The 60,948-nt window shown below is 40.6% G+C and overlaps 2 protein-coding genes across 6 annotated transcripts; one reads left to right on the forward strand and one right to left on the reverse strand.

Moving 5' to 3' along the window:
- Positions 1-21,238: 21,238 nt before the first annotated feature.
- Positions 21,239-47,434, reverse strand: ormdl3 (ORMDL sphingolipid biosynthesis regulator 3). 5 transcript variants are annotated; one of them, XM_044337497.1, is made up of 5 exons: positions 47,351-47,434; positions 39,239-39,353; positions 27,266-27,474; positions 26,442-26,593; positions 21,239-24,312 (listed from the first exon to the last, which is right to left on the reverse strand). In XM_044337497.1, the coding sequence occupies exons 3-5, from the start codon at positions 27,437-27,439 to the stop codon at positions 24,177-24,179; spliced, it is 462 nt and encodes a 153-aa protein (XP_044193432.1). In that variant the 5' UTR covers positions 27,440-27,474; positions 39,239-39,353; positions 47,351-47,434; the 3' UTR covers positions 21,239-24,176. The 5 variants fall into 5 exon arrangements, with proteins under 5 accessions (XP_044193432.1, XP_044193433.1, XP_044193431.1 ...); XM_044337498.1 differs by lacking the exons at positions 39,239-39,353; positions 47,351-47,434 and adding an exon at positions 29,370-29,672; XM_044337496.1 differs by lacking the exons at positions 39,239-39,353; positions 47,351-47,434 and adding an exon at positions 29,342-29,672 and having other exon boundaries at positions 27,266-27,471.
- A 129-nt stretch (positions 47,435-47,563) lies between these two features.
- LOC122971053 (proto-oncogene Wnt-3) lies at positions 47,564-59,635 on the forward strand. The gene is made up of 4 exons (XM_044337493.1): positions 47,564-47,647; positions 52,532-52,773; positions 56,163-56,428; positions 59,093-59,635. Exons 2-4 carry the CDS (start codon positions 52,647-52,649, stop codon positions 59,570-59,572), a joined length of 873 nt encoding a protein of 290 aa, XP_044193428.1. The 5' UTR covers positions 47,564-47,647; positions 52,532-52,646; the 3' UTR covers positions 59,573-59,635.
- Positions 59,636-60,948: the final 1,313 nt, after the last annotated feature.

Genomic DNA, 60,948 nt, shown 5'->3' on the forward strand with positions numbered 1-60,948 from the left:
AAACCGCAGAAGCCGACATATCCTGACTCTTACTACCTAGCGTGGGTCAAACTCCGGAAATGACAGATCCTACATTTCCCAGAATGCAAATAACTAATTTACTCAGATTGACAAGGCTCTTGCAGAACCACAGAGGATGTTATACAATCGTTTTTTTGCAGGCTCTGTAGTAGTCCCCATGTAGACTGACCTTTATGTGCGCAATTAATGGAGCTGCTCTTTAATTGATTCATTGTTTAATCTAGAGAAGCAACCAGAGCCCAAAGGTGGCATCTTGTTATTTCTTGTTTTGTTTTTTTTTTGACAATTAACAGTCAAAAAAACCCAAAGACACTACATTTACAATCATATAAAAACACAGAAAAGCAGAATATCATCAAATTTGGAAGCTGGAACCAAATAATAACTATTGTTTTGCTTGATAAATGTCTTTATGATTAGATGTTTATCAAAATTGCTGTTACTTTTATGAACTAATCGGTTAATCATTTCAGCACTACTATCTATCTAGGATCCCAGTATCGCTGCTATCACACATCACGTATCACCGCTGACTTTATCTAGAGGAAACATACAACTAGTATTTCCTTTCTCTCTCTCTCTCTTACATCCAAACACACACATTCATCTTAACTTGTTTCTTGGCCTTATTTCCTCCTCTGATGCAGCTTCTTGGTGTTGAAAGTGATATTTTATTCAGCCAGAGTTCTAGTTCAGGACTTGTATTACACCATTATTGCTGAATTAAACTGAAATGAATCACAGAAAGCAATCCTAGGGATTAGTTTGCAAATGACATCAGTACAATATGTGTCAGTTTATGTATCAGTCTCAGCTGGAGACAGAACATAACGCTGCATTTCAAAGTCTTCTCTGAAACGGATCCAGTGAAAGAGAGACCTTTCTCGCCCTATAAAGCTAGAAAAATGTAATACTGTGGTGAAGATAATAACATTTGGTGAAGCAGGAACTTCTTGCCAGCTTTTGCTGTAATACAACAGTCCATTCAGTTTCTTATCACTTCATTTCTTTTCAGACACCCATAAATGACAGTGAAACTGGCTCTGAATCAAACCCAAGAGCTCGAAGCTCTGAATTTTACAGCGCACCGTGGGTCGACGTTTTTATTTTTCATTAAATATACAGTTTGCCATCTACACTGTAATGCCCGTGCCTTGTGAGTTATGCCAGCTGCCAACAGGAATCCCACTGTCATTAAGCCGCAGGACACTTGCATTGTCAAACCACAGTCACCTGTCAGCTCAGTCACATTATGTAGCTCTAGATGTCGCATGTGCTCCAGAGCGAAACCGCACATTAAGTCTACAGAAATGACTGAAGGCAAAGATCAGAGGGAAGCGGAGCGTTAAAAAGAGGGCACGTGTTGAGATGTTCTACCCCCGGTGCAGATGACTGAACATTATCCTCTTCAGGCCAGCCTCATCATGACCTAAAGTACAGTAGGTTCACTGTGGGAATCAACTGCAGAAAGAGGATAAATAGTTTTAGGTCATCAGAGAGGCTGGGTATCAATCCAAGATACTTTTTGATACTGATTGAAATGTGTCTTGAGCAGGCACTGATTGTCTGGTCAGATTCTTTGTCTTGTTTACTAATTATTAATCAGATTTATTTTATTCAGGCAAAGATATTGTAAAACTGCTTCTGTTTAGACAATGTTTAATACTTGACAACTTTGGTTTCTTTTGGAAAATGAAAAAAACATGCTTGTAATTAGGGCTATATATCGCATTAATTCAATTAATTAGAATTTTTGTTTTTGTAAGATGTGTAAAATGTTATTACAATATGCACAAAAGGGTTATTTTTAGTCAAAAAGTAACGTAGATGGTAGCTGGCTACATTAGCTGTTTTTAAATCACAACAGTCCCGTAAACTGACGTGATTAGTTAAACTACATGCTAGCTGTCCTTGGCTATCCTGTAGTGAATTTAACAGTTGCATCTAAGAGAAGGACAGACTGAAACTGACTCTGCACACTGGTCTGTGCTCTTGGTTTGTAAGGTGTCATCACTGATTACAAGAGTTGAAGCGCTGGGAGTCGACTGAACAGTGTGCAAATTCTGCTTAGTCTGTCCCTGCCTGCTGGGTAGCTAAAGCTAGCTAGCAGTCTGCTGTCTAAAATTTCATTGAACATTTTGCAGGCAAACAAAAAGTGATTAAAATTGTGAATCGACCCCAAGCTTAAAAAAAAAAAAAAAAAAAGATATTATTTTTTTTGGCCGTATCATCCAACCCTACTTGTAATGCTCAAAGCGTTGAAAACCAAAACACATGTTTCATAACAGCACTAGTGTCCAACACTTTCAAGCAATACCCACCCCTGCTCCAGTTAGCCTTTCTTCAATTTCCATTGGCTTTATTTGGTTTTTAAGGACAGCTTTTCAATTTTGCATATATCCCCTCTCACTCTCCTCCAGAGATTTGCCTTTCTAAACAAATGGCTAATCTCTGAGGAAATGTGCAAATGGCACAAAGTGAGACGGAGCAGACTGTGATAGTGGAGCAGTGTGCGGCTGTTCATATGGAATTTTAATCGGCAGCACACACACACACACACACACACACAAACACACACACACACATTTCTTGGAGCAAAATCTCTCTTCGCTAGCCCAGAAATGAATTCACTTTCCCACATCAGCCAGAGGAAAATGTTATCTCCAGCGAACCAAAACCAATTTGGAATAGAGTAAATGATGTACCTGCCCGACTGACAGACACTAAAACCTCTGATCCCTTGTTATCCGCTTCATTTCTTTCTTTTGACATCATGATAACCGATTGAACAGCGGCAAACACTCTGTCAGTCTCAAAGATCATCATTTCCATGCAAATAAGCAGCACAGGCTGGTAGACGGCACACTTAACGAGCAGTGAGATATAATGCCCCACAGCCGATCAATAAACAACTTGTGGAAGTGACTCATCACCAATGCGCTCACCCCTCCTCCTCCTCCTCCTCCTCCTCCTACTCGCCCCCCTCAGGCAAAGTGCTGAGGCAAGGCTCTCCCCGCGTCGGCTTCAGAACGGACATGAGGAGAGTAGATGTGATGGCCTCACTCAGACACAAGTGGCCTGTTGGCAGTGAGTCCATCTCGTCTCATTGATCCGCTCCGCCTGGATAAGAAATATGACTGGGGGGCTGATTCCCTAATGGGGCCGAAAATGCAAGCAGTAGGGCCCGCAGCCTGTCCGCGTGATGTATGCCAGGCAGATGGACAGGCCACTCATCTTCTCATTGTCAGCTAATCACCTCTCCACCATGCCTCATGCCTCGGTCAGGCCATGGCTAATAGCCGGCAGGCCGTGTCTTCCACTCTCACACCCAGTCCTCCATTCTGCTTCAGATCAATGTCATGCATACATACATACACCCCCCGCCCCCCACCCTCACCCTCACCCCCCCGCCTCCACCGTCCCACTCCTTCCACCTTCCCACAGGGGACATGCGGTTAAGGCTAACAGAAGCAGTTATGGTGATGCACTTATATTTATAATTGAACTTATGGCTCCCTTTTACAGCACCAGCATCTTTGTTCCACAGCGCCACCATTTGTTTTCAGGCACACACTGCCCAAGACTACAGATTATCAGCATCTGAACAAGCTTTTAGAATTTATTGACTTTAATAGTCAAGGCAATATTCGACAGTTGAAGTAATATATAAAAAGTAATCAAAAAGAAAAACCCTGCTCAGTGTATCTACTGATCATATCTCACCACAATATAGAAAAAGGTGGCTGATAAGATCAGTCCAATCAATCATTTCAAAGAGTAATATCTTTTTTCCAGTACACAAATGCAACATCAGTTAATCTTGGGATCAGATCAGAGAAACTATATTAAAGTTAAGTTATTAAAGTAAACCGAACAGTCTCTAACTAATTGGAAAAAGACAATTATGAAAGTATTTCTTCTCATTCTATCTACTTTCTTTACCTTGTAGTTTGCTATGATGTATAATCATTATTAGAGCAGAGCAGCTCATCCCAGTACAGTTTTGGTACCAAACAAAATGTGTCCATAGCAGCAAATATCAAAAACTGTCAAGTATTGACAGTTGGCATTGAATGTCTGGTCTGATTATTCATCTTTAATTATTCTTTGATCAGATAGTTTCTGATTTAAATTTTAAAAAGTCCAATGTTAGGATGTATTTTAGTGTTTGCAGGGTTGCTTGTTTATAAAACATTTTATATTCAAGGTAGTAAGTCTGGCTTCTTTATTTTCTGTTATTTTGTTCAATGAAAATAGAGGTTTTATAGAAAAACTATCATAAGTCAGGTACTGAAAAGAGTTTTTGTAGAGTTTAGCATTGGTACCAAAGGTTGAGTAGTATCACTGAATAACCAATCAGCTCATTCCATGAAAACTCAAATTATTTAGAGCTTCAGAATTTCCTTATTTTAAAGTGACTTTAGCATCAGCGGTTTTAACTATAACCCACAAGTACTTAACATTAGTGTAAGTTTGCTGTCCTTTGCTATTATTAGCAGTGCTGAAATGTTTCCTACAAAACAGGATGAACATGAGATTTCTTACAAAGAGCTAAAGTGTGAGTAAACAGAAGCTAAATGTTTGTGAGCTTTCATTGCTTCACATTAAATAAGCTAGCTAGCTAACCAGCTAACGTTAGCTGAGCCTTTTTTGCTAACATTTTCTTGTTCAATATTGCGTCATTGTGTCATTCAGTTATACGTCTAGACAGACGAGAGGGGCAGTTTGATCATAAACATAGAGGCCATAGCAGATAATTACTGGTGTGTGGTTGGTGTGAACATGCATTGTGAAACTGCACTTTTCCCCGTTTTTATTTGAATATTATGAGGCAGTAAAGTTACCCAGTAACTGACATGAACAATATAGGTAAAGAAATATAATCTTGTGCAGCATAAATGTTTTTTTTTTCCTGCATTCCTATCCTGTTAATCATTTCATGAACCCTCAGATTTATTAACCCCCAGTTGGGAACCACTGGCCCATGCAACATCCAGGAACTGGTTGCTTGTACGTGGGGATGCTTATGATGTAAATGTAAATTAAATATAAATACAGACAGTATGAGACAGCGCAGTTAGAATTACGTGACCCTCCAAAGGATCCAGGGTAAGTCTCTCTGCATCCTCAGTGCTCATCTTAATTAAACATGACAGGGTGACCTTTCTGACCCCCCTCGCTTCTCTCTCTTTTGAGACCAGCTGAGTCCTCATATGTTGCCAATATCACACATGCGGTTTGAATCTGGACTTCACAAGTAAATTATGTACATTTGCACGGTAGGCTAACAACACCAGCTTCAAGCCAGCTGCAATGATTAAACCAGCTGTTAATTTATCATTTACCGTGCCCTGTGGGACTTATTGATCTTGCAGCTGGCTGGTCAGGACTCATCCTCTGTGACTTGGAAGGTGTCACCGACAAACACAAGCAGAAGAAATGTTTAACTCACTGGAGTTGCAATTTAAAATTCCATATCTCACAGGAGAAGGTAAATAAGTAATCCGTACATACAATAGAATTGACATGGATTTTCTCTCTGCTGAGTTTTTAGAGAAGTTTGCAAAACTGCTTCTCGTACCCGACTCTACAACAGATACATCACATCTGTTGCTACTTTTTCTATAAATCCTCATACCTCAAACACAAAATAGGTAGGTTGCCATAAAAAAATCTGTATAACTGTTGCAAAAAAAAAAAGATTCATATGATATAGCCTGTCTTCAAACAGTAGTTAGGTACCCAAATTAATATTGAAAACATATTTTTCTTGCTGCAATCATTCCTCCTGTTCATACAGACCATTAGAAGATACCTTCATAACGCACTTCAAGGCAAGTGATGGGAGCCAAACTCCACAGTCTTCCTTCTGTGCAAAAACTTTATCCGCAGCTATTATGACACTTCAGTCATCCAAATTAGTCAAATCTGTAACAGTAATTAAATAACAGTCTTTTTAGTGCCAAAACTCCCTCTTTTTGTTATTATCTTTCCACCGAAGCTCAACAGGGAAACAAAAAGAAGGAATTTTATATTAAACTTAGAAGCTAAACTTTAAATATTTACTTGAGACCGCCAAAGCTTCATATTAGCTTCAGATAAACTTTTAAAATTCCTTTTTTGGCACAAAAGGAGAGCTGTGGATTTTGTCTCCCATCACTCACATTGTCAGCACATTTGGAAGGGATCTTTTAATGGGCAGTATTAGCGGTGGGAATGATTACAGAAGACCAAAACTTCTTGCAATGTTCATATGACTATGACTTGAAAAATGATCCTTTTTAAAGTTTGGGAAAGATCATGGTTATTGAATATATGAGTGAAATGTTCAGTGACAACCACCAAAATATCTGATCTTGCAGAACAATATCCGCTAGTAGTAACTACAGCATTATTAAAGTTTTTATGGTTAGACACTGGAAGCACTTGGTTAACATTAAAGAAATGGTCCACAATGACTTATTAACATTTAAGTGACCACAATCTTTCACTAATTTAAACCAAAGTGCTTTTATTGTCTAAATCTGACCTCCTTCAAATGACTTCAGTATATAAATACTGTTTCATCCAGTTAAAAAAATTATGATTGCACTGTGTATGAGTGTTACTATTTCATCTAGATCATGATGAATTGTTCCTGTTTTGTACTGCAACTCTGCAACATCAGCAGACTTATCAGCTACGGATAAAGGAAGTTCAGTATTATTTTTGTAAAGAGGAAGATGTAGAAATTAAAATTCGTTGGAGACAGGATGAGACGTGTCATCTGGGGGTCAGTTGGGCAAGATCCTAAACAGGAGAACTGAAAACAGACATGACGTTATCTGTCTGTATTTTGATAGATTAAGAAAAGAACTGTAACTCCCACTTAAGGTGGTTAAGTGGTAAAACAACTAAGTTTGCCAATGAATTACAATTGGGAAGACAATTTAGTAGTATATAAACGTCATTCCAGGAAGGCAGGGTTACTGATGGCCTTGTGACTGTCTAAACAAACCCTTCGTATCCACATAGAGAATTGAGAGGTAATGATATGTGAACACTGGCTGACACAACAAGCAAACAACAATAATGGGTTTAACAGCCACACAAGTTACAAAGTTTGATGCCTGTGTTGCAGCGTGCTTTTCTCCAGGCCATGGAAGCAGGCTATTTTCATACATGGATGTATAGGAGGTAATGGGGGAGATGTACTGCTCGCAGCAGCAGCAGCAGCAGCAGCAGCAGCTACTCTGGCTGACTTTGCTGTTACTCACGAATCAGCCGAGCACTCAGCTGAAACCCAGGCAGGGGTAAAAAAAAAAAAAAAAAATCACTGTGAATAATTTCTTAATGCTCTCACAGAGGAACAAAGAGGGAAGGTGAAAGAAAGGGGTCAGGGGAAGAGAGGGGGAAGGAAGAAACAAGAAGAAGAGGAAGAGGAGGAAGACAGAGACAGAGTGAACAGTTGAAATGGATGATAGTGAGATAATAGATAATAGAGATAAAGTGAGCAAATTTCCAAACAGGTGTGATTTGGATAAACCGACCACATATTAGGAATCTAAATGGTTATTTTATCACCTGAAAAAGTATTAAAACTTCAGTCCTAGAGCAAAAAGTCTGGTTTAAAATCTCCGCCACTGCTGCCGGTTATTGTGAAATGCATTCTGGGATATTTCAGTATACTTCAGTGTTAACAGTCTGCTGGTCATGGAATACATAATCGGTCATTTAGTAGGCAGTATGCAGTACATATTGATAGAGTATGTAGTGGGCGGTACGTTAGTGTGTGATTTCGAACACGGCCAATGAGAAAGAGGAGAGGAAGCGGAGCGTGATGATACATGGGGGTCGGGAATGGATGAAAGGGGGCAGGTGGGGGAGGGGGGGGATGGAGGGGATTGCTGTGTCCAGTGTCCGGGGATCTTTCTGCAGTCTACATTATTCATCTCAGCATCACATTCATCCAGGGTGACTTACATCACTTATCATTTACATGCTCTCACCTATGAATTATTAAAATAACGAGTTGTGTGTCTGATGATCCATAAAGTACGGGGGCGAGCCCCCCAGTAGGGAAACGATGACTTAGAGGTCAGTCACAAGAAGCTACAACTAGACTCTGAATAAATATACTTTAGTGGTGCACGGTAGTAAAATGTAAGAGCTTGAGGAAAAAATGTTTCTTATTCATTCATTCATGCAGTTTTTCATAAAATGCAAAACCCGTCTCAAGGAGAACATGTAAAGTGATGAAGCATGCGGCACAAGAAGTAGTAAAATGTCAACAGCACCTGTGTGCAAATTAAGAGGAATATATAAGAATGTAGGAATGGGTGAATAGATAAGGTAATGATTATTTTCATTATTGATTTCTCTGCAGATTATTTTCTGAATTAATCATTAGTTGAGTTTATAAAAATTTTTTCTTCTTTTTTTCCTAAGTTGATGTCTTCAGCAGTCCAAAAACCAAAGATATTCAGTGTGCAATGATATAAAACCAAAAAAAGAAGCAATAAATGATCACATATGAGAAACTGAAACTAGAGAACATTTGGCTGAAACAATGAATCAATTATCAAAATTGTTGCAGTTGAATTTTCTGTTGCTCTAATCGATTAATCGTACTGATACAACCATGTTTTGCCTTCTACAGCTGCAACTAACGACTGCTTTAATAATTACCAATTAATCTGTTGATTATTTTCCTGATTAACTGTTTAGTCATTTGGTCTATACAATATCAGGAAATTATTGTTCCCCAAAAACCAATGTGCAACCTCAAATGTTTGGTTTTATCCCGACCAACAGTCCACAATCCAAAGATATTCAGTTTACTGTCATAGAAGACCAAAGAAACCAGAAATATTCACATTTAAAGAGCTTTTCGTAAAAAAAAAGACTCAAAGTGATAATCAAAATGGTTGGTGATTTATCAGTTAATCAACTAATCTTTGCAGCTCTGCTACCTTTGATAGGATAGATACAAAATTTGATCCGTTTCTGTTTAAATATCTTGATATTTCAAGTAACTGTAACACATGATATAATAGATAATTAGTAGCCATTATAAATTAAATCAGCAGTTTATTATAATGTTTGAAAATATTTATATATTTTTGTTCTTCTTTACAGGAGGTTCTCTACTTATTGTACATCCACGGTGGACTGCTGTTTTGAAGCCTTGAGTTGGGCGATTTGACCGTCGCCATCTTCGACATATGGAGTCATAAGTGACCATAGCTGTGTCTCAATTCAGGGGCTGCAGCCTACAGGAGTTAGGGTTAGCAGCTGACCTTGGGCTAGCTTCTAGCTTGGTTAGCACCAGTTAGTGAGGTGCATTTACAGTCTATAGTTAACTGTGATAATGCTAATGCTAATTTTGATTAGCGAAAAACAGGCTTAAAACCATTCAAACAAATTGTACCTACCGGAAAAACTGAACAGTCGACTCCTTAGAGGGTCTTTTCAGTACAACCAAGCACTAAACAAGACGGCCAAAATCTTACAATCAACTTTCATGACCTGAAAACACACTGTGAAATAGCAGCAGTTACGCCAATACTCTGTGAATTTGGGGTTACACCATGGTTATGTTACATAATCAACGCTGTCACCGTGGTAGCGACTTGCCAATCATGAAGAAGCCACACCCTAAGGCATACCCTAATTTATCGTCTATTTTACTCTAAACGAGGTCATAAATTTACAAAATGAACATCATGCTGTATTGAAGAAGACTTGAATCTAGCGATTCAGACTATAAACTCAACAGTAAAGTGTTTACTGAGGTAATAAATCAAGCGAGAAGTAAGGTCATTTTCTCGTAAACGTCCATACAATCAGACTTCTTTTTGCAACCAATGGAGTCGCCCCCTGCTGGTCAGTAGAAAGAATGCAGCTTTTGAGTCACTGCCACTTTTCAGACCGCTTGCTCTTGAGCAAACGAGGAGTGGTTGGGGCATAGACAGTAGATATACCACCTTACTGAATGGGTGTGTTTAATATTTATAGCAGCTTTCACACTGTGTCACCTGTGAGTGTAGCAGTTAGTTTGCATACTAAAAATGTATGAGTGTGCTGTTAATGTACACTCAAGGGAAATGGTCTTTTTACAGTTACACCAACTGCATGTAATGTCTACTGAGTATTCATGATGCAGAAAAAAAAATTGATTTTATTGTAAATAATTTGATTCTGTTTGCCAAACATTTTAAATTGTAACACTTGAAGGTTGAGCCCCAAATTGTGTGGAAATGAACTGAATGTGTTGTGTGAAATATCTTCAGTATTGTAAGATTAAAAAGCCCTAAAACTTCCTTCTCTTGACAAGGACCCACTTCATTATTTATACTGAACATTATTTTTATTTCATGCTCCCTCTCTTACTGTCACAATATGAATGTATTATGGAATATTTTGTTATTCGAGCAGCGCCCCAAATATTTGCACTTTGCATCTTCACAATTAGAAACAATTAATAACAAAAAATAATAAAAGCAAGTTTAATTTGCAGTGGTATTCCAAAGTCCAAGTTTGGTTCATGCACGTTGGCACAATTTTTGTATTATTTCCTTAGTAAAACATACAAGAACACAAATTTGTTATATACTAACTGAAAGAACAGTAAAATGAGAAGGTAGTAGGCTCATATACTGTATGCAGTTATCTTGTATGGAACTGGGACACAGCGTATTTCACAGTAGACCTGTTTTCACTGCAGCTGTGTTGAATTGTCACTGCAGGAAAAGCACAGGTGTGACTAATAACATTAGCGAACGTCTTTACGGGCCGCAGTCGTTGTCAATGTCATCAATTACATCTGCGCTTTTCCCCGCTATGACAGGTTAAACGTCTGATTTAAAGTTAAATTAATTGGATTTTTCTCGATACAACCAGACTTGTTTTTTATAAAGGATCATGTTTACCACACTGTGAAACCACATAAGCAGTGTAGAAACTCTCTTGCATTTGCGTGACGTTGGCTCACGGACATTTACAAGCCCTCTGGTTATTATTTCCCCTGCTGAACAACATTTCCAAGGTTCCGTCAACAAAAGGACCGTCCCTCTAGACTCACAATGAAGAAACTGCTCTCAGGGTTTTGACTGACCCTGAGTGTTTGGTTTTCCCAGTGAAGAAAAAAAAAAAAAATTCCTAGGAGGTTGTGTTACTAAGAGGATTACAGATCACTCGTTCTTCTCGATCTTGCCAAATTATTTTTAAAGCTCAGAAAAGTTTCTGAATGCAAAAACTGTCCAAAAAGTTCAAAGTAGAACCATCCCATCTAATTATTCTTCTGAACTAACATGCCCTCAGGCGGTAGCTATCAATGAGACTTTGTTATAACACAAGGGAAAGAAGCACTCTTTCTTATTATATATTGATAGACAGCTTGAGTGATTCTATTTTAAAGTATTGCATTACTTCAATTATTGATTTTCAATATAATTACCCATCAGGAAAGACAATCTTTACCAATGAAGCTTTGAACTTTTGTCACAGGGTAAAGCAATAAAAGGCATTAACTTGCCACGCTGATAATAATTGCTCCAATTTATAGCACATTATTGAGAATAATTTTAGTTAAATGATTTACATTTAAGACCACAATCTCATCTACACTTTAGAGAAATATATATCTCGCCCTACATCAGCTCCCACACTGTGATTCAGTGCAGCGATGAGATATGGTGGAGCTCCGTGGGCATAGCTGCAGCAAAACCTTTCAAGCATAAAAAGATCCAGTGCAGTGTGGTGATCAAAGGCACACACAGGCAGTTCTATATCATAAAAATGCTAATCATTAATTACAGTTAATCACAGTGTACTGAGTCAGTGACTGAGTTTAAATCATCTCTTTTATCTCCACGCTCCCCTTTGAACTACAGATATCCATATTAATGCAGGTGCAGACGCCTGTTGACATGGTTGAATACCAATAGCAGGAGAAACGTTGTTCTCTGATCTAATCTGGAAACTTTTGAAATCGATATGATCAATAATAGTTTAGTTATATAATAAGATGTGCATAGGCAGTGAGGTGAATCCATGAAACCACACTGAGGTGATTTGTCAGTTGCCCCGGACCAGCTTTTTTCCAGGTTGTTTTGATTCTGCAGAAGGTGGGGGGGGGGGGGGGGGGTCAACCTGGACCACTTAAGGAGATTAAAAAGAAACTAAGGTCAGGTGGATACAAGCATGTGAATCAGAGAGACATGATGTAACACTCGTGTGCCAATATGTCGTACTAGCACCTCACCTGGAAAAAGCCTTCATATCTGAGGAGAAGCTTTCAGTATGAATGTGTTATTTCTTTTCCGTACAGGCTCAAAGTGGTCGCAGATTAATGTGATTGCGACAGCGTAGATGAAATTACCGCATCCTTCAGGAGGTGCTCACGAGGAGAGTGTAAAGTAATGCTAAGAGGAACACTCGAGTAGCACAAACACATTCCAGACCTGTACCACTCCAGTCTAGTCCGGAGACCTTTTTTCTTGTTGTTATCTATAGAGCAGAGCTGTATGCAAGAAAACTGAAACCATGAATCCAAACACCCAAGTGCTACACTGTATTATGTCTACTAAATATCAGAATCAACCAAAACACAATTGTGTAATAGACTGAGCTTAAAGAGTTAAAGAGGTCATATGGAACATGGCCGACACATCTGACCTGATACTTTACATTTCACAGAAGAAACACACTAAACCTCAAATTACGAAACATCGCGCCGATAACATTTGTTCACCAAATAACGTCGGTTTTGTTAGCATAATCGGATGTTTCCCTCTCGCTGTAAACTGCATGAATACTAACTCTAAAACATACATTTTTCTCCAGGTATGCATATAAAAATAAATCTAAGCCATACCTACATTAAGAAAGGATTAACAGTAAGTCATGTTTGACAGCTTGTGTTTCTGTTTACATAGTTGCTTCTTATTGAACAGGTGTTTCCTAGCAACCGACTTCCACATTAATAAAGTGTTTAGTAGCTAAAAATAATGGTGCAACCTGATTTAATATATCACTAGTTTGAAACTATAGAAGTTACTAAGTACTGTGGAAGGACTTTACACACAAACTTAGTGGAGTCGTTCCATGAAAACTGTCAATTTTAGGTCTCCAACATTTAAAGGGAAAAACAAAGCAGTATAAAACTGTCAATACTGTTTTCACTGGCTGAAGACACTAGTTCAAGTGTGCTTATTAGCATGAAGTAAAATAAAATCAAATAACAAAATTACAATTTTTATATTTTTAACTGTTTTCTGTTAAACTATGGTCATTTTTTCATGTCCATTCTGACCATTTCTCACATTCACATGAGGTAACACTCCATAAATATTCAATAAATCTCTGACTTTTTTCTTTTTAGGAGCATAAATGCTTCCCTCCTCATGGGACATGTGTTAATCAGATTAGAATGTATTATAATGTAATATAAATACTGCAGGTCTAACATTCTTCATGCTATGAAATGTAATATTCTACGTGTAGTTATGATAAAAATCTTAAAATTGGAGCAACCCAGTGATGGATTTACGTACAGCCGGTGCAAACCAGGATTTTGCAACATGCAAGCTACGACTTGCAACATTAGATTGCTAATTTTAACACACTTAAGTAAACAAAAGAAACAACATACTTACAACCTGTGTGTGGGCGTGCCAGAGGACGGTAGGACTCACAAATATATCTGCGATTTGAGAGTGAAAATCATTTATGAATTCAGAGTAAGCAGCTCCACTGTTGCTACACTTGTTAAGCTTTCTGATCTGTTCTTGCACATGTGCCACTTAAAATTCTTATCATACTATCATAGAATAGAATAGAAAAGACTTTATTGCTCAGCCGAGGCAGGAAAACTGTCCTTGGTCTCACCCAGGAAAGTATAAACTCAAACATGTCCACGAGATGAAAACATCACATCAACAGAACAAAGATCATTTGAAGTGTTTCAACATCAGGTTGACGGTGAGTTCAACTCCTTTTAAAAACCACACGTGAGTCAGGATGTGGCTGTCGACCTCTGAGTCTTCAATCTCAACTCAGTATGCGTGAAAAAGGAAACTGAAACAGTATTAATATTACAAATAATACATCTATGTAGGTTTGTGTGTTTCCTACTCCTTTCATGTGTCATACTTTTCTAAAGGATTGTATTAACAGATTGAAGTTATATTACAGTTCGCTCTCGTGTGTTTTTGTTTAGACTCGAGTCTTGATCACAAACCTGCTCGCTTGGACATGTCTCAGACTGGAGTTAAGTGGTTTTGACGACCTCCCTGATTCTCACACACACACACCATCCCCCCCCCCCCTCTCTCTCTCTCTCTCTTCTCATCATCTTCTCCTTCCTGTGGGTTTTTCTTCTTCCTTCTCACATTCTCTTTACCCCCATGCACACAAACACACAAACACACACAAAAAAAACTGAGAAAATAAAAAAGCTACAGAAGCCCCTGCTAACACCACCCACACACACCCGCAGACAAACATTGTTAGAAAACAATAGAGCTGACTGTCCTTGAAGAGGTGAAATAAAACGAGAAAATTACACAAAGCTGGCGCAAAATGCTCAGTAAGCCCTTGGTAATTAATTAAGAATTGTTGAAATGTTCAGATTTAGTCATGGCTTAATACCCAGCAGTGCAGTGCTAAATTGCAGCGAACTGAAAGCTAATTAGGCCTGTCTCTTAAGCCATGATGTGTTTTATTTATGACTGCATTTCTGGAGCCCTTTCTTCAGTTTATGCGGCACTACCATGGTGACCGGCGTACTTTTTACAAGGCTGGTTTTAAACTCTGACTGTCACAGAGCAATCATAAATCTTATTATTGGGTGGAATGAGTATGTTAATAATGTAAAACAAGAACAGTTTATGAATATTCATAAGATCCTATGATAGATCTGCATATGGCTTTTCTGAGTCGTCTTATAGCTCCGCCCTGGGCAGACAGCTCATTCTTAAAAGCGATTCATCATTTGGAGATGTCACCGCGGACTGTCTCATCTGTAAAACCACTGAAGTGGTTTTCAGTCTTGAGCCAGACAGTTTCGAACTCTGTGAGACTCTTCCAAGCATCTGACACCTTCATCCCAGTGTTTTTTTTTAGACGTTTTTATTTGTTTGTTCTGCTTTATTAAAAAGGGCACTCGCACAAATTTACAAACAGCCAACAATTTCTGCTCTTGCTGCTATAATTGCTGCTCATTTTGCCAGGTAACCAAACATTATCTGGGGGCGTCTAGAGACTTTAGAGGTGGATGCAGCTCTCTAGGGAGCATTAAACCTGCTTTAAACCAGAGCATCATGAGATAATATGGAATCTAACGAGTGTTGAAGGTTTTCCCCCCTGAATAAAAATGATATCACTGACTAGATGGTTATCATTTTGCCCACATCAGCTTGTGTAAGGGGTGGGTTTTTAGTTGTATGATAATCTTGATCCAATTATGGGCATATATAGTCCCTAAAGGCCCGGAGGCAGCCACACAGCGGGCTGTTACCCATATGGAAGGAAGGAAAAAGAACCAGGATTAAGGCACAACGTGTGCTGCTAAAATCATCTGTACCCCGCTCTCCTCTCCCTCGTTGTCTGCTATCAATATTACCACGAGCGTATGGACTCCTCTTGCCCTGGGTTTCACCTCGGCCCTGCCATCTGAAAGTTGGAGGTTTTTTGGGGCCTTAAGCAGCCTGAAAGGAAATCTACATTCATTACTCAGGATGAAAAGATAATGCGATAAAAGACAGTGTTACTTTTTAATAAAGATAAAAATACAACATTATTATTAAGGGATTTTTAGAGCAATTTGCATAACATTTCATTTCGAATCATTTTGTTGGACTATAGAAGGCACAATGTGTGTGTTTTTGTTTTTTTTTTTCTTGTGTCCCCACCACTTCTGAAATCTAACTCAATAAACTAATCACATTTTCCAATTCCTTTGCATGTAGAATAAAGGCTCAATATTGCAGAATAGATTGTGAGACAAATTTGTTTTTGTGATTAGGGAAAGTAGGGGATGTTCCACACAAAGACAGCTTAAGCCAAAACACATTTAAATGCTAATTTTAGTGTTCGAATTTAAATGCAAAGAAAAGATGCAAATGTACACATATACAGATCCATACCAATATAATCAACATGCTGTGTACTGCTCTGCTTCCTACCACATCTAGTACTATTTTTAACTATCTCATTAGTTAAAGACTTTATACAGAACATATCATTTGTTTGACAGAAAAGTCATTAAACAGTAGACTGACCTTAAGAGAGTCTTCCAGCTCTCTCTGGAAGCCCCACAGTGCATTTCAGTGACAGCACAGCGGCTTCAAGGGGACTCTGTCTCCTGTCGTCAGTCCTGCCCTCGGCTTTCTCACTTAGTTCAAAGACCCTGTGGGGTATCCAGGGCTCATAATTAATTGATCTGATTCGTCTTTGGTTCTATTTATAGTTAACCTCTTCCCGTACAGTAACTGCTTCCATCTTCTCCACCTTACACGAAAACACACAACGCTCATGATCAAGCACATCATTACCGGGGTGAAATAACTGTGTCAGTGTCTCAGCAGGGCGACGGAGAAATGAATCTATGGTTTGTTGTGTTTTATCTCGTCCCTGATGCTGTCACATCCACGGGAAAAAAAAAAAAAAAACAGAGCACCCACAGTGGGAGCCTCACAGTGTGGGGCATGCATATTTCAAATGCTCAATCTGACTAGATGGCGTCGCCACGTGCTCGCTCGGTTGCTAAGGGCTCGATGAGGGCGCAGCCGTTCTGACAAGGCTGCCATCCATATTGAATGATGTTGCTGGTTGTGCAGAAGCTGTGTGACTGGTTTTTTTTTTTCTCCAAGAAGACAGCAGAGATGCCCACAAACTTTTTTATGAAGTTATGAGTCAAGATGAAAGAAAGACGGCATTTATAATTTTTGTCATAATTTCTCTCATCTCTTCCAAAGTTTCTACAGCAGAGGGACGATACAGGCCAGAGTATCATGATTATTTAATGACACTGGCGACAGGGAGAGAGAGGGAGAAACATTTATTAGATTCTCGATGCTTTCTGAATCCTTTTACTAAACACAGACTGTACAATTACACTTGTAACACACGCAGTTTGAATTACAACTGTATCACCAGTAGTGGAAGAAATATTAAAATACTTTATGTAAAGTACTAATACAACAATGTAAACATACTCCTCTACAAATAAAAGAGAGATTTTTACATTTTCTAGAAGTAAAAGTACAGCAAGATCTTCAGTAAAATGTAAGTTAAACTACTATTATTCCATTAAATGAATGTACTTATACATGGAATACTATCCAAGTAAAAGCTTATTATATGAAATGTTACTTAAGTAAAAGTATGTAAGTATTATCAGCAAAATATACTTAAAAATATCAAGAGTAAAGGTATTCAATATAGAAAAATTACCCTTGTTAGTCTTATACTTTTATATATTATAATATTAGATTATTATTGTTGATGCCTTCATGTGTCAGCAGTGTTTTACTGTTATAATTTTAATAGTTTTATATACCGTCAGGTGTAAAACATAAATTGAAAACGCGTCATATTTTATAAGCTCATCAAATGTGTTGATGAGCTTTTGAAGTGTTATGTGTTGTTACGGTCGTGGTTGGACCAGTTTTAATGATGTCACACACCGTTAGATGGTTTTATGTTGTGGTTGTGACCCTCCAAAGGTCACAAGATATATCTGAGATTATTAACGTGGTAGGAAATGAGATCAGGAAGTCCTTTCTTTTGGACTTTTCTCAAATCTTTCGTTCGTTTATACTTTTGAGCCTTGATGATTATTTAAACGAAACAAGAGCTGAGACTTCTAGATGGGCTCAAAGTAGATATTTCTTTTTTGTAAGGGGTCACAAGTCAAAAAGGTCGATTTAATCTTTAACAAGGTCTTGAATTTTAGAAGCTTATCCAATGTTTTTTATGTAAAATCTTGATCTGAAAGGTACTACAGCTGCAAAATAAACATAGTGGAGCAGAAAGTACAATATTTCCCTCTGAAATGTAGCGGAGTAGAAGTATAAAGTATAGCATAAAATGTTGTAGTAGTGCAAGTACCTCAAAATTATTCTTAAGCACAGTTCTTGAATAAATGCACTTAGTTACATTCCACCACTGTATATGACAACTGACCTCATGTAAGTTCATTTAATTGAATAATTGGATGTATCTGGCAGGTGATAAAGGTGAGAGAGGCGTCACAATCAGTCATTGAGGTACAAATTACACAATAACATGCTTGGTTCGCTCTCCGCACTTGGAAGAAGAAAGATTATGAAAGAGTCTCTGTATTATTATCGGATGAATTAACACGTCAGCCTCTCTGTGTATATTTAATCGTGATTTGATTTATAGAGTGTAAACTACACGGTTCTGCATCACCAACACCAGAGGCCACAAATTAAAGTGGATGATGAGAATGTATAGCAGTGTATACAATGTACATAAATAAATGAGATATAGACATCACATGGGAGAGTGTGATGAGCAGCAAAACACTTCTTCTTCTCTGTTGCTACATTACATTTTTACACCGATTGCAGATATAAATATATTTGCAATAATTTCCTACAAACGTATTTCAGCTCCAACACTAATCCTGCACATTGGTATGTTTCCCTGCATGCAGATATGTCTGAGCAAATATTAGCTTCTTTTCCCTTGGCAACGTGATTTTATGACTAAACAGAGCATATTGCTCATGTGCTGAAACATGTTTTCATAATTTTGTTTGATCCTCCAAATAATGACCTTTTATGGGTCATGTGTTTACTGTCTGATGAATTTAGATCTACTTTCCATCTCTATAGATCTGGATGTGTATGAATAGTGAGTGAATGCGTAGGAAAAAAAAAAAAGAAAGAGAGAAAACCTCCGGACAGAAAGACAAGAGAAAAAGACCAATAATCTCTCCCTTGAGGCATTCCTATTTATAGGAGTTGAATGTCGCTTCAGATTAAGGTCAACGACGGCCATTTGCTGCCCTCTGCTGGCGTGATGGTTGGCCTTTTTTTTCCAGTAGTAGTTTTGGTAATATTATTATAGAAAACTACAGTATTTCAGTAAGTTTTATCAATAATAATATGAAGACTGAACTATAAGTCTTTAGGATGCAAATATTGACACTATATGCCTCAAATTTTAACCACACGGTGCAGAATATATGCAAATAATTGGACCTTGAATCCAACATTCACATTTAGCCTCAGGCATTTTCCTCAATATGACATGAAAATAATTTGAAAATGCAGGGCTGTGCATAAGCATCTTGAAGGCAGAGAAATCAGGCTTAAAATATATTAAATAACAAAATCCAATTAAATAAAGTTAAATTTATTCTAGTTGCCTTTAGAAGCTGTAAGACTTCCTAATATCAGAAAAGTAAGACAGAGCTCGATCACTACAGCGACGTCTCTCTCTCTCTCTCTCTCGGCTCTTCTTTCATTATTCTAATCAGATTGAGACGCGCTAGTGCTGATGAGACAAATATTTGCCATTCATTCAAAGTGGAAATCCCAGAGTCAATTTATTTCTCACTGTGTCTCCCGCATTAAGAGAACTTTGTGATGCTGTAGAAGATATTATCAAAGTGCATCGGCTGCATTTGATGTGTCAGCATGACCTGATTTCAAAAATGTTAAAACCTTGAGGGTTGTCATTCATTATAGACTAAAATAAATAGTAAAATCCTATAATTTATGAACTGTAATTAATAATGAACTTCATTTATTTATGTTTAGAATGATTCTCATCTCCCAGGACCAAGAAACTCATTAAAAACTTGATGCAAATTTACATCCTAAATGATTTTATGTTAATCTGGCGGCTGTTACCTGAAAAGACCTTTAATTGCTGTTTGTCCAATAGCAACAATATACAGTAGATACCTTAATATGGAGATGAAGAGGTACTACAAGGCACTGATCTAAATACCAGAGGAGATATTTTTATGTTAAGTGAGAAATTTAAGGTCTTAATGCAGTTTTAAAGAGAAAGAACATAAACTGTATATACATTCTAGTTCTGGTTTTGTCGTCACATCTGGACACACTACACTCAATCATTTTAAAACACTTGCTTGCAACATCATCAGCGTTTGTGATTGTAATTGCTTGAATAGCAAATAACAAACACTTTTTTTTGCACTGCAGTACGTGGTGTTGAAGTACTGGAATGACAGGACTACATGAAAATTACATTAAAAACTCCCCCTCTCCCCAAAATAACAAGGTATGTTGTTGAATTTATTCCCATCTTCCATCAAATCCCTTCCAAGCGCCTGCATATCGATCAGTTACCAGCCTGGTCTCATAACTGTTTGAGGGATTTGACCAGAAATATTTTAAAAAAGGGAAAAGACACCTTCAAAAATCCTCATGCCTATAAATAAAACTGTGAAAGTGATGTTACACCTTTGTGCTTCATCATCAACATCATACCAAAATAAAAAGGACTATCCTCTACAAACATCGGGGGTTTTTTTGTATCAGGGTGCCAAATCTTTGTGTATTACAGCTATTAATCCGACATGTGATACCCCTTTTATTCACTCTAATACCTCATCATCACTCTGACTCAATCAATGTTTAACAAGCCTCCAGTGTTGTGTAACAGAGTGAGCACATACAGGACCTGTATCGGCTTGCGGCGTTGAAATAAAGACCACAGATTAAATTTTTGATTTGGTACCAGGTGAAGTTTACAGAGTGAGGAGGGTTTGAGCTGCAGTGTTTAAGACGATTATGTCATTTTTATTAGTCTGTTGTACTGCAGCGATGGCAATCAGCGGGTTCTGTGCGTACCTGTATGTGTGTATGAAGCAATACTCCAAAGCATTTTTCAAACGTACTGCTACTGGCAAAGAAAATGTTGTGAAATAAGCACAAAGTAAAGGCTGCAGACTGTGGTGTAACATCTTTAAAGCGAGATAAATCAATTTACTGGAGGAGAAAACAATGTTTCTGTGTCCTAAAGGAAGCCTGGAGGTTTAGATGAACATTAATCTGTCTGATCTTTAAATCTATGTTTAGATTTAAGGCTCAATCTTCTTGAAAGTCTTCTTGAAACACGAAGACAAGAGTTGATTAAAGCCAGAAAAACTACAGTCGTTTATCACATTCATCCAGCCTCTGTGATTCAGAGCTACAAAACCAAAAGGTGAAGGTGTAAACAACAACAAGAATTTTGAGATGATACTTGAAAAATACTGTATTTTGGGTCAAGCACTCTTACAGAAGATCACATTGATATTTCCTTCAAAAAAAAGCAGGTACACTGATCATCAAACAGACGCTGTGAGCACACTGTTTCACATTTTACCAACATTCAGTTCAACCTTTCCGTTCAGCTGTCCTTAACAGCTGGGGAAAAAAAACAAAACATGTAAAAACCATGGTCAGTTTGTGCTATGAAATCTTATAGCTCGTCCTTGAATAAAGCCCTTTATGGTGATAATGAAGACAATATTTCAATGAAAGGAAATCTGCAGCAGTTATTTACAAATCCATTAGTGTTTTTGTTTTTTCTCCTTTGGTCCATGCTTATCATTGGTTGTATTGATGCATCAATTATAAATGATGCCAATTCAATACTTCAATCTAAAAGAAACGGTTAATTGAATTGTTTTTTTGGGGGGTTCAGCTATGATTAATATGGAACAGCATGAATCATAATTGATTTAATTTAAGCAGAACTAGTCTGCGGTCCACCAGGATTGGAAAGCTGCTACCGTCACTACTACTATTACTGCTGCTGCCACTGTCAGTACTATTAATATTAATGCTACTAAGGCTACTGCTGCCACTGACACAGCTACAACTATCACTACTGCTGCCAGTGAAATGTGCAGCCAACACTGTTCAGGTTAACATCAGTAAACATATTTCTAAAAAAAAAAATAAAATAAAATATGGAGAATTGTTTCATTCTTATAAATTCAGATGTCTAGTTTGACTAAACTGTGTCGTGGAATCATAACTTTTTGTCTTTTATTTGAGAATTATTAAGTATTTTTCACCTTGAAGGAGAATAAGCACAGTCTGACTGGTTGGCAGATTGTTAATGAACTGAACTGCTCGTTTCCAAAGTCCAATTAAAACACTCTTCTGATCAAACGTCCAACTCGAAGGATCAAATTGAAATAAATCACTGTTAAACGGATTTCCGCGCTCTACAATTTAGTCTCACTGATTAAGTCATTAACGAACTCATTCAAGATGAGAACTGCCAAGGTGAAACGGTTCACGGACACTTCCAGGTTTCCACCGCCGAGCGCGATGAAACAAGAGACCCCACGCACACACATGCATTAAACTAACAATATGTAAAACTTTAAAACATAAATATGCACTAACAGTCTTAAATGAACAGTGACGTTTTACCTTTTAGACATTCTTACTCTAATGCAAAGCAGCTTTGTAACATAATTCAGAATCCCTTTAACATGTAAAGACAGAATAATTTCCTTGGATCTTAAAAAAAAAAAAAAAAGTTTGACAGGCTGAAGAGGGAGCAGCTGATGCTCTTGAAAGATTTGGATGTGGATCACCTGTGGCTAAAACTTAAGTCAACAGATGTCCCTTTCAGTTGTTTACTTCAATGAATCTTAAAGCTAATCAATATTTCCCCTCAGCTCACTGTTTTGTGTTTTCAGGTTCACAAATTCCACTCGGATCAGTCTTGTTTCCAGCAGGTAGCTGTTTTCAGACTCGTTGTACGCTACCTGTCCAGCACTTAACAGTGAACAGACAAAGCTAGCTACAAGCTGGTGAAGAGAGTCGAACATGTAGCAGCTAGAGAGCCACGTATTTCTCCTCGGGAGCTGGTGGAGACCAAAATTAAGAATAAAAAGTGGCCACAAACACAACTTTATAAAGGTGATAATATGAGAGGCGTTTCTAATATTCGACCCCCTTCATATGTGTAAATATGGATGAACACTTTTGAGTATTTCAGGGTTTACTGCAGAGCTCTTGTATTAGATTGCATTAGATTGCGGAGGCGTACCTGATAAACTGTTACTCAGTGTATAATTTGCCTCTAGGTTCCAAACTGAGATGCAGACATAACAAGCATCTCGTCGTTGCTCGGTTCAGCCCAATTTGCACGAATTTATTTATTTCACCTCTAAGGTAAGTTCCCTGCCTGCCCTTAGGGTGACATTATTATTCAATTTAACTTCTATTCGTATTTTACTGTATTTATTTCACTTCTGACTTTTAGCCTGTGTGAGTAAATGAAGGATCTATCTAATGTAATGGGGCCTGAGCACTTTAACCGAGTAGCTGCAAGCATGTGTCCACATATGTTTTGTAACTATGACTAAAAGGTGAGGACAGAAATATTTATCTCTCGACTCATATTGCAGGACTAGTGCGCTCTTGTGCATACTTTCTGCACACAGGCCAGACAGTTTTGCAGACAGAGGGTTTGCTGTGACACAAACCAGAACAAGAGGCGTCCAAATATGGAAATGGTCAGATAAAAATAAGAGTAGCTTAACTTCCCAATCTTGGCCCTGAGCGAAGCAGCCAGGGCTAAATATAAAACCTTGTGGTTTCTCGTGTCTTGCCTCTGCAGCGGTCCACAGGTCCCTTACCATTTCATTAAAGTATTGTTACGCTCCTCTAAACCCAAAACCCTCAAGAAAGAGGAAGCTTCACATGGGAGTGAAGCTGAATAAATACAGCAGTATATCATTACATACAAAATAACTTTGATTACCACCTAAGTGTGCCAATGGGTGTAAAATGACACACGATATTTGTGCAATTACATCGTTCTCTCCCCCCCGACACCTTTCACTCCAGAAAATTCTCATTTCTACAGAAACTGAACTTATTACGACACTCCTGTTTACAAATGCTTACAAACGCTCAGGAGATAGGCCCACGAATAATCACAACAGTACACTTTCCCTTTGTATAGTGTATTGTGTCTCTTGCCTGGGGTTTGGTACCATGGCAGTATCCCCAGAAGGCTTCATTTAGAGTGTTGCTCAGCAGAGTTAGGAGCCAAAGATCGGATCCTCGTGGCTCTGCAGCCAAATCAGAGGCCTGATACTCTGTGTGCTTTCAGCAGTCCATGGGGACTAAGAGAAGGAGGTGTCCTCTTCCACCTTGTCAGTACTTATTAATCCCAAAGATCCTCACGCCGTGCAGCTGGGGCAGCTTGGGGATGAGTACAGTGAGCAAGGAAACAGTGTTGACCACAAAATGGGCCCGATCGTATTTGGTGTAAAAGCTGGTTAGAATATACCTGCAGAGAGAGAGAGAGAGAGAGAGAGAGAGAGAGAGAGAAGAAAGATTAATGACTAAAGGAGCAGAAATTAGTAACAAATTAACTCCAAATCAACATATTAATCTTTTCCATTTCTCTGAAGTCTTTGACAGAGTGTCACAGTTAACAAGATTAAGGAGCACAACGAGGTATTCAGTGAAGACATGAAGTCAAATTAAAGCTGACAAAGCCTCCCTTTAAGTAAGCAAAAGCCTTTCACTTATTTTTCTTCTGAAATCACAGCAAGATGTTTCCTAACTCACAAACACAGTGCCAACACTTGAGTCTGCGATACTGTTTCGACATGCCGAATAACAGGATTGCAACATCGCTGATTATTGATGTAACTAAAAATGTGCACGTTAGTCTACACATCCACATGGACATATTTACTGAGGCAAATGTTCAGAAAGTGGCATGTCAGCACCGGATGCAGAGATGCGGTGTTTCTGGTGAGACACCAGAGTCAATAAGGGAAGAAGAAGAAACTAACCACGATGATTCAATGTAGACAGCTGCACACATCAATAAAGAATTTTGTGAGCTTAGAATGAGGTATTGCACATTCTGTTCTCTGCTGAACAAGTGAGGACATGTAAAAAAAAAAATAAAAAAATAAAAAAATAAGGCTCTCCAAGGACTTTCATCTGGAGCCAACACATTGACCATCCTGCTGGCGCTGGTTGCGAAACAAAATGACTAAGAGTCCTTTGAAAGTTAGTGTGAAAATCTTGTATATGGCTGGAACATGTATGAAACACTAGAGGGCTTTTTTTTTTTTAAATATGAAACGACAGATACAGGAAGTGGCAACACAGCCAACTGATGGAGTTACACTATCAGTCAGCGACAGGCTTTCGTGTTTACAGAGCCGGTAGCTGCGGTCCAGCCCCAAAAAAAACGGTACACCTGCAAAAACTGCCATCACTACAATGTTCAGGCTGAGCTGGCAAACCAACCCCAGGGAGCCAGAGCGCTTCCTGTAAACAGAACTTCGGCTGGTTAATAAGGACGGAAAAGGGCATGAAAGCAGCGAGGGGTGCTGCTGCGAATACTAAGCCCCTTAACAATTTGTGAGCTCGGCTAATAAGGGAGCAGCGGGGATGCTAATCAATCGAGAGGCTTTGTGATTGCATGCTCACAAATAGAGCTACAGGACAAGTATATTTTTGGCAGATGCAACACAACAAGTCATTTCAGTCGTCTTTGCACCAGCCTATGTAGCGCACTGATTACGGCGCCTGGATGGAACTGGGGAAAAAAAGCTCTCAGCCACCTCCACAGAGACCCGTGTGCAATCCCCAGCACCAGTGTCGTATCCTCATTAAACACAGTTGGTGCTGGTGGGTGGGAAGCCAGTGAGGGATCATGTCTTTGTCGGAGCACTAGGGACTGGTTGTTCTGTCAACACTGTGTCCAATTTAGACCATCCTCAGGCCTGATGTACTTGTTTAAAGGATACTTTCACAATTTTACAAGTCTTTCTTACAACGATAGGTGCACATTGGAGACAGGTTTTGCTCACTGTGATGGAAGACAAAATCCCTCGTTTAGAGAGAAAATGTATTTGAAGGTTTATCTGAAGCTAATATGAGTCTTCAGCTGTCTGAGTTAGTCAAATAAAGTGGATCTCCCACAGTTAGTCCTTTTTAGTAATAAAAAAAAAAAAAAAAAATTCCCTCTTTGTGTCTCGACGGACAGTGTTTTCCTGTTCAGCTGCAGTTGAAGGATCATAACAAGAAGAGGAAATTTGCCACCAGAAGGACACAACTTTGAAAGAAATCAACTTGATTTGACTAATTTGGACTCATATTACCTTCAAATAAACTTTTAAATACATTTTTTCGGTGGGCTGTGGATTTTGTCCCCCTTCATTTACATTGAAACTGAATTATGAAGGGATCTTCTAATGGTCAGTATGAACAGGAGGAATAATTACAGCAAGAAAAACATGTCACTTGTTCCAGTATCAAGACTCCAAAAGGTAGACTCCTGATCTATGTGTTTCTGAGACTGTATATGAGATTAAATCCATCCTTAATGATCAGCTATTTCCTCCACCTGTTACACAACTGAGGGCAGAGTACTAGATGTGGAGAGCCACTTACAGGACAATGGGTGTAATGGTTAGGAACTTGCGCGAAGCAGTAAACTGCACACCGTAGTCCATCTGCTCCCAGTGTGTCAGCAAGCGAGCTTTGCCCTGATCCGGAGTCTCAAAGGGCGTTCCTTTGACGGTGTGAAGTAGGAGGTACATGCACTGCAACACACACACACACACACACACAAGAGACACACAGTTAGAGACAGAGAGCAGGACTGTTATGACACCATAACAGTACACCATAGTGACTGGAGACTGATGTGTTAATATTACAGTTTGCCCAGGAAGTAGGTGTTTTGACTCATAGACCACAAACCCCAGCAGGAAGCCCACAAACATCATGCAGGCATATCCTCAGGGTCATGTTAGGACAGCTCTTTTAAACCATATGACAAAATGTAGTGGAAGACCAAAGCCTTCAGTATCAAATACACTTCTGTCACAAGATCAAATTGTGGTTAATATTGTACTCTTTTCTGAAACCGAGGGCCAGACAGAGAGTCTTGTGTAATCAAAGTTTATGATGCAAGTCTGTGGAATACCTCAACACTGAAAATTAAAAGGCTGGTTGAAATATTACTGGCACCAATTAATTAACAAAGAACTTGACTAGAAGCAGTGCAGCGAAGCAGCAAGTACAATTTTCCCCCTGAAATAAAAAAGAATCTGCTTGATTTGAAGCATCTCTGCTTTCATTCACCACAGCCCGAACCCTTCTATTAGGCCAGCACTGCACTGTATTTGTCTTTCACTGAGCTGACTGTTTCAATAAATGTTAAAAGGAAAATGTGGTAGAGCTGGTGCCTTTGTACATTCTTCTCCACTGACCAGATTGTGGATGAGGTTGGTGAGGGTCCAGACCACGGGTACACTGGCGAAGGGAATGCTGAGCAGGATGACGTGTAGGAGGCCGATGCCCAGGATGTAAGACAGCCACATTCCCCTGCTGTTCATCACTCGGGTGTTGGGGTTCACCTCGCTGTGCGCCGTGCCCACGTTCATGATGGCGGTAGTGCCGCTTCAAAGCACTGTACCTACTTTATGACATAAAGAAAACTGAATGTTGTGATTCAGCTTATTCAGACTGCATCTGCAAGAGGTTATCTGGTAAGTCATAATCTAGCTTTTATGACTTATGTTAATGACGTGAACAGTGCATGAGCAGTATAGGTTTTACAATTTTAATTACATGACTTGCTTGCTCCTAACTAAAATAAAAACCTATGCAGCGATGGGAGGCAGTTCTAGAGCTGCAACGATTAATCAGTTAGTAGAATTACAGAAAAATGATCAATTTCTGTGGTTGAAGCTTCTTAAATGTGAATATTTTCTGTTTTGTTTAGTTTTCTGTGACAGTAAACTGAATATATTTGGGTCGTGGACTATTGTTTGGAACAAAACGAGACATTTTAGGTTGCATCTTGGGCTTTGAGAAACATTCTGAAGACCGAACGACTAATAGATTCATTGAGAAAAAAATAATGGACAGATGAATCCATTATGGAAGCCCTAAGTAATTCAGTACTATCATTTACCAACTTTCAGTGGCACCATATTATTTACTATTTATTGTTTATTAGCTATTGTGAGCTAATGCATGACAACAGCTACTCTTCCTGGGGTCAGCATAAATGTACTTGCAATATGATAGTAAGAATGGCAAAATGAACTTTGATCATGATTGTGCTGTATATGATGACATTATGTTCCAATTATATATACAGTTAAAGTTACAGATGGGTGACAAATTAAAGGGAAAACAATATAAAGTGTCTTAATAAGGTTGTTGGGCCACCAGAGCAGCTTCAATGCTCCTTGGCATTGATTCTACAAGTCTTTGAACTCTTCAGGAGGGATGAACATCATTCCCCTCATGTGGTGTTTTGATGATGATGGTGGAGAGCGCTGACTAACACGTCAGTCCAAAGTCTCCCATAGGTGTTCAACTGGGTTGAGATCTGGTGACTGTGAAGGCCGTAGCGTATGATTCACATCATTTTCATACTCATCAAACCATTCAGTGACTCCTCGTATCCTGTGAATGGAGGCATTGTCATCCTGGAAGAGACCGCTCTCATCAGGATAGAAATGTTTCATCATAGGATAAAGGTGATCACTCAGAACAACTTTGTATTGATTTGCAGTGATTCTTCCCTCTAAGGGGACAAGTGGACCCCCAAACCATAACAGAGCCACCAGATCCCCTCACTGTAGGGGTCAAGCATTAGACCTGTACCGTTTTTTCCTAATTCTCCTTAATTTGTCGCAAGTCTGTATCTATCAGTCTATCTGTTCAACCAATTGACTGAATGACTGAATGATGATTTGATTGATTTACACATACATTATGAAGTGTTTTGTGTGACATAATTGATAACAGTGGATGCCAGTTAACAGCACTGAACAATCATTTGAATTATTTCCAATATGTTATATTTGGCAAATATTTTTTTTCCATATCATGCTGTATATCTTATTCCAATGATTATAATGATATTGATTTTAACCTTGTGTCCCAGTTTTAATCCTACAGTATCTACTGTAGTGGCACAATTGATGATTTTAACGGGCACCTGCCAGCCAATCAGACACCAGTATTTTCTGTGGCCAATGATATAACTGGAACTAACACGCCTACATTAAGACACAAGTCAAAAAGTCTACATTTTTAAAAGTGGAAAAAAAAAACTGATTGACAACAGTAAACAACGTAGCAACGGGTTGGTTAATCCAGCATGCTGTTTCATAACTTGTCAGAGGTCCAAATATATCACTGGTTACAGAATTATCCGTAACGTAGCTACAACCTTATATCTACAAGTGTGCTAACGTAGCACTACTGGAGCAGCAAGTACACTAATATTAGGGTTAATTATAACTGAGTAAATAAATCATTACACTCACTGCAGAGAAAAATGGCTTCAACTCCAACCTGTCTTGGCACTAGTCCGTTATCACAGTTTTTGTCTCATCGATGCCTTCAGTTGTGTAACTGATACTATCACCGGGAGACTGGCGGGGCTCCGGTGTTTGGATCAGTCAACCGGTACCATCTTTCGGTGCCGAAACGTGCTGCTAAAAGCGCAACGGTCGGTCCGCTCGCACACAATCAACCCAGACACAAGCACTTTTCCTTCGTCTTCTAGCCAACAGCTGCTGACAACACAGCACAGTTCATGATGTAACGTCATCGCTATTCGTTTTCACGGTGCCGTTTTTTTTTTTTTTTTTTAAAGGGTGAGTTCTTTTACTCTTCGCATTTCGCTGTGATTGGTCGCTGAAGGTCACGTGGCCAAAAGTAACCAATCAGCGCGCAATGCGTTGGGGAAACGTGCACTACGCCCCCTTTACGTCACAGCGGAGGAAGGTTCAGAGGAAACGGACTTGATTGTCACTGGGGACAGATTTGATAACGGAAATATAAAAACATTTCGTTAAATCGTTAAATATAATTTTGACGTTAAATAGCCTATTAAAAAATGGTTTAAAAATGTTTGTTTTTTTTCTAAACATGATTGTAGTAATTTTCTTTTTAATGTTTTTTTTTCTTTTAATTTTTTTTTACAAAAAAGAAAAATAATAATTGCAAAATTATGCAATTTAAGTAACTGGATATCTAACTTGTGCATTGTTACACAAAAGTATAAAAATTGAAGCACAAAACCGAAAGCTGCTCTTATATATATTTATAAAAGTAAATTAATCATTTTAAATTAATTCAATAATTAATTAAATTAATATTTAAAAAAAGGACGGGAGACACTTGAGATAATGCAAGCTGTAAGATTATATAGCTTTTGAGAGAAAAAATGAAAAAGCTTTTACATTTGGTACTACTTCCCACATTAGTATAGGTTCATTTATATATTTATTATTTTCTGTTCTATTACAATTTTATTTATATAGCGCCAAATCACAACAAAAGTCATCTCAGGGCACTTTTCACATAGAGCAGGTCTAGACCGTACTCTTTAATTTAGACCCAACAATTCCCCCATGAGCAAGCACTTGGCGACAGCAGCAAGGAAAAACTCCTCTTTAACGGGAAGAAACCTCAAGCAGAATCCAGCTCTTGGTGGGCGGCCATCTGCTTTGACTGGTTGGGTTGAGAGAGCAAAAACATATAGTATTGTAAGAACGCAAAAATTATAACTGATAATTGAACTTGTGCTCTGTTTTTGGATAAATGTTACAATCAGCATGCAAACATGCTCACAGTGTTAACATGGTGATGTTTAGCAGGTATGGTGTTTACAAGGTTCACCATCTTAGTTTGGGCTGTTTGAATGCTAACTTTTGCTAATTAGCTTTAAACATAAAGTAGAGCTAATGGGAATGTTATCTGTTTTGCAGATAATTAAACATTTGACCTGATGATGGCGCTAGATGAAAGGTCAAGGGATCACCAAAGCTTTTACAATTAATAGTGAGGGGGACATGGATATCTGCACCAAATTTCACAGCAATCCATCTAATACTGATCCAGACATTTCACAGAAAACCTAAAATGTCAACTTAGAGGTAAAATCAAGGGATCATCAAAGTTAATCCTTCAGGGACCACAAATGTTTGTATAAATTTCACAGCAATCCATCCAATTATTGTTGAGATATTTCAGTCTGGACCGAAGTGGTGCCTCAACTATTCGACAGAATGACAAACGACATTGGCCACATGCTTAGCTAAAAATAAAGTAGCTCTTACAGATATCTACATAACAGGGACAGACATTTGACATAAGGTTACAATTTAAATTCACTGTATTTAGTGGTAGTCAGTAGGCTTTTTCAATTAAACAGGTTTTCCAGCCACTGTCTCTGACGCCTCTCTGGTTAGCACTTGATACTTCTGTACAAAAGGAGGCCCTTGACTTCTTATGTAGCCAAGGTGAGAGGAAACGTTGCTAGAGGCAAACAAAAAATGACTGACAGAGCTGATACTCTGGTCCCAAAATCAAAGATCAACAGTGTCATGTTCTAGATCCAAAGATAAGCCCTAATACTAATTTAGGCCCACAGTAGCCCTAGGCTAAAGGGGTCAACTGTGTCCTACTTGCATGCAATGTTACATGACACCCACTGTTTCTAAGGGTACCCCTGTGATGAATGGCATCAAACAGGTTTGGTTGGCTGACAAGTGGACTCTCTCATATGCTCATAGCCTTGGGTGCTATACTGGTGTTAGCTATGTAAACCTAGATCTGCGTTCAAATGTGAATGGATGACAGTGCTGTGAGATCATCGCTGGCACTGGAACAATGGCCAAATACATGACATTGAATAAAACACACCTCAGGAGGGGGCGCAAATGATGACGCCAACAGATGCAATGTCAGATCAAAAAGTCGTCATCTGGGTATATTTGACATTGAGGGACAAGGTGTCGGTTTTAAAGGGAGACAGTTGACGTTTTTTCTCCAATCATTTCAGTAAAATGAGTACAATTTAAGAGGCTAAATGATGGTTTTGAGACCTTGATAGGATGCTATACCTACTGTAACATAAAGCCATTATTTTAAACTTGTAGGTTGCTATAAATAAGCTATAAATATTGCAAGTTTAAACAGTGTACATTATAATTCATAATCAATAAGCTGTTCATTAAATTATATCACTTCCTCCTGTTGTGTGGCATCCATCTTAAAAAGAAAAAAAAGAAAAAGCCGGAGTGGATATCTGATATTTGCTGTAAGACAACTTTGGCTACCACTGACGATGATAAAATCAAAGCTTCAAAGTCTTGCGGTCGTATCCATTTCTTCACACCCGCGTATTTAATAGATGTTTAGATATGTTCCTCTGTAGACTACATCTCTCCACACTTTGGCTAATGCCCACAAGTCATCTGGCTACAGCTTTCAGACGTAATGTGATTCCATTAATAGGACTCACACCAGTGATAAAAGCTTTTAATGAAGAGATGCATTTCATTTTCTGGCATTGGTGGCTGTCTTCAGCTACGAAACCAGTGTAAATTCTTTGTATGTCATTAGCAAAGAATGTGTTTACTATGACACACATGACAATTCATGAACCTGTATCTTATTATAAATACAATTTTACAAAAATATCATTGTACCAAACATGCATGTATAAATTTTAACAAAACCAGGGCTGAGATTTGAGCCCAGATCTTTTGCACTCTCGCCTAAATTAGCGTCATTGAATAGTTTCAAAAACCTTTTTACTTTAAGATTATAATTTTTTTTTCTTGTTGTAGCTTCACTTTCACATTCTCTGTTGTTGTTTCCTTTCTGTTGAGAACTCCTCAAAAGAGCCAGCATAGCTTACAGTATACTCTTATAGTCTTTATATCATTTCTGCATTTAAAGGTTGTCAGAGAGAAGACATACCCTTAACTAACTCTTGAGCTAATGTAGCTTGCATTAGTCACAAAAACTTATTTGAAACCAAGTAGCAAAGGATCCAATGATGAAATGTTCCTGGCGAAGGGATTTGGTGTTAACATCCTTTGGTGTACCAGAGATTGCAGTGATGCAATTCTGCTAATTTGTAAGTGTATTCATTTCATTTTATCCCTTAGCCAAACCCAACAAGAGAAAAGCTGTCTGCTTTTCAAATCAAAATTAGAATGTAGAGCCAATGACATTTACTACTTTTATATATATATATAAATATAAGAGTAGAGGCTAAACAGTCTGCTCCTGCTGTTAGAGCAAGACGTGGTTTCTCAAATACAAATATTTTCTTGCATTTTCCTTTTTCACGTAATTCTAAATCAAACATTTTTATCTATTTTGACTATTTCTCACACAAAATGAGCAATCCTGAACATATTTCTATGGACTCAGGTAAATTATGATAGGCATTTGTCGCAATTGTTGACATTTCACTGACTAATTGATCAAAATACATTGTAAGTTGCTGCTGTAGTTGTCACATTACAGGGTCATGGCTTCATGCTTACAAGACATTTCAAACACAGTATGTACTTGACAATCAAGAGCGTCTTATTGTGATAAGTAACCAGCAGATGTCACCATCAACACACTTTGGGCTGGTTGCTGCCATCCTGGAGTTTGTACTGTGATGTAACTTTTAATACAAGCACAGTGGTGCAGTCAACATTAAAAGTGTAATTATTATGCCCAGCTTGTTCTTTGCGTGTTTCTACTTGTTACCAGCAAAGAAATACACAGACGTCTACAGTCCTGTATGTGTTCTCCATGAGCAGATCACAACTGTGAGGTGTCAGGTCAGTGTTTATGGTGTGACAGTGTGTCTTTTCATATAATGCCTCTGAAAACTCCTTTTCATCATATATAATGATAATTCAGTACTCACCTAAATAAAAATATGTGTGATTAATGCTTTTGCATGCTTAATGAATGCTCAGTTACTATTATAACAGAAGCTAAAATTAATACAGTATTACAACCCTGCAATAAATTCTAGAGATGTTGATTTGACTGAATTTTGGAGGCTGTCGTATGCCGTGTTGCATGATGTTGCATTATACTTTCTAATATTTTATCCACCCCATTTATATCAGTGAAGGTAACATTCTGTAAATTGAAATAAATAAGACATGGCAATATTTGACTACAATCCACTTAATGCTCAAACTATACATCAAACTATAATCTGTATTTACTATTATTTCATCAAGGAAATACGCTGCCAATTTATTTAAAGCAGCATTTCTTACTTCCAGAACTTTCCGCACTTCCCTCCAACTGTTAGGCAACATGAATTTGCTCGGTGAACCTCATGAGTTCTGAATCTGTATGGTGTACAGATGAACTAACATGCAGTCTAGCCAACTGGGGATTTGTTTGAGTCCAACAAAGCCAATAAAAATGACAGCTTGACTAATTACTAAGTGGGGAGACATTCTCCTGTATTTTGCAAATGAGTGTATTGCTTCTAATTACCAGCTGTAACAAAGGTGTCCAATGGAAAATGTTACCTGTAAATACAGAAAAATACTGGGTTATTAATATGAATGTGTTCTAGAGGTCAATGGCGTGGGGCTTGCATGGCCTGTAGATGAGCTGGATGTGACAGGAATGACACTGCTGGAGCAGTTTTCTCCAATAGGGGAGGTGGACTTGTGACCCAGGCAGGCTTGGATGATAGCCTCGCTGGAAAAGGCTGACGCAGGGAGTCCATTATTGCCCCTGGAGGAAGCTGAGGATTAGAACACCAAAGAATTTCAATAAAAGAAGTGTCTGTTTGGGGGTCGGGAGGGGCAGAAGGATGGTGGTGGTGGTGGTGGTGGTGGTGGTGGGGTGGGGTGGGGGGGGTTCCCCTCATTGTCCCAACAGTGATTGGGAGCAAGAGGAGGGGAGTGGGACGGCATTGTGTTTGCAGCTCCTCTGAAGAAGGTGGTTATTAGGGGGGATGGCTAAGGAGGGGTGAGGGATGGGGAGGCTGTTGACTCTTCATCTTGTGTGAACAAAGTCTCTGGCACATAGCCCTCTTCTGTCCCTCTGTCCTGGACCCCCTTGTTTACGAGTGCCATGAATTCTGTCCCTCTCGACGGGGACCCCCACCAACACCAACCTGCACTGCCGCACTTTGTGGGGCTTAAGTGCCCTTTAATTAGGCCGCCTCAGTGTCCGGCTGAAGACCGCTGAGGGTTTAGGCTCTTCCCTGTGGGACTTTGCTGAGCAGCTCACACACACACACACACCAATACAGCTTCCCTCACACAGCCGGGGGATGAAGTGTTTGCTGCTCTAATGAAAAAGGTTTATTTGGGCGATGAGTTCTTGTCGTCTTTGTCCCCAGTCTTAAAAAGTCCTGACAAAGGCATTGATATTATCTTTAACACTCGTCCATTTCCAGGACACATTAGCAGGAGCTCTAAGGCTGATGGGTGAGGCTTCAGTCTCCCAGCTACAAAGCCACATGCACGACTAAAAGTCTCTTGACAAATCATGATAGTAAACACGATGTATTTCCTGTACAGACAGAACGCTTTATTATCACTATCTGGTATTAATTAATCAGGCAATTACTAAAGAGATGGAAATAAAAGAAAAACTGCTCCGTGGTCACGAAATTCAAGTGGAAGGTTTCCATCTTGCACATTATGTAGAAGAGCGTGAATTCATGCAAAAATATGTAAAGGAGCGTGAATTCACATAAATTCACTCATCCACATACACAGCCAAACACATGCACAGCTTTGTCATTGTGATGGAGCACATTTCATTATCATAACCGCAAAAGGCACAGGATCCAGAGTATAAAGGGGGAGGTGGGCAAGAGGCATTGGGAATTTGCTGAACTGCCCCAGCAAAATGAGTAATTTCTGGATGCCCCATTGTGTGAAGAGCTTACAGGGTGAGAGCTCTGAAAGGATGAGGCAAAGGAAGGATATAAACATGGGAGCAAGTGAAATAAAGTGAAAGATGGTAGGAATGAGAGACAGAGAAGAATGATGAAAAGAAGTTTGTGAAGGGAGCAGGGCGGGATTGGGCGTGTTCAGAAACTTTTTCGCTACAGCCCAGTGTGTGTAGATACCCTCCTAATCCTGGTTTTATTGGCTGCCTGTGTCCAGCCATGCTGGTTGGATTGAGTAGGGAGGGTAGAGAGGTGGGGGGGCCGAACACATGTCCGTCTTTGTGGTAATACGCTGATTAGGCCTGAGAAAGAGCCGGACCTAGTTACGGCCTTTCTCAGGTCACCGTAGAAACCGGCCCGGTAGGGGACCTCTGTGTGTGCCTCCCCCTCCTGTGCACCTACTGATGCAGACACGCAGACCGAGGCCTTGCTTTGCAGAGAATTGTACAAAACACCACCATTCAAAACACCACCACAAGTGTTGTTGAGTCACAGTTCATTTCAAGATCAGGCTCCGATGTTCTTGAGCTTAATCGCTGTTGCCTTTCCAGACAGTTCGCATTGCACTTGTGGCCTCAACCTGGGAAACGTGGTTTCAATGTTGTTCAGATGTAGACCGCAGACTGATTCCTTTGCCTGCACTCATAAATTAGACCACTGTCACATTCCCCCCATCCATCCCTGGCCCTGCAATCTGTCTATTGCTCCTACAGAGCAACTGTCATCCAAATCCCAGAGCTGAGCTAGGCACATTTTTATCGATGCCGTAACACACAACAATGTTCGTGATCGAAAACAGACCTGCCTCATTGTCAGCACTGCTGTGACATACCGCATCTTGACTTGAGGCATTGAAAAATCATCTTTATTGGTATAATGTAGAAGACTCCCCACCATGACTGCATGGAGAGCAGGTTTCACACAAGTTTCACAAAGATATCTATCAATTATTGTCACATTTAGAGACTCAGGGGAACCCCCCACCACCACCACCACCACCACCACCACCACCTCCTCTTGAACAGGGCGGTAGGTCGAGTGCTGCTCAGTCACTGCCTGTTTCCCTATCTTCTTTGTTATGGAGGAATAAAACACAGAGGGGGCGGGTGAAGGGGGGCACTTCACTACTGACCTCCAGACAGTGGTCACTGGGCTCTCTCCCTGCGGTGGGCACTCAGCCTCCTCTCTGCAGAGTGCATGCTCCCAGCCCCTGCTGGGTGACCTTCGAGCCCCCTCAGTCCGCCGAGCTCACACATGCCCCGGAGGTCCTCAGCAGAAAGACCACAGCCCCCCAGGCAACACACATCAGAGGGAAGGACATCTGAGATATTTTGTGGTATAAATGCTGATAATACATTTAGAAATCACTTAAGAGTAGCAGTATTTGTGATAGAGTGACATATCCAGGGCAAACTTTGTATTTAACAACTGTGAAAGTTTATTATATTTGAGACACCTGTTATTTCAGCAACATCATGAACTTTACTTGATGATTAAAACACATAATGGTTCAAGTATCTGTAAATGTCTTCAGAGTGCACTTAAAATCTTTTTCATTCATTTTTTCCTGCTACAATATTAAATCAGGATGAAATAAATAAAACATCTCTTACTATGTCATAGTTTATTCTGATCTTTGTTACTTGGAAACAGATCTTCCTGAGGCTGGCTTCCATATGGCTCCATACACTCAATCTGTTGTGAAATCTATCAGGTAATCCATCTGGTCTAACGACTTGTAAATGTATTTCTAATAAGTGTCAACTCACATTTTTAAAATAATGTGTTCAGAAAGGCCTTCAATTCCAGTTCCCCTACAGTAGGAAGAATGTCAAACAAATCTTTATTTAACCGAGTGAATCCTCCCGAAATTCAACTAGAGAGAAGCTACAATCTTAACACAGTCTTCTATAATAACATGTTACAACTGACAGCGTTGGTCTCTAAAGGGCATTGTGCAAAAAACCCTAGCAGGAAACCAGTCAAAGAAATGGTAAAGAAATTTCACTTTTCATAAAACATTTTGTTCTGTGAAGTCAAGTATGAAATTCATACTGATGAACCCCTTCATTACTGGTTTCAAAATGTCTTTTGCAGTGGTCACATCTTTTAGTGGTCATTCTTTCCATGACGACCCGACTGGTAACTAGATTGTTATCACTACAACTGACTTTGTTTGATCTCTGCCAGGTATCTCGTTTTGTATTCGTCCTGATCAGTTTCCTTGTATGTGAATCGAATGCATGGTTACTTCAGGCTAAGTCCATCACAAGTGTCCCACCCTCCTCCTTCACCACTCTCTATCTATCTCTTGCTCCTCTCCCACCCCCCCCCCCCCCCGTCCCTACGGCTGCTCACCCCACAGCCCATCAGAATGACAATAGTATTGATGTAAAATGTGTCGCCTTTGGGCCGCTGAAGCATATAACCCCTGCATGCCTGGCCCAGCCACCACCACTAGTTTATGGCTTTATTGTGTCCCCTTTTATGTCCTCCCCTGTTGGGGTGGGCGGACAACAATTTAGAAAATTCACTGTATATGTCCCCGTGAGTTGGGGACGGAGATTATGCGTGTGTTGACGTGCGTCTCCTTGAGTGTGTGTGTGTGTGTGTGTGTGCACTGAATGCATGTATATCCGGATCAATTAGTCAGGGCACAACCCCTAAAAAAAAAAAAAAAAAATCAATGTGTCAACATGTACGTCAGTGTGTGTGTGTGTGTGAACCCTCCTGAAGAGAAGCTGGCCTACATCTCCTCACCTACCTCCAGCCACAGTGGGGAATCTTTTTTTTTTTTTTTTTTTTCTTCAATGATCACAGATGAAACAAGTTGAGTAACAACTCTACTCTACCTTTTTCATGTGTCCCTCCCTATACCTCCCTCTCTCATTTCCCTCCCTCCCTCTTTTCACTCTTTCCTTTCTTTTCCACATTACCAGGGGGTGGCGTGTGATTGACAGATGGGAACGAATAATAATTTTTTTTTCGTAACCTAAGGCCATCTTCTGTGATTGGCTTGCCAGCTGACATCTCCAAACCTCATTCTCCCCCCCCACCCCCCCCACCCCTCCACCCCCTCCACCCCCGCCTCTCCACCCCCCACACCCCCCCCCCCCCCCTTTAATATTGGGCCTGTGGATGAGGCATCCTGAGGGAGAAAAAAGTAGAGAGAGAGAGAGAAAAAGATATCTACCTTAGGGAAGAACCTCAGAGAGAGGGAGGGAAGGAGAGGACGGGTAGGAGCGTGTGTGCATGTGTGTAAGAGACACTTATTCTCTTAACTACTAGGAGACAGACACACTTTCCTGGCCCGACTCAAAGAAGGGGGGAAAACAGGAGGAAGATTTTTTTTTTTCAATATCATTTTAATTTTCCCCTCATTCAACAATCAAGCTGCCCTAAAGCTTCTCTTCCTGGAAACTCTTTTTCATTGCCTACTGGAAGTTCTATGTATTGATCCATTTACCCTCTCACACACTACAAGGCTTACCTCATGGATTTGTATCTGATTGGATATTTGATGTGTGTGTGGTTGTCCAGCTCACGGGTGCTTGGAGGCTATCCCATCTGGTGGTGAGTACAATCCATAGTTTCAGCATCAGACCCTATAGCAGCATACAGAGAGAGAGTCTTTTTGGTCAAATGATCATTTCTGAGAGGGCAGAATGTGCACTTTCAGTTGACTGCGTGGAAAAATGTTCTCCGGCCCAGTCCAAAGAATCTTAACCTCAAATACTAGTGTAACGGAAAAGGCTCGCCGTTCTTTTCCCCTCTACACTCAGGTCCATTTATCATATTGCAGTATGTTGTGATGCAAAGAGGATGAATTTTTAGTTTGGGAACCATTAAGTGTTTAAATATGTGGACTTCTTTTTTGAATTTGAGAAAAAATACGCGAGTGTTTGCCATGTTGATGTGAATTGTCAACAGCAATGTAAGGACTTGTGAAGCATTTCACCACAACAGCTGAAGTCAGTGAGATAATTCATTATTACATAAATTGTGGATATCGCTCCAGGACAATGACAACACTGATGTTGCTCACGAAAACTCAACAAAGCCTCCAAAAATGATTTGTCCATCCTGTTTCTAAAACATAATCAATTTTTATCATTAAATACAAGAATATAATTTTAGGAGTCTTAGGAAGTCTAGCAAACATGACTGATAAGATCAGCGTCATTTTGTTTTGTTTGCTATTGTGCGTCACTGTTCTACATTCAGGCCGCCGGCCCCCAAAACATGCGGTGAATTGAATTTGAATTGTTTTGGGTGGTTTTTTTTGGTAGATGTATGACATGCACTAAAAACAAAATATTTGGCGCTGACAAAGGTGTTCACAATTTTAAAAATAATACAAATTTGCAGTCTGCCAAGAGGCATCAGTTGTAATTAAATCAATCCATTTTTTGGGGGGAAAAACAGTTAAGCATATCATTTTGCTTTTCAATTGTACCACAATTCACCCCCTCCACTACGGATTTGTCAGGAGACAATATGTTTAGGTGCCGCAGGGTTTCATTCTTTGTTAAATTAGCCCAGATCGCTTTTGGCACCAGCAACTGAAATTTAGAGGTTCATCTCATTACAAATTCAGCTACATGCAGCTGACCTCATAGCTCCTGGTCTTCTTTTGTAACATAAAGCTTCTATTTTGGAGATATTTGCGTAGGCGTATGACAAAGCTCTTTTGGCTCACAACACAATACTTGTCAGAGCTACTACACTTTTAGTAGCCCAACTAGCATGTGGTCCCACCATAGCGCTGTCCAAACCGCAAGCATCTTCTGGTTTCATTTACAGAGCAGGCAGCTGCCAAGCACACAGGCCACAGGGCTGAAGTGTTAATGGCAAAGAGGACTTTACACCCACTCCTGGCTTCAGCAAGAACCATCAGACAACAGTGACAAAGAGCCTGGGATTCTCTCTCTGTGACCTGCAGCTGTTCTGTTCAAGGAGCTTACATGACACTGGTATAATGTTCAAACCTTAACAATGCGCACCAGCTTTGATTTGGGTAACAAATTATGAAGTGTGGGCCGAGCTAGGAGTTACTGGGAGGGTGTAAAGATGAAAAGCCGAGCCGTAGCTCCAGGTGAATGGGCAGGTGCTGAGGAATGGGTGTCAAACAGTGCTGTCAGTGGCATCACCCCGCGGTGTCGAACATGTCCAAAAGGAGACAAAATGAGGTGGTGCGTCAAACAAGAGGGTGCCGAGTTTCAGCAAGGGCCCAGGCAGGCTCCTCTCAGCTTCTGTCTCAGGGGCGATGGCTTGGCCATAAATTCTCCAGCCAAGGTGGGATGGGTTGGAGGGAAGAGGAGTTTTGACTGCTTTATGCCTGGCAGCCTTGCTGTTACAAGATGGGCTGTTGAAAACAAAACAGAGCATAAATAACTCCAGTGATATGCACATATGCATGGACGAATATGAGGTGTAGTCGCAAGAAAAAAGGCATAGCAAACTAATGAGGTGGGTTTGGAAAGGCGAAACAAGAGCAGTGAATTGCCTTCTTGAAATGCAAGAATGTTGGGGAAAATGTAGTTTTGTACAAAACGGGCAGAATAAAGGTTTGAGAGAATTCATGACAGTTTGAAGCAACGTTGTGGCCGCACATAATCCACAGGTCCCACAGTGTCTCTGTCCAATAATCTGACAACACCATCCTTTCTGTGTGTTTTAAAAATGAAAAAAATACCTGTTTAAAGACTTATTACTGTTTTATGGTTTCACCCTTTTCACATGTGCATGATAATCGATGAATATCCAAATATAAGAACAAGAAGCTGTGAGCTATGACACGATACGCTGTCTTCATAAAATACTATGGTTATTAGGAGTCACGGTTCGTATTTTATTAAGCCTGTGCGGCTTAACTCATCTACTACATTTATAACATCTTAAGCCACTCTGTCAGCCAACAGCGTGTTTATGTTCCTTGCCTAAACAGTGGTGGTTGTAAGTGAATGATGACAGTCACTTTCAGAGAGTAATTACCACAGCTGAATTTCCTTCAATACCAGCCATCGCGCATCAGCAGTGATTATCGGTTTAACGCTGTCATATCACACCGCACAGCCACGAGATGTTTAAATCCAATAACTGTTATTCTCTTAATCCTCTGTTATCATCACTGCTGTTAAATCTGCACGAGACAGCACAGACATTGTACACTTGATGTAAATTTTGCTGGTGCTCATTGTAATTTCAAGAAGGGGCCAGCTCATGTGAGATTCGGCTTTTCCCTTAAAAATTTACACTGCTTAATATTACTTGAGATTTACATTTTTGCCGTTATGAAAGCTGGAATCAAACAGAGAACAATGGGTAGGGAGAGAGGAACCTGAGACAGAAAGACAGATACAGAGATGGTGCGAGTGGCAACTGCTGCAGCAGCAAACGGGTCCAAACAACTGATCAGTTTTGATAATGTCTTAAATGCTTGATGGAAGGTTCAGCACACTGAAATCATCTCCAGCTTTTGTTCCTTTAATAAGCAATACATGGAGTCCCTATATTTTACAATGGCTTTGTATTAGTATCTTGCTCTGTATTATCGTGTTTTTGTGCTTGAGTCATCATGTACACTAATTTGATTTGTGATGCCTTTAACTGTTTTTGTTTTTATTGTGTTTATGTCTCCTGTTGTAATGTTTCTTTCTTTTTTTTACTCATCTTCTGTTCTTTTAATCTTTTATCCTTTTGTTAAGCGCTTTGTAACTTAGGTTTTGAAAGGTGCTATATTAATAAAATGTTACTTACTTACTTACTTACATAGTACACCTTGACAGCTTTGTTTGACCTCTGCTTGGGGGAAACTGGCAATGAATCTGACCAGAAACCACAAAACTTTCAAAGCAGTCATAACAGGGTTAATATTCAGTTACTGCTTTATATGCAGACACAAGTTATAAGAGTTGAGAAAATCTGCATCGTCAGAACAAAAAAAACAACAGATTGCATTTGTTAAAGGTGCAGAATAACACATTTAAAGGTGTCACACATCCAGATTTGGACATTTTAAAGCTTTCAGTGATACAATTTTAACTTTATTTAATTACAATTTGGAGCAAGTATAAGCCTACATGCAGCTTCCTGAATAAAATTGTATTTGCTGTTAGAAGTGCCACTTGTGGAAGTTTTGGGAACCACTGGGGCCTCAGTAATATCAGCGCCGTACCTCGCAAAGCTATCTAGGTTTACCAAACTGCCCAGTCTATACACAGACCTTTCCAGTTCAACCTGAGCGGCTTAAATGGGGCTCTAGAGTCCATCTCTGGGTCTCAGGAATGTCATTATATGTCTGTGACACCCCCCACCTCCAATCCTCAATCCAATCTTCAACCCCAAAACCCCTACCACTGGCGAAGGGATCACTTAAATGATTCTTACTGCGAGAAAATCCTCCGTCTGCCGCCCCTGTGTGAAAAGATCAAGGATGTTCGGGTATTATTCTCAACAGTGCAGTGGAAGGTAGAGAAAAGAGCAGGAAAGTCCTGAAGAATGTCATTCATAAGAAACGTTAGGGTTCCATTATGAATGGCTGAGAGCTGCCATAGGGCCAGGGTCAAAGGCAATTTTGGGCCACTGCTTAAGAGAAATGTCTCCACAGAGTGGGACATCCACAGGGATACAGGACATATAAAATGAGAGAATTTGTCAAATTCACATATAACTAGCATTGCCACTGCTACAGTTTTAAGACCATAATGGAGCAAGAGCTGTATCAAAACACTTTAATTTGATTGAATGTTTTTTAATATGATGAACTGATACTGATGTTAAAGAATGTTGTCTATGACAGTCACCAAAAATGTGCAAACCTATTACTGGACTGTCTTCAATCAACAAGCATGTGGGATGACATTATCCAGTCAAACCCAAGCTAGGTGAGAGGTTCAAAGGAGAGTGGTATTTCAAAGTAGTGAAGGCGAGTCCTAATCTTCCCCCACCATCAAAGGACATGCAATGTGCTGTTGTAGGAAATGACAAAGTCCCCCAGCGCATAGCTATTAGCTGCACTAAAACACAGGCCAGGACAGTTCCTCAAAGGAAAAATGGCAACGGCTAGGGGCAAAAGGATCATTAGGGGACACGTGTGGAGGCACACTCACACACACACACACACACACACACACACAAGTCTTCATTACCTGGCTGATCTCACCTGTATGGTTGTTACACAGGTTAATTATTAGAAAAGAGCAATTTCTCTGACACACTGGGGTCAGTGACAAAGATGTGCTGATCACACCTGTACGCCCTAGATGTAGTCAAAGCCCTCAGGTCACTGACCAGGTTAACCAAACAACCAATAGCTGCTGTGTAGAAAGGAAGAGAGGAAAATCATTCAACATCTCTAAATTACAAGGGATCAAGAGTGAACACTAACAATAATTATGTGTAGTTATGTGTTTGCAATCACAAAACTTAATCTCCAAACATGGAAAAAATGACATGGTGGAATAATTTGCACACATTTACGTTCTTCAGGGTAGGGCTAGGTATCTTTTAAAGTTTTTCAATACTAGTGGCAATATGATAACTGAGTTTCAGCACTGATATCAAAATTATTAACACTCTAAATTGAGACTGTGCTTTTCTATAAAACCCTTTTTTAAAATTTAACGAGAGGCCAAACATTGTCCAAACACAAGAACACATCAACTTAACTAGAATAAAATAGATAAATCAAATAAATCAAGAGTTATCTGATCAAAGAATACATAGACAACATCTGGTCAGACGTTTGACACCAGCTTTCAGAAGATCCTTTACAGTTCAGCCTGCACCAGAAAAGTATTGATGTATGACACCCATGACACCCTACTGAGGGATATAAAGGTAAAAAGGAGAGGTAAAAACATAGATGACAGTTTGTTTCATACAGATAGGAACCTGCAACAACAGATCAGGGTTGGGATTAAGCTTTTTCAACCAGAGTGAGCTATTAGCGGTTCTGCCTGTTAGTGAAATATCTGCAGACTGGAAAGCTTTGTTAACCGGGTTCATCCTCTTTTTTTTTTTTTCAAACCATCTACGCATGTGAACGTCAACAACAATTAGGTTTTTAATTACTTTTAAAGACACTATGTGGTGTTTGAAACCTCCACAAAGAAATTCCAGACATACACTGGAAGATTCCAGACACTCCATTACAAGTTATGATTTGCATAGGATGCATTACTGCTGACAATTCAAGCAGCAGTGCCAACAAGCTGCCCCTAATGAGCAGAGGCAGGGAACAATGCGCTGTTTGAGTTGTGGTTCATTCACACAGTCCCTCAAGACTCCCATTCAAACAAGCTCTGTCCTCCCAAGACAACAGCTCAGACTCTGTTGTGTCCACGCGAAGACACCAAGCTTCCAGTCTGACGTGCGTTTGTCAGTGCCTCGTACTCTCCGGTGCACTACTGTGCAGAGCTACTGCCGCTCTCCTTCACTTCCTGACAGGCAGGTTCACAAGTTTACACCCTGTTCAGTTTCCCTCTTCACGTCTCCATATTTGTGACTGCAGGGGCTCCTTGTCCCAACTCCACACTCGCTGCAACAGTCTGCAGAGAGAGCGGGGAGACAGGAGGGGAGGCAAAGGAGGTAGAAAGAAAGAACAGGTTGGAACATTTTTCAGGGGTCCTGTCATTTTTTATCTGATCAGCCAGGAGCTGTTGGACCACAAATCAAAAGTGTGCCAAAGTAAAAGAGAAGACAACAAAACACAGACAGGAGCTTTGCATTCCAGCCTCCACCAGGAAAAGTCCCATCCTCGGGCAAAGCCGGCAACTTTCCTTGGCCCACTTACTCTCGTTCGAGTGTCTTTATCTCTCTGCGGACTCTGTTGTGGGATTTATGAATAAGATTCTGATGGCAATGTTTTCAGTGCACGTCTCCTACTGCTCTGCTAGGGCCTCATTTAGCAACATGATGTCCTCCAGGCAAATCTGACAAGTTGAGCTGCGGCGTCAACATATAGAGGTAAATGAGAGGTAGATAAGAGTTTAATGCAAACAATATTCTTGCAGTCTGTTACTGCAGAGGCCTCTTTCAGGAGCCTGGATCTCACAGAAGAAGTGACAGAGCTCACTTGGGATTCAACGCTTCAGGCACAAACCCAGCATAAGCTAACATTATTAATTTCTCTTTAATGAAATAAGTTAACTTGTTCAGACACGGCTAAGAACAACTTGTACCCTTAGTCAATAATCACTATTGGCAAATATATTGGAATATGATGGCATCTTATCAGATCTGCAGCCAGTATAAAGCTGAATCCTTTCATATTTCTCACTGAATCTGTTTACCTTTAGCTTCAAACGATTATAAGTAACAGAAGTTATATTCATACTTAAGATCTAACCCAAATGCTTTGTATATTGCTCTTTTTGATGAAAGATTCATTAGACTCAGGGCTGAACACATCTGAGCATTTCACTAACTTGGAAACTGATCCAAACTGAAACAATCAAAATCCCACCCTAACTGTAGGCCTAGTCAAATAAGGAGTAGCTGAATACATCATCAGCCCTATTTCTTCTCTTCACCTGACAGCAGAGAGCTGGAGAGAGTCCCAGCTTGTGATCAAACGAAATGGAAAATTATATCATCATGTGTAAGCAGTTTTCAGCATGCCCTCCAACAAGGGTGTAAGCCAAGAACACAACCAACGTTGTCACAATGTTTGCACAGAATGGGCATCACGAACAAGGCGCCCGCCTCTTTGCCATCTTAAGGAGCTTACAAGTAGCAACACAACCGTGTAGATGACTCTACCTTCCTCGTGCACGCATGAGTCTTTGAACAGTGCCTAAGGAATAACGCATGGAGAGATGGATTGTGACAAGCTCTCTAATCGCCCTCCTTATCCTTCTGCTTCACTCTACTTTGTCAGCCACTTGAACGTTCAATAGTGTTATAAACTACGGAAAACTTCCTTGGATATAAAACATACTGCAATATGTCTCTTAACCAGTGCTCAAGGTAAATGATTTCAGCTAAAACAATGGCAGAAACACAATTTCAATGTATTTGTATAGCCTTATACTAAAATGTGTTTTTATATTTAGTCTACCCTAAATGAAGTGAATCAGATGGACAAAATATTAGAAATATCTCTCAAGAATAAATCAATATATTCACTAAAACAGTTTCAGCAAAAACTGAACATTATAACCTTCATGAATGTAAAATTTATTGCAGCACTGTTGTATTTGATGGCATTAGTTTTAGTTAAGTGTACTTCAATGCAGAGTCAGATTTTACACACAAAACATATAACAAGCTTATAAAATATGCATTTTAAATGGAATTAACTACCTAACAGTAGCCTAAATTAAATTATTAAAATTGGCTTGACCTTCACCAGCTACATAATTAAAACACTGCATGCTGCATCAATAACAACAATCAAAAGGCAATTATAATACATTGTAATAAAACAATAAACAGTTGCAGGTCCTACTTTGCCTTCATGTGGTACTTTTGCTTTTGACAGTTGTATAGCCTACAAGTCTGAAATATTTTTACTTTTACTTTAATAAAGGAGCAAAATACTTCTTCTAGCACTGACTGAAACTCTGAAACAAAATATTAAGCATTATTTGTTACTTACATTTAGAAGCTGTCTCAAAAAAGTGGAGTTTATGTTAGCCGTAGACGTTAGCTCGCAGTGATGGGCGCGAAAAGCATACGCGCGTGCAATGTCACTGTACATAGTTTCCATAGTTACGGTACAGTAGGCCCACACGATGACCTGACTGCGCAAGCGCAAAGGAGTTAGGACATACGGGACGTTATGGCAAAACACCGACATTGTTCGGGTAATACGTGCTGTAAAAGCACTGAAAAAAACAGACCTTATACAACTAAAGCAGCTCTTCTCCACATGAAAGAGGCAGAATGATTAAAGGTAAAGTAGACATTCATTACAAAGCTCTCTGGTAATGCTAATTATCGTTTTACACTTGAGTTACGTTACATTGGAAGCTAACGTTTAGGTTAAATATTTATATACAAGTGAAATTGTTAAAAAAAAAAAAAAAAAAAAAATTTAAATCCAGCAGGTGTTTTTAGAACACTTACTACTGTTTTGAAGCCATTTCCAGATTCGTTAAAGATAATTACATCATCCAGTTAAAACATAAATAAACAAACAACAAATAAAACAACAGAATAGATTTAAATAAAGACATTAAAAACAATAAACTCATTGATATTTACAGCCTTCTTATTAGTGCAAGATTTAATGGTCTGTCAGTACTGCTCATATGCTCATATTCTGAATGAAAAATGAGAAGAGAGGCTTTTTGTTGGCAAACTTACACTTATGAATATGAAATTTAGATAAGATAACTAACAGATTGATGATGTAAGCTTGTTTCTAGAGAAGACGTTTAAGCTAAAATAATTTCCACATTCAAACCAAACATGGCAGCCAGGAGTGATATACTGTATTTTTCCGTTCCTGTTTTGTGCAACACAAGAAAAACATTTATTGTATATTAAAATATACAAAAATATGATTGACATTAAATCAACTTATTAATAACACATTTCACATTTTGGCCTTGTCTCACAGGATTAGCAAGGAGCAGAGTAAATGCTTAGTGTGATTTTAGTGTAATCATCAATGGCAAAGTGTCAAATGTGTAAAAACAACACGAGATGCAAACTCCAGCGCTATGCTACAGTGCCAGTCAAAAGTTTGGACACACTTTCTCATTCAGGGGAAAGGGAAGGTGTGTCCAAACGTTTGACTGGTACTGTGTATCTAAACTTTTATGGTTGTTAAATGTTAAAATTAAGTAGCTCATATAAAAGCTCTTTTGATCATCATAGGTACAGTGTAACTTAAGAGTACTTTTTGTTGCATCTGTATTGGTGCGTGTGTGGAGATGTCAAGCTTTTGCATGTCATGCTTGAGCAATTTGAGCTACCTTTTCAGTATCTAAATTTACTACACTAAGATAAGGAGTCGGCACTGGGTTTGCCCTGAAACTCAGAGCTGACTTATTTCCCTCCCCTCCTCTAAAGATAAACAGTAACTCTGACAAGATATATTGGAGTCTGGTTTGATCACACACAGATCATTGAAGACTCTGTGGAGTACAAATTGATCAAGCTTTTGAGTATAATGATCCTCTTGTTGATTAATGAAGCAAACAGGCTGAGGATTAGCAGTCGTGTTTGTAGATACTTGCATATGGGTCCTGGTCATGAACTTCAAACTGTTTTTGTAGGCCATCAGGCTTAAGGCAGTAAGGTCAGGTGTCATGTTCTCCTCAACAGGTTCAGAGGGTCACCTGGTACTTTTTGTACCTCTGGACATAAGAGGCTGTCACACAAAGAAAGTTCATGTGTGCACAGACATGTGCTACACACCGACCCCTGTAATACAGACCTCCCACAATCTGCAGCTGCAACATATTTCTGATAGTACAAGATTCCCTGACTCACCACAAGCTGAGCGTGCTCACAAACAAAATAAAAACCGAGAGATGCAGTTGAGAAATCCCTGCCACCTCACTTGAGGTCGTAGTAGTGATTTTATTACACTGGGAGTGGTTGAGTCAATAGTTTTTGTTGACAGTGTCACAGTCTTGATTGCGTGAATTTCCACTCTTCAGCAATGTGTGTGGTGGAATCCCTTTGTTTCCTCTGCTTCATTTCTGTGGTTTCCAGCAGCCCATCATACTTTCACATCAGCCCAGTTTATATACCGAGAAAACCCCCAACCAAGCCGTAAACCCCCCCCAGGCCACAAGAGGCCCCATACAGACCTGCCTGGGCATGCACCTGCCAAACCCTGCAGTTCACTGCTGCTCTACTGCTTGTCTCGTCCCCTGCAGCAGATTCCCCCGGCATTCTGCCTCTGTGGAGGTCTCTGCGTCTGTTGCTCCCTCACTCGGTTGAGACACGTTGTTCATGGCTTCTGAGAAGTGAGGCAAAGCAGGCAGGATCAGCATGGCACACATGTGGTCCTCATGCATGCGTCTGCGTGTGTGTCTGTTTGCACGATACGCCTCATAACCCCTCCGGGTTAAGACTCTCATTAGCACCTCGCCAAAAAGATATCCCTTTCATCTCATCTGTCCGTACGGATCAAGTGAGGCACAGCCTTTGCAAACAAAGACAAATAGGCTGGCAGATCCACAGCCTGTAGTCTAAACATGCTATGTCCACCACAAAGTCCCATGCGGTTAGCTAATTGATTCCATCAGAAATCCCAAATTCACTGGCTAAGCCAGAATGTCAGAGTGGCGGGTGAGCTGTTTAGCTGTCCTGAATAGAACTCATAATGTAGGAGAAGTTGGCGCAGCGACCTGAATGCACAGATATCTTATTAGGACAGGACATATTTTTCTTTGAGTTTACTGGCCGATGCTGTTGAGGAGTATGTGACACCAGAGTTCAGATGCTGGCTCTGCGTAAGTCATCATCCACTCCGGTCCATCCCATGGCTGTGAGATTAATGGGCAGTAACCACGCTAGCAGACAGTGTAATTAAGGTCCTTAGTCACTCAGTCACCAGACGGAGTGATGTCAGCAACACTTGAAACACTGTGATGTCGGTGGGATCGGGACTGGCACATGAGCTCATGTGGCTGCCTTCGCTTGGGTAAACTCAAGACAAGAACATGAATGGAGATTGATGAGCACTATTGAATTACTAACTCTGAATGGGAACATCAAATTGGGCAAAACAGCATTTTAAATTTGAATTATTGAGTTGCATATGACAGAGAAGAGACTTGTTTTTCCTTGTGGATAGTAGTATTTGAAAGTTTCTGGATAGTTTATGTAGCCGCGCCATCCTTGATGTACTGTGATCAGATGCGGTGTCTTACTGAAACATCAGAATTGTTTGTTGTGTATCAGTCAGGAAACACATGCCAACAACACACGGGGCTCACCATATATTCCATCAGACCAGCTGTGACAACAAAACAACACAGCCTCATGTCTCAGTGGCTCCTCTGGCAAACCTCGATACCTGTAACAATGCTCACCTGAGATCAAAAACAGTGCATGGGAGGAGAGAGGGTGTCGGGTAGGTGGGGGCAGGGTAGGGAAAGCAAAAGCGCATATGAGCTGTGAACTATCTAAGCGGGGGATTTTTTTTTTCCCCTGTGACTTCAAGAGTTTGACTTTTGTGTTGGGGTGGGGCACTGCACCGCACTCATCTGTCAGAGTCAGCGGCTGCTATGATTGGGTTGCGCCCTGCGGGGGTCCTGAGGTCATCCTGAGTGGCGCTCTGATCTGATCGGCGTCAATTGTTCCCCCGTGATCCTCTCATGGCCCTGCAGCGCCACGTTGTCCGTCCAGACTCGAAGTGCTGGAGATTCTGCTCGACGCCGGTGAAGCTCTTCTCTTAGAGCGCTGAATAAGCAGCACATCTTCACCTCCCTAACCCTGTAAACACTCCCATCACACGTCTATTGTAAAGCATTCATCCTCTAAGAATGCAGACCTGTACATGTTTGTTTCCTCAGGTAATATACTGTATGCTCAGAAATAAATAAACATGAAATTTGAGTCAGATACCTACAGTAAATGCTGAGCTTCTGGAAGGCACCGTACAGTTTTGTTTGAGCTTGTCACCACAAAAAGCGTGTTAAAACATGGGCATGGCAAACATGTTTTTTTTCTTTCTCTTTTATTTCAAGAAAAATAGAAAGCAATTAAAATTAATTACCTGAATGAAACTATAATGGTTTCTGGCATCACAAGCTGAACTTGGCTGTCTAGTTGTTGTGATTAATCCCTGCTTAGGCACATCTGCACGGGCCTTCTGGTGAGGCAAACAGCTTCAGATATGCTGTTTTTGTCCGTCACTAACGAGCTCAGCTGCATACGCTGCCATTCTTAAAACATCAGCTCCAGAGGAAAACCGCAAATTTATGATGGAACTGCAGAGGCAGGTGTTTTCATATATTTGAAATTATATGAGGGGGCTTTTCCCAAACTAATCAGACAGGTTCTTGTGTGTTATCTGTTAGATCAGCAGATCTGTGTACGCTAACAAGTGGAAACACTTTGAAAAGTCAGTACTAATAGCTTGTATCCCTGCCCTGAAGTGGGCCTATTAGCCTCCCCCTTCTTGGTGAAAAAAAAAAAGGAGACAAAATAAACAGGAGCTCTTTGTATAAACTACATTAAGCAGATAAGTCAATAAAACACTCAAGTATGAATCACTGTACTGTCAGAGCAACGCTCACATTAAGACCTGAGATTAATGAATACCGAAGCGAAGCAGTCTCCTCTTGTAGAGCAGGTTGCCTTTCAGGGAGGCCTCCCTGGCAGGTCACCATCATTGCTATTGTGGGGTTGAGTTCAGGGAGGGCACAGGCTGAGGCAAGTGCTTCCAATTCCCACATCCTATAAAATTGTAAAAGCACTAGGGCTGGGCATCATTTGAATTTTTTCAATACCTGTGCAGATACGATGTTGCCTCAAGTGCCCGTAAAAGAACTTTAACTACACTGAAATTAACATCATTTTAAATCAGGAAGTATCTGATCAAAGAATGAATTATATTTAATTACCAATCTGACCAGGCATTCAATGTCAATTTATGGCACTTGACAGTTTTTTATAATCCGTGCTACAGACACGAATCTCTGTGCTGAAATAGCGTTTTGGATCCCAGCCATAAAAAGCACATCGTGAGAAAAAAGTTTTGTTTACTGTAATGTTAGGTGGTGATGTTTGTAGACTACTGAACACACACGCAGATATGTTTCTGGTCCAGCAGGTCTCGCTAAATGATGCTTTCCCTCTCTGTGTGTCGCAGGTCCCTGGCCCTCGGGCAGCAGTACTCATCCCTGGGTTCTCAACCCATCCTGTGCGGCTCTATCCCAGGCCTGGTGCCCAAGCAGCTGCGATTCTGTCGCAACTACATCGAGATCATGCCCAGCGTTGCTGAAGGTGTCAAATTGGGGATCCAGGAATGCCAGCACCAGTTTAGGGGCCGCCGATGGAACTGTACCACTATCAAGGACAACCTGGCCATCTTCGGCCCTGTACTAGATAAAGGTACATTTTTTTGTGCTTGATAATAAAAAACCCCAGCTATGAATCTTTACTGCTGCATTTTGTAACGATATACATATGTATCTGAGGTTCACTGTATAAAATAAGTTATGATCTAAATGATCTGTGCCAAACAACACCCAGCTGTAAAAAAGTAGGCTGCACAGCGACGGCTACTGCAAGCTGTTACAAAAACTCTTCATGAAGCATTTTACTGAGTTACCCTAAGGCTTAGCACTGCCTGTTCTTTGGGCTTTTGCTGACAAACGACTAACTAGGGCAATTACAATAATATACACCTTTCCTGGCTGCAGTGAGAAATGAGTGCAGGTACAAGCACTGACACATTATTCCACTTACATCCATCTTTACCTTCACTATTGCATTTGTTTTCGTAGTCGGAGGCTTCTTTTTTTCGGTTTTCCTCACCGTGTTTACACTCTCATACATGAAAGGGGGTCAACGCGGTAAATCTATCAACAAAACCTGACAAGTACAGCTGATATACTGGAGACATCCATCAAGCACTTCACACGCAGAATACTAATTGTCAGATTGCTCCACTCTGACTGCGTCTTTTAAACAATCCCGCTGAACCTGACGGTAGCAAACAATACGCACAGGTGTCCCGCTTAAGCACTTGCGGTCCTTAATTATAAATGTAGAAGTTTGTGTGTTGTGAGTGAGGTTGCTGATTGGAAATGAATTACCCTGTGTGTCAGAGGGGAAGGAATCTGGGCAGAAATGGGCAGCATGAGCAGTCCAAGCTCCTCAGTCAAATAAAAGGGAGAGGGGAGGCCAAATGAGATTACAGGCAATAGAAAAGGGCCGGGGGGCTCTGCTCAACCCCTACTGTGCATGAAGACCAGTGCGCGCCTCACACAGTCCAGCTCCCACGGACGCCCCATTCACACGCCCTTTTGACTCTGTCATGAAAACAGGCTGAAAGGGGATCTCTCCAAACCTAGCCCGGGTGTGCACTTTGGGATAGGGAAGCAAAGGAAGGAGGGAAGGAAGAAGAGCCGTCTCACTTTAGGAGTGATGAATGGAAAAAAGTTAGGGAAGGGAGAGAGAGCTACCAACCACCAGCTCCAGCCACCTTAAGCGGCGTGTTGGCCGTGGTGGTGCCGTTGGTGGATGCCTGGAGGAAGTGGGGGGTTGAGGTCCTGTGGTGGGTGGTGGTGTATGGGATTTCAGCTCAGGGTGTTGGCGGAGGGGTGGCTGGAGGGAGAGAGAGAGGGGGTTAGGGAGTTTAGGGAATGCCAGCTCCGGGCAGAGCGGGGCTGTGGGGGCGCGAGTCGCTGGGCCCTTTGTGTGGATAATACAGTGTGACACAAGGGAAACAAAGGCGGATTGATGGGCCCAGCAGGTAGCAGCAGCAGCGCTAGCCTTGGCTAAGAGCCAGAGCTCCAGGGGCCCAGGGCTCACAGGCCCATGTTGTGGAGGGCCCAGCTAGGCTTGCCAGGGTGAGCAGGGATGCCCAACCTGAGGAGTGTGTGTCATCCAATCATACAAGAATGATTGCTTAGATATAATAACATAAAAATATCATATTGTGGGTGTCTTCAGGTTGCATCATTATTTTTCAAATATTACTTAACATAGCTGTGATTTTCAGGATTTTAGTATCTATTACATCTGTACAACACCACGTGATCCATCTGACCTCTTTTAGGTCAAATTATTAGCACACATGCACATAGAAATGTCAGAAATATAGACACATAATACATCCCTAGCTCTTTACTTTTATTTATTTTTATATGTTTGTTTATTTAACAGGGACGGTGCACATTAAGAGAGTTAGCCAAGAGGCTATTTTTCATCTGTAGTCCCTGGACAGATGTTACAGAGTCACCCTTAAAAACAGAATATGAATATGAGATTGAAATTACAACGTTATTAAGATCATTTATAAGCATACAGAACAAATTATAAAATTAAGAAAAAATAATATATTAATGTTAATAAAAAAACATCATTGAGGATATCCTTATACTACACTGTCAGGTACTATTTAAAACATGCAACACAGAGGCTCATAATACAAGATATGCAAGACAATAAATACATGAAGATATTAATGTTAATAGAAATGTAGATTGAATAAGACCACCTTGAGCTGCATTGTCAGAGACTAACTGAAACATGCACGGACATAAAAAAGCATGCGCAATATGTAAAATACACAAATCAGTCTGACACAATAAAAGCAAAACAACACATTTACACATTAAAAGAAATGTTTAGCTTTATTAATATTAATGCAACACCACAAATATTAGCTCTTGTTGCCCTAACTTAGCCCTACAGGCAAAAACACAGCAAAACAAGTATTTTTGTTTTGTAACTTTGCTTACAGACACATTCAGGGTGTGAAATATAACTAGCCTGAAGCTAAACATTGGTAAATTTTGTCTGCGGCATGTAAAGTGGTCTGATTGGGTCTCGAAAGCCTCGTTGCCAGTGGAATCAGGCAGAGGAATTTCTAGCTTTAGTAGAAATTGTGGTCTGCAAAAAACACGGGTTTAATTCTTCGGTTGTGTTCATACAAATTTCAAAATTCGGATCATGCAGTCGTGCACGTCTGAAACTGCAGACGCTCTGTTAGGTTCTTGAAATATTGAGCGCCTGCTCGAGACACCTCCCCATACCTGTGTGTGTGCGTGTTTTTGGATGTCTGTAATAGAGCTAGTGGTGTGTAATGGGTGAGCCGTGGTAAGTGTGCTGTGATTGTGAAACAATGGTGTCTGGTTACATAATAAGCTGTTGCCTTCAAAGGAGGCGTAACTCCATCCCTCAGCGTAAAAAAGAAACAGGCCGACTCGCAGTTTCACCTGAAGGCCTTGGGCTCTGAACGGGGACGGGAGGGGGTAGAGGAGTTGGGGAGGGGGGAGGGTGGGGGGGGGTGACAACATTCCTGAAACACTATCCAGATGCAAAGCAGCAGCACACCTCAGGGATGACAGGAGGTCACTGAGATCCCACTGAGCATTAGGCCCTCCTGACACAACCACAATGGGCTGATGTCACTGCAGGGACTCTGCTTTGAGGCTCCTTCATGTGTGTCCTGTAGCACTTCCTCATCAGCGACGATAATATGGTCAATACTGTGAATCATGTTAACATATTATGAAGTAAGAGGGGGGAGATGTGTCAGTTTCTATAGGCTTAACTGGCTTTTTACAGTGGCAAATACCAGTGCATGAAAGTGCCTCCTCAAAGATGAAATGTGTTAAAAGGTTATCGCCTGAAGGTATCCCTTTCAATACTTCTGTCTGGATGTTGGCAGTAGTAACGATGGCTCTTGTCCATGTTTAACTCATGATTGACACACTTTCAATGTCTCCCTTTTTCTCTCCGCCTTTTTGTCTGTCATCTGTCTCTCTCAGCAACTAGAGAGTCAGCGTTTGTCCACGCTATAGCCTCGGCGGGCGTTGCGTTCGCAGTGACGCGGTCCTGCGCTGAGGGCACGTCCACCATGTGCGGCTGTGACTCCCACCACAAGGGGCCTCCAGGGGAGGGCTGGAAATGGGGCGGCTGCAGTGAGGATGCCGAGTTCGGGGTGCTGGTGTCCAGGGAGTTCGCTGACGCCAGAGAGAACCGTCCAGACGCCCGCTCGGCGATGAACCGACACAACAACGAAGCAGGACGCACGGTAAACACATTTTGACACATTCTGTGCCTTTTTAGGTTTCTTATATTCATATCACACACTGGCCAAAGGTATTTAGACACCCAAGCATTACGTGCATATGAGATAGCGAAACATCTCGTTTGTAATCGCCTCTTCTCCTCTGGGAAGGCCTTCGATAAGATGTCAGAACTTGGCTGCAGGGATTCACTCACCTTCAACCACAAGAGCGTTAGTGATGGTTGATGCTGATAAAGGCAGATCCAGTTGGATGGGGTTAAGGTCAGAGCTCTGCACAGCCATTCACCAAAAGACTGTCCCCTTATGGAGCTGGCTTTGTGCACAGGAGCATTGTCACGTTGAAACAGGAAAGGATCAAACTGTTTTTAGTGTATGCTGTAACATTAAATGGGACGTATCATGTTTTTTTGTGATTTTCTATTATTTTTATGTTATGATGTTGGATGTAGGATGTTAAACTTAGTCAGAAGTCCCAAACTTGAGGTGAATGTATTTAAAAATGCTCCCTGAAAGACAAAACCCAGGGCTTTAACCTGCTCTGAACACTTTGTAAGTTACCTCTGTTTCCTCCTTGCGATGGCATCAGATTGTTGACACACACCCAACAGCCGTCCGTTGGTAGACTTTGTTGCTAAGGTTGTTTCTAAAGTTGTCCACTCGCATATTTCGGATCATATTTGGGCTCAAACATGTTACTGAGAAGTTTCTATTTTAAGTAAAGGACGAGAAAAAGAAGCATAAATACTACTACTATAGTAGTAAATACTGCAAATCATGCAAAGATATTCCAGTAGTGCCCCAGAACTGGAAACGTGCATAATACATCCCCTTTAAGATATCTTTTAATTGGAATTCAGTGGCTTAACCTAAATCATGAAAAACAGCCCCAGGCCTACATACCTTTGGCCTTGTAGTGCACATATTGATTAGTGTGAGACTAAACTGATCAGACCTCATTGTCTCTGTGATTCAGTTTATAGTTTAATAGTTAAAAGATGTGCTGAATAATAATAATAGGACCGACTATACTTTTTGGGATTACTAATTGTTCATATGACAGGCAGGGATTTGGTATTTGACATTTCTGAGTTTCCACCTGAAAGTGATCACTTGACATTGAATGACTGGTTAATTACTCATTTAAGCAACACCCTCCCCCGCCGCCTCTGCCCCTACATCTCGCCTTTCATGCTTTGCATCCCAATGAAAAATTCCCTGACAGTCAAATAACCTGAGTGAGTTGAGGGGGAAAAGAAGGAAATCAGCTCAGACTTAAAACATCACTGGTTGCTGTCACCGCCGGGAGAAAATAGGCTCCCCGGCTGCTCGCTGAGGGGCAAATGGAGGGACCACACGGCAACAAGACAAGCCCTTTGATCTGAGCGCACAGGAGCGACGAGAGAGACCACAGGAGCTGTACAGCTAACTGAACAGCAGTCCTCTCCTCTCTCCTCTCTTCTCCTCACCACCTGGCCCTCTCACGCTCCCTCCTTCAGCCCCGAGGGCCTCTGGGATTTGATGTTGGCATGACAAGCTAACAGTGTGATGTCACTAGTCGATCCACTCCTCCACCCTTACTCCCCCACCCCCCTCCTTCTCCAAACCCAGAGGTGCCATAGCCACCTGCCTTCCGCCCCAGCTGGGGGAATTCTGCAGCTAAATATAGCTGTTGAATTAAAGCACAACAAAATCAAAACACAAAGGTAAAATATGCCCCGCGGCTACACACTCATGATGTGAGCCGGTGACTTCAGAGGGAATTAGCAGCAGCGCAGTGCCTCTGTTCTTCACAGCTGCATGACACTTAAATAAAATGCAGCCAGTGGCGTATTGTTTTTCTTGGCCTGCTCTGTGAGTCTTTAGTGGTTTTGTTAGTCTGCATTACTGAATTTCCTGTAAATTTCTGACCATAAAATCCCAGCAGATCTCATTTTGTGGTGACTGACTCGACTGCCCCACAAGCACTGCAGCAAGCACATTTTTTAGTTAATTAAAGGAATACTCCGCCGAAAATCGGTCTTTTGGGTATCAACCACTCATCACCTGTCGCCACTGAATAGTTTGACGCACGCTTCTTCGCGGAGGACGGCGGCCGAGGTCACAGCTTGAATTCACAGCAGTTACGATGGTGAGACGTGGTGAAAAAGTGTCAAAAAACATCAGGAGAAGTGAAGCTTTTATTCATTTATAAGATAAGTGAAGATTGTTTGGAACATATTAAACAGATGGATCCGCAGTGGGGAAGTGGGTTACGCTGCAGCAATGGTTTGAGAAGTTTCTGTGGACATTTTGACACTTTTTTTTTGTCATGACGCCATTTGAATCTGTTGTAACTGCTGTGAATCCGAGCTGATGGAGCTTCAGATCCACCTTTCAGAGCCTGATCTACTACATCTTTATACTAAAGAGAGATTTTTACTGAAGTGTTACTTTAAGACAAATGGAGAAAAGGTTGTCAGGTTGATAAATAGCTGCTTTTTAGTGAACTGTAGGAGTGTGTAGTTTGATTCTCTTTAGGATGAGAGATGTTCAAATGACCAGAAATGATTTTACCAAGTTTTATACACTGTTATTCAACAATGAAAGATATTAAAACAACTAAAGTTTAGAACTGGTTTTGTTTTTTTCTTACAAAGTGAACATAAAGTGTGTTTCTGTGTTTCTCAGACCATCCTCGACCACATGCACCTGCGCTGTAAATGTCACGGTCTGTCAGGAAGCTGTGAGGTGAAGACATGTTGGTGGGCGCAGCCGGACTTCCGCATGCTGGGCGACTACCTGAAGGACAAGTACGACAGCGCGTCAGAGATGGTGGTGGAGAAGCACCGCGAGTCACGCGGCTGGGTGGAGACGCTGCGAGTCAAGTACAACTTCTTCAAACACCCCACCGAGCGCGACCTGGTCTACTACGAGGGCTCACCCAACTTCTGCGAGCCCAACCCGGAGACCGGCTCCTTCGGGACGCGCGACCGCGTCTGCAACGTGTCGTCGCACGGCATCGAGGGCTGCGACCTGCTGTGCTGCGGCCGCGGCCACAACACCCGGACTGAGAAACGCAAAGAGAAGTGCCACTGCATCTTCCACTGGTGCTGCTACGTCAGCTGTCAGGAGTGCGTGCGCGTTTATGACGTGCACACATGCAAGTGAGAGAAGCGTGTGCACTCAGACAAACAGACTGCTGGACTACAAGTGCTGCCACCCCCCCTCCCCCCCAAAACACCCCCCCACCCACCCTCAACACCCCCCTCGGCTCCTGCACGGCTTCCCTGCTGCCTCAAACACAGATCTGCATCCCCACATAAGAACATTCATCTGCACACACACTCAGGCCACATCACTAATAGATACCCTGCACTAGGATCTCCAAACCACTACACCAGTGTCCATATCTGACTAAAAAGTGACTGATCGTCTGGTCTCATGGGGAAACCACCCCCCCCCCCCCCCCCCCCCCCCCGGTTCCTCTCCCTGCAGCATTGGGCCACAGCTCCCCCACCCCACCACACCTGTCCCCTCCCCACCTTGTCTTTATTTATTTCCCCCCTTCATGCCAACACAATGTTTGTGGCATGTACAGTAACACTTTTTACCTGTGAGATTAATGCAGTAAACAAAAAAAAAAAACACACAAAACAACAACAAAAAAAAAAACTTTCAGACTCTTTTTGCTTTTGAATAAAAAAAAGCATCTTCTAACTAACACCTCACTTCTCCAGCTAGTCTGGCTGGTTTACCTTTTTTTTTTTTTTTTTTTTTTTTTTTTTAAACTAAACCAACCTCTACATCGTCACTTAGTGGTGAGTGATAGTTAACACGTCGGCAGCCCCAGGAAACCATCACTTTGTAACTACTGAACTGAACTGAAAACAGCAGGAGGGCATTGGAAGTGCCCACAGTCCTGTCTCTGTAAACTACTGAGCTGATGAAATCCTCAGTGTTGCTACTCCCCTGCTGACTGACTCTTACTGCACCAGTCGACCGGGACGCCTGGAAGATATATGCTACAGCCTGATTTTATAGCCCTGCATTTCTGAAATATTACCATTGGGCTGGGACTGGAGGTATGCAGGAGGGGGCATGTGTGTGAACAAGCATGCTCATTCCATTAACTAACAACCCCTACATATGTACATGTATGCACTATTCAGTTACACATGACTCCAGGTGGTCTAAATTTGCGCGTTGTTGATGCGAGCAAATTCTTCTGCATTGCAAGCTAGCAGTTCTTATGAATGATGACTTTGTTCCCTCATTAAGGCATGATGAACCTGTAAATTACTCATGATTTCCACAGGTGTGACGCAAGACCGTTAATCATTATTCAAACTTTTTTTTTTTTTTTTTTTTTAATTTTTTTTATTTTATGAGTGTTGACCAGAAGAGAGGTAGCGTTCAAATGATTATGTATGTGAGTGAGTAGAAGATCATTTATGAATGTAAGCATCAGATTTGAGTCGAGCTTCAGCATGTTTTAATATTAATTCTGATCTCAGGAGCAAAAAGTGATTATTGGGAGATCTTTT

Source organism: Thunnus albacares, chromosome 20, assembly GCF_914725855.1.
Source record: "Thunnus albacares chromosome 20, fThuAlb1.1, whole genome shotgun sequence".
Lineage (NCBI taxonomy): Eukaryota > Metazoa > Chordata > Actinopteri > Scombriformes > Scombridae > Thunnus > Thunnus albacares.

Bases quoted from the DNA above. Each gene is read 5' to 3' on its own strand.
- ormdl3 (XM_044337497.1), bottom strand. From the start codon at position 27,439: ATGAACGTGGGCACGGCGCACAGCGAGGTGAACCCCAACACCCGAGTG. The intron at 26,594-27,265 runs GTCAGTGGAGAA...TGTGTGTTGCAG, and splicing joins CCAACCTCATCCACAATCTG to TGCATGTACCTCCTACTTCA. The intron at 24,313-26,441 runs GTAAGTGGCTCT...CTCTCTCTGCAG, and splicing joins ACCATTACACCCATTGTCCT to GTATATTCTAACCAGCTTTT.
- LOC122971053 (XM_044337493.1), top strand. From the start codon at position 52,647: ATGCCCAGCGTTGCTGAAGGTGTCAAATTGGGGATCCAGGAATGCCAG. The intron at 52,774-56,162 runs GTACATTTTTTT...TGTCTCTCTCAG, and splicing joins CGGCCCTGTACTAGATAAAG to CAACTAGAGAGTCAGCGTTT. The intron at 56,429-59,092 runs GTAAACACATTT...TGTGTTTCTCAG, and splicing joins ACAACGAAGCAGGACGCACG to ACCATCCTCGACCACATGCA.